We start from the raw sequence: 72089 nt of genomic DNA, 5'->3' as shown, positions 1-72089 counted from the left end.
TGCATTTCATTGAGGGACACATGAATTCCAATATATACTGTGACATCCTGCAGCAGAGCATGATCCCCTCTCTTCGGAAACTGGGCCGTAGGGCAGTTTTCCAACATGATAATGACCCTAAACACACCTCCAAGATGACAACGGCCTTGCTGAAGAAGCTGAAGGTTAAGGTGATGGACTGGCCAAGTATGTCTCCAGACCTAAACCCAATTGAGCACATGTGGGGCATCCTCAAGAGGAAGGTGGAGGAGTGCAAGGTGTCCAACATCCGTGCGCTCCGTGATGTCGTCGTGGAGGAGTGGAAGAAGATTCCAGAAGCAACCTGTGCAGCTCTGGTGAATTCCATGCCCAGGAGGGTTAAAGCAGTGCTAGATAACAATGGTGGTCACACAAAATATTGACACTTTGGGCACAATTTAGACATGTTCACTATGGGGTGTACTCACTTTTGTTGCCAGCTGTTTAGACATTAACAGCTGTGTACTGAGTAATTTTCAAAGGACAATAAATCTATACTGTTATTCAAGCAGCACACTGACTACTTTAAGTTATATCAAAGTTTCAGTAGGATAATGTTATCCCCTGAAAGGATATAACAGAATATTTGCAAAAATCTAAAGGGTGTACTCACTTTTGAGATATACTGTATATATATATATATATATATATATATATATACATACATACATACATACATACATACATACATACATACATACATACATACATACATACATACATACATACATACACATATATATATATATACATACATACATACATACATACATACATACATACATACATACATACATACATACATACATACATATATACACTCACTCACTCACTCACTCACTCACACACACACACACAGGTGTCCCCCGGCAGTCTAAGCCCGTACCAGCATAACTAGGGGCTGATCCAAGGCAAACCTGAGCCAGCCCTAACTATAAGCTTTATCGAAAAGGAAAGTCTTTAGCCTGCTCTGAAATCTCTTAAAGTACTGTATGTTGACATACTACGTTGTGTGAAGTACTAGCATGTCGTAGCACACGGTGGGATTAGTAATCACACCGGTTTTCCAGTTATTCACAAAGTATGTTGTGATTCAGAGCAGCGTAGTTGAGATAACTTTCTGTTTTCCTTTTCCCGAATGTGACTTCCTGCTTTATTTTGTTACTTCCTCTGTGTCTGTGTCTCTCTGCAGAGGACAACGTGTTCTTCAGAGGGATGTTTTTCCGTTTTGGGGCGGAAGATGAAAGTGACTCAGGTGACAACTTTTACTTACAATATGGTGGACAGTTTGTTTTGATGACTTTTGGTGGTAGAACAGAAGTACTCACCAACTAGTTGTCCAAAAATGCAATTCTTGCAGAAATCTCTAAAATTCCTAAAGTGTTTGATACCAATTCACAGCATGCATTTTGTTGTGGTGCTCTTCAAAGTCTTGGTGTCTTAATGTGGTATTACAGATTTATAAGAGTCGTATACAGTTGACCTTCTATCTCCCCCTAAAAAAAGAGAAAGTGGGTCTCTGTGGGTCTTTAAGGGTCTTTAAGGGTCTCTGTGGGTCTCTAAGGGTCTCTGTGAGTCTTTAAGGGTCTCTGTGGGTCTTTAAGGGTCTATGTGGGTCTCTAATAGTCTCTGTGGGTCTATGTGGGTTGACTGTCGGTCTTTCAGGGTCTCTAAGGGTCTGTGTGGGTCTCTAAGGGTCTCTGTGGGTCTTTAAGGGTCTCTGTGAGTCTTTAGGGGTCTTTAAGGGTCTCTGTGGGTCTCTGTGGGTCTCTGTGGGTTGACTGTGGGTCTCTCAGGGTCTCTCTGGGTCTCTAAGGGTCTCTGTGGGTCTCTAAGGGTCTCTGTGAGTCTTTAAGGGTCTCTGTGGGTTTTTAAGGGTCTATGTGGGTCTCTAAGAGTCTCTGTGGGTCTATGTGGGTTGACTGTGGGTCTCTCAGGGTCTCTAAGGGTTGACTGTGGTACACATTTCTTCTGAAATATGGTCCCATGGCGGTTGGTGGGAAAGGGGCAGGACCTCGCCTCTCTGTTAGTACACAGTCATAGTAAAAGTGTGTGAGCTAACAGGAAGCCTCACCGTCTCATCCTCAGGAAACATAGCGCTGGCCGTCTGTCTGTCGGTGGCGATCTTGGCTCTGTTGGCGATCCTGACCTACTGCTTCCTCAAGTCCAGGAAGGAGCGCTCCCATAGGCCCGTCGCCGCAGGCCCCGCCCACGTCGCGCTGTCAGAGCAGGACACGCTCGTTTACAACAGCACCACCAAACCCGTGTAACCTCATCACCGCGGTCACCACGACGACTGCCATTCTGACTTTCATCAGTATTTGATGTAGAAAAAGCATAAAGTCTGTGTTACCACAGAAACCAGTGTATTTACCTTTAGCATGTAATAACATGTATTTTCTGTACAAATGTGTTTTTTCAGTGCGTTGGGTTTCTGCTCTCATATATTTCATATCAGTTTGTGTTTAATATATTTCTGAATTGTGTGTGTTTGGGTCTCAGGTTCACTTTGTTTTAACTCAGATTTAAAATGATTGTTTTCAATATGTAAATATTAAGTTCTTTGTGTTGGTCTCAGGTAATATCTGCTGCCGTTTTTAATGTTTTTAAACTTCTGTTTCTCAATAAAGTCACTGGAAACTGAAAAACATTCCCCTTGTTTCTGAAGCTGTCTGACAACTCAACTGTGCAAGGCCAGGAGCTGCTTTTATTCCATATATTCCAAGTTTACATTATATTTCTATACAATAATTTCCTAAACACCATGCCATAATGTATACATATACATATAAGTAAGGCCAGAGTCCCTCTTCAGCCGTGCATGCGGGCAGTAAAGGGAATATCTGCTCTTGGAGAACCCTCTGCTGGTTCTCAGAGGAACCCTCTCGACTACAGCGTTTGAATGAGGCGCATGCGCAGAGGCTCGCTGTGTGGGACGGACAGATTTTAATGAGTTTATGTTTGCAGTGAAACTGAACACAAGTTGTATTGCATTGGAGTGGACAGAGGTGAGTGAGATGTTTTTTATCCGCATTGTTAAAGTGTTTTAAGAATATTTACTGTAAATGTTTCTGAACTCGTTTGATTCTCTGTGAATCGACACGGAAGTGTCTAACCTGCTTCACTTTACACGGCAACACTGCAAAACACTTAAAAAGTTGAACCGACCCTGGTGTTTGTTTTCTTCTGCTGGAAACCTTATATTACTTAAAACAAATCCTACTTTTATTAAGTCAGGACATGTTAAAGTTCGCTAGCTGTTCTTGTAGCTTGTAGGTGTGGTTGCTGATGCAGAACTCCATTAGGAAATCTTGAAATTAAAGATATTACGTGTTTCTCTGAATAAATGCCAATTTCCTATTACAAACCCTGATGATGTTTAGAATCACATGGAAGCAGTATTTATTCGGCATTAATCTAATAAGAAAGAGACTGTATACGTTTCGTATATATATAACTTTTGCCGATTGTTCTGCAGCCGCTCGCCTCCAGAACACGCCCAAACAGCGGCAGCGCTGAGACACTGGGAAACAAGTCTGAACTCTTATATAGATTATATAGAGATTTCTTCAGATTAACAGCTGCTTGGGGAACTGTATCAAGCCGAAGTTAAACTTGGATTTAACCGATTCATAAAAAAACAATGTGATGTTTCTATTGTTGCCGAAAAGCAAAAATAACCTTAAATCAAGCATTTTTAAACGGTGATTCGTGTCAGAGCATAGAGGCTGCAAGAAAGATCTGTCTGCCTGTCAGATGGGTGTGTGTGTGTGTGTGTGTGCGTCTGTGTGTGTGTGTCTGTGTGTGTGTGCGTGTGCGTGTGTGTCTGTGTCTGTGCGTGCGTGTGTGTGTGCATGTGTGTGTGCGTGCGTGTGTGTGTGCGTGTCTGTGTGCGTGTGCGTGTGTGTGTGAGTGAGTGTGTGCGTGTGCGTGTGTGTGCGTGTGTGTGTGCGTGTCAGAGATTGATTTATCTAGTTTTAAAGAGCAGTTAATCAATGAAATAAAAAAGGAACATCCACAATAATTGAAATTAAAGGAGGAAGTGAGTCAATGTGTCTCCATGGTAACCAGCATGCTCAGGCAGCGACATACGTGATAACAATAAAAAATAAAACACATTTTTCTTTGAATACTTAAAGATGTGAAAGGTTCTTGTTTCACTGTCGCACCTTTTTTTACCCAGCATTCACAGAGAACACCTGAACTTCAGGTTAATGAGATGTTAATGATATGCAATATGCAATTATGATATGAGTGTTTGTGAGGCGGTCGGCCGGTTCTCCTGTCCTCTCAGAGGCCTTCATCATCCCTCAGACAGCTGACTCAAGTGACTTTACAGATCTCACACACACACTCACTCACTCACTCACTCACTCACTCACTCACTCACTCACACACACACACACAGGCCTGTCATAATAACTGCTTTTGTTGGACGATGTAATAATTGCGATACAATATATTTTAGTCATTATAAGATCATTTTATGACCCAACAGAGAATCAGTGATTTTATCTCCTGACTGAATTTACTGTTGTGTCAGTCTGACAAACTAAACAAACTACAGCACACTAAATGTGTGGAGATGTACACACACGTGTCTATAAACCTGTGTGTGTGTGTGTGTGTAGGTGTGTGATGCCTGAAGGATCTCGCAGCTCCTCCTATGACGTCTTCATGGATGACGGTAAGAAACACTTCTTCTTCATGTTCACACACATTTAGAAAACCGTTAGTTTAAAGATGTCGTAGTGTCTTTGAACACATCGTTCTGAGACCGGGTGATGAAGATGATGAATCCCACTGAAGTTATTCATCCTGATCGAGGACATGGTTTTATTGTTATTATTCTATATTATTACATTTTATTGATATTCAATTGTATTATTATTCTATTTTATAGTTATTCTTTATTAATATTATATTTTATATTTATTATTATATTTTATTAGTATTGTATTTTACACAATATCTTTTCATTTGTTTTCTGTGTATTTTGATTAATATGTGTCCGATTTTAAAGATGTTTTATTGTGTTGAGTTGACTATGAAACTGTCTGCCAGTGTTTCAGGGTTTAAAGCTGTTTCCTGTGACTCTGCAGGTGTTTAGTTTACAGTGCGCTGCAGAGACACACCTGATATCTAAATATTTGTTCTGCTTTGTTTGTTTGTGATGATGATGAGCCGACGACTATTAACAAGTCAGTTACTATTTACTCATGAAGCCGAGACACTGCAGCTCAGAACACGTTCATGCTCTGCTCAATATTCATCTTCTCTAACATCTTCTTCAGACGAGAGGAACATGAGAACATCAGAGTGTGTGTGTGTGTGTAACTGTGTGTAGATTTAAACTCTCCACAGCTACATTACATAATGCCTCATGTACATATTAAACACTTGTAATATAAAGTTGTGTTGATGTGAGTCATGAAGTGGGGAAGCTTCATGATATCTGTTAGTTACATGTTTGACCCTGTTCACCTGTAGTGTGTAGCTTTTTCTTACACTCTTCAGCAGAAGTCTCCACTTCAGCAGCACTTACATACACCAAACTTTCCACTTTCATTCCTCTCTATATTCTGAAGCTTTGTGCAGAGGGCTTTGTTCACATGTCACTCACAGCTCATGTTATACACGCTACACTCACTACATGCAGGAGATGCACAGAGTTCTGTGTGTTGACAGGATTTAGTGATTTATGGAGGGATACAAAGACAGATCCAGAATCTGTACACACCTTTGACATGTGAACAACATGAAACACTTTGAACCTGCTTTATCCAGGCTTCACTTTACATCTGGACATGGAGCACATCAGCATACATTTAATAACATAATGACTATTTACATATTTAAACATCACATTCAGAAAGCTTGTGATACAAAGAATGATTGTGTTAATGTGAGTAATGAAGTGCAGAACTGTTTTCCCTCTGAGTTTGACGGCCTGATTAAAGAAAATTGATTTAATAGATAAAGTAGATTTTCTCATAAAATATGACGACAGACATTCAAAGCAGAGACGGAGAGATGAGAGTCCGACGGAAACCAGTGTGTTCTCCTCCGGCTGTGTACTAGTCCGGCTGTGTTCTGTGTTCTGGCCCGGCTGTGTAGTAAGCGCAGGGGGAATCCTCTGCTTCACCTCATGACCTTCTCCTGGTTGGGAAAGGGGAAGTCAGTGTGTCCAGTCCAGCAGGTGGCGTCTCACCTAATTGGCTAATTGGATTAAGCCCCGCCCCCTCCAGTCAGAGCTGCAGGTAGACTGGCGCTGACAGATGAGTCCTGGTTTCAGTCGGACCCTCGTCTCCCTCTGTCTCCGGGCTCTGCAGACGCTCTGTTCAAGGTAGGCTGGGACTTCACAGCTTTGACACAAACACATTAATTGTATTTAGAGCAGGAAGTCAGCAGGTCTGTTGAATGTGTGACTCTCACAGAGACATCATTCTGCAGCCGGTTGTTGTAATGGTGTCTCCACAGAGTGTGGGGCTGCACAGCTGGACTCTGCACAGCTGGACTCTGCACAGCTGATTCTTTGATGGTGACATGTTTACAGCTGCTCTGTGAAAACATTATTCTGTAGATTACAGAACTCCTCATGCAGAAGGAAGATGCTGGTTCTCTGTGCTGGATTACCTCATCTCCTAATCCTCATTATTACAGATTAGACACACACACACACACACACACACACTCCCTTCAGTTGAAGACTACGCAGTCATTTTGTAGTTTTTATTCTTCTGTTCATTAAAACTGTTCATTGTTAGTTCAAGGACATGTTGTAAATATGAGGGCTGGTTGTTTTTTCTCATCTTAAATCCATTAATTTGTTTCTTGATTTTATTATGTTTGTTGCTGCAGATCTTAGTGATAACTCAATTAATTAGCTAATTATCGTTTTCTATTTATCGTTTGAAATAAATAACTTGTGTTTCTACGGATTCGCATCCAGTCACGTCGTCTAAATTAATAAAACTTACGTTTCTCCCAAAACCAGATTTTGAGGGAATATTATTTAGTTTATATTTGACATTAACACATTTATTTATATTTCTCTATAATTTCACTTGAAACTTTTCATTTCGCACTAAAGTAAACGTATAGTAAATATATAAATATCCGCACCAGCGAAGAAGAAGATTCAGGAGCTGTATTGTGATTGGCTGCAGCTCCTCCTCATGCAGCAAACTTAATAAAAATAAATAATATGTGCAAGAACTTAATGCTGCAATAGGAAAATGCAGGAATAATTAGAATATGTAAAGTTGCTGTAAACTGTAAAATGAGGAGGTTGTATAAATACATGAAGAACATTATGGTATGAACACGTAGTAACAATACATAGTTGTGAGTGTATTTGTATTTAAATATGTGGATTATTAACACATGTAAGTTAACGTGTACCACATTAGTTTCTCTGTATTAGTGTTTCTGGTGAGACATGCAGGCTGATATCGAGGCTCCGCCTGCAAACTGTCCGACAGGAAGTGATGAGTCTGCCAGGAAGTGATGAGTCCGACAGGAAGTGATGAGTCCGACAGGAAGTGATGAGTCCGACAGGAAGTGATGATTCCACAGGAAGTGTTGAGTCAGACAGGAAGTGATGCGTTCCGCACTCAATGTTCTTCCTTCTGAGGACACGCTGCAGAACTTCCTTTTAGAAATCTGCCGTTTTTATGCTGTGCTGTCGGATCCACACGCAGCCTCCACATGTTTATCTTTAACAGTTTAATTTTAAATGCATGACAGTGGTGCACCAGATGTATTTTTAAACATTTGAATCATAAACTCATTGGTTGTATAGATATGACCCCCCCGGATTCACAGCCCTGCTGTGTGATGTTCAGGCTGATACAAGCTGGAGACATCAATGTGTCCTGTTGTGTCTCCTGAACAGTCGGCACATTATGCTGCCTCATGATCCCGCCCCCCCGAGACGCTCAGAGACACAAACAAAACCCCCCCCTCCATCAGTCTGTTTCTCACACACTCGTTTGGACTCTTGGTTGCAGCAGAAACATGGAGAATTTCGGTATTTTTCAGTGTCCCATAATCATCATGGGAACACTGCATTCTGGGAGTTGAGGTTTAACACTTGGTTTGTGAGGACCGCACTTTAATTACAGGTTTTTCACAATAAAGTAACAACAAATTATTTAAAAAAAAACTCTTCAGTAACTCCTCCTTCTCCTCTTCAGCTCCTCCTCCTCCTCCACCTTCTCCTCTTCCTTCAGTAACTTCTCTCCTGGTAAAGTTAAAGGAGGTGTGTTCATGTGTCTCACCCCGTCAGTTGGGCTGAATGTCGGGAAGTTTGTAGTGAGGGATCCTATTGGAGTTGATGGGGTATCAGAGGAGCATGTGGCACAGCTGAGGAGGAGGAGGAGCTGTGACAACTCGGAGTTGAGACCAGGAGAAAGAGTTGCAGTCTTACACACCTCTCTGTGCTTCTTTCCGGCCCCACGACCACTGAAACTAATCAAGTCTATGGTTAACAGAAGAGGAGTTATACATGAAAACATAATTAAAATAAACACCACCGCTGCAAAAGTGCAACTAAATCGAAACATTAAATGTGGGCTCTTAAACATCAGATCTTTATCAACGAAAGCTGGATTGGTAAATGATTTAATATCAGATAATAAGATTGATTTATTTTATCTCACTGAAACCTGAGACATGAAGAATATGTCTAAATGAATCCACTCCACCTGGTCATATTAATACTCACATTCCTCAAGACTCAAACCTCTTGATCAATCCTAAACCTAAACTAAACTATAACTCTTTTGAAAGCCTTGTTCTGACAGAGGGTCTAAGGACAGAGGGTCTAAGGACAGAGGGTCTAAGGACAGAGGGTCTAAGGACAGAGGGTCTAAGGACAGAGAGTCTAAGGAGGGTCTAAGGACAGAGGGTCTGGACAGAGAGTCTAAGGACAGAGTCTAAGGACCGAGGGTCTAAGGACCGAGGGTCTAAGGACAGAGTGTCTAAAGACAGAGGGTCTGAGGACAGAGTGTCTAAAGACAGAGGGTCTGAGGACAGAGGGTCTAAGGACAGAGTGTCTAAAGACAGAGGGTCTAAGGACAGAGTGTCTAAAGACAGAGGGTCTAAGGACAGAGTGTCTAAAGACAGAGGGTCTGAGGACAGAGGGTCTAAGGACAGAGGGTCTGAGGACAGAGGGTCTAAACACAGAGGGTCTAAGGACAGAGTGGTCGTAACCTGTACTGTCTGTAAACACTGAGACAAATGTATATTTTGTGATATTGGGCTATATAAATAAATTACAGGGGTATCACACTTCTCAGCCTCCCTGGTAAAGTCTACTCCAAGGTACTGGAAAGGAGGGTTCGGCCGGTAGTCGAACCACTGATTGAAGAGGAACAATGCGGATTCCGTCCTGGTCGTGGAACAACGGACCAACTCTTCACTCTCGCAAGGATCCTGGAGGGGGTCTGGGAGTACGCCCATCCGGTCTACATGTGTTTTGTGGATCTGGAGAAGGCGTATGACCGGGTCCCCCGGGTGATACTGTGGGAGGTGCTGTGGGAGTATGGGGTGAGGGGGTCACTTCTGAGGGCCATCCGATCCCTGTACGCCCAAACCGAGAGTTGTTTCCGGATACTCGGCAGTAAGTCGGATACGTTTCCAGTGAATGTTGGCCTCCGCCAGGGCTGCGCTTTATCACCAATCCTGTTCGTGATTTTCATGGATAGGATATCGAGGCGTAGTCGTGGAGGAGAGGGGTTGCAGTTCGGTGGCCTGAGGATCTCATAGCTGCTCTTTGCAGATGATGTGGTCCTGATGGCATCATCGGTCTGTGACCTTCATCACTCACTGGATCGGTTCGCAGCCAAGTGTGAAGCAGTTGGGATGAGGATCAGCACCTCAAACTCTGAGGCCATGGCTCTCAGCAGGAAACCGGTGGATTGCCTACACCGGGTAGGGAATGAGCCTTTACCCCAAGTGAAGGAGTTCAAGTACCTCGAGGTCTTGTTCGTGAGTGAGGGGACGATAGAGCGAGAGATTGGCCGGAGAATCGGAGCAGCGGGGGCGGTACTACAGTCACCTTACCGTACCGTTGTGACGAAAAGAGAGCTGAGCCAGAAGGCAAAGCTCTCAATATACCGGTCGATCTTAGTTCCTATCCTCATGAAGGCTGGGTCATGACCGAAAGAACGAGATCACGGGTACAAGCGGCTGAAATGGGTTTTCTCAGACGGGTGGCTGGCATCTCCCTTAGAGATAGGGTGAGAAGCTCAGCCATCCGTGAGAGACTCGGAGTAGAGCCGCTGCTCCTTTACGTTGAAAGGACCCAGTTGAGGTGGTTCGGGCATCTAGTAAGGATGCCACCTGGGCGCCTCCCTAGGGAGGTGTTCCATGCACGTCCAGCTGGGAGGAGACTCGGTGGAGAGATTATATCTCCTCACTGGCCTGGGAACGCCTCAGGATTCCCCCAGTCGGAGCTGGAGGATGTGGCCCGGAGAAGGGAAGATTGGGGTTCCTTACTGGAGCTGCTGCCCCCGCGACCCGATCCCGGATAAGCGGTGGACAATGGATGGATGGATGGAGTTTCTGTCGGAGCAAAAGTCAGGGGCATCTAAGAGCCCGATTAATCTGCGTTAATATTTTTCGACAGCCCTAATATATATATATATATATATATATATATATATATATATATATATATATATATATATATATATATATATATATATATATATATATATATATATATATATAGAATACAGAATCAAACTATAATTTATATTTATATAATTTATATTTATATACACACCGTTAAGTCGTCATAGTAACGATGCGGCAGAAGGAAATGTGAAGGTCAGACGCTGCTAAACAGAAGATGAAATATATGTTCGTAATCTGAAGATATCTTCACGATCTTTCCTCTGATGTAGAAGGTAAGCGGGAAACTGGAGGTTTTCTCATTCACTTCAATAGAGTGGACGTGTGGACATTGGAAGTACTGCAGCCGGCTGGACAAGATGACAAGTTTATTTTTTACAACAATATTTAAAAGGCACAATGAGGACGATTTGTGCTCCGGCGCTTCACCTCTTCGCTATATTTAAGTTTTTTTCCTGTTGCAAGTGTCACCGCCACACCTATATGTATATATATGTATATATGTATATATGTATATATATGTATATATGTGTGTATATATGTGTGTGTGTGTATATATATATATATATATATATGTGTGTGTATATATATATATATATATATATATATATATATATATATATATATATATATATATATATATATATATATATATATATATATATATATATATGTGTGTGTATATATATATATATATATGCTTTTAAATAAATAATATATAATAAATCAAGTAAAGGAATGGATTTATGACCCAAGACAAAACGAGAGCATCATTGTTAAACGATCTTTTTGTCTCAAATATCGTTGAGAGCCAATAATTGAAAATAAAATGTCCCTAAATAATCACAATTCAGTATTTTTAGTTTTTGCTGTTTGATTTTGTCACATTTCGATCAACAATTAACCAAAAAGATTTATTGCGTCGTCCAGGTCATTACAGTTTACTGCAGACCTGTCAATCACCCCCCCTCTCTCCTCAGAGTCCCCCCGCCTGTCCATCAGCAGTAATGAGCGCGTTCCGTCGGCCGCGCCGTCCGACACCTCGGACTGCCGCCCGGCGAGCCTGATCTCCACTCTGTCCTCGGGCTCCGGATCCTCCCGAGAAGACAACCTCACCCCGCCACTGCCGTCCGCCCAGACCTCCGACATCGACCTGGACCCGAGCTCTGAGGGCGGCGCTGCAGAGGGCGAGGGGGGGTCGTGGCCACGCCCAGAGCCCGACAGGAAGGGGCGGCGCCTCCGCCTCACACGCAACAACAACAACAACAACAAAGAGTCTACGTCGGGTCGTGCTGCCAGCCGGCGCCGGCAGGCGTCGCCGCTCGTCACCAGGAGCATGGCCCCGAACCCTCAGCTGACCTACCTGGACCGCGTCGTCATGGAGATCATCGAGACGGAGAGGATGTACGTCAGAGACCTGCGCATGATCGTAGAGGTGAGTCCATACACGCCATGCTCTTATTATGAAAACTGCTTCATAAACTGACTGTTTATCCAGTTTTAAGACACTTTGTACATCCTGGTGTTTTTAACTCTATATTTGAAGGATGAAGGATTTTAGTCCTGAACGTCTGGATCTTAAGTTCTCAGAGAAACAAGCTGACAAACGTTAGTGGCAGCCGAACAGCGTGCAGGAGAAACTCTGATGTTTAACCTTTGAACCAGAGGAGAGAAGAACTTCCATGATGCACCTCTGCTGCACCACCACAAACTCCAGCTCTTACTGTAGTTTTAATACGGAGCCTCCTGGTGGCCGCTCCACTGGACCCAAATCAAAGTGCGAGACAGGAGGGACAAAAAATAAGTCATTTTTGAAGTTGTGGGGACAGAGGACGGGGACAGAGGACGGGGAAGTGTTTGAGCTGCGAGTGATTCCTCTAAATGCAGTCACACCGTCACAGACTATAATTACCAGATTAAGACGTTCTGGATTAACTGTTTATGTAACAGTGAGGATCACAGATAAACCTGCAGACAGACACTCGTCCTGCAGACAGACAGACAGACAGACACTCGTCCTGCAGAAACACACACAGACACTCGTCCTGCAGACAGACACTCGTCCTGCAGACAGACACTCGTCCTGCAGACAGACAGACAGACACTCGTCCTGCAGACAGACAGGCAGACAGACAGACACTCGTCCTGCAGACAGACAGACAGAGAGACACTCGTCTTGCAGACAGACAGACAGACAGACAGAGAGACACTCGTCCTGCAGACAGACAGATGGGTTGAATGAAACAAGCATTTTTTAAATAAACTTTATTTACATTCATGAGCCAAATGAAATCCCAGAATGAAAAACAATGAAATGTAATATAATACCCAGCAACAACATGATATAAAACATGTATAAAAGGTAAACATTGTTTATGATTGAGGATATTTAAAATGATTAAATGTCGACACATAAACTATATTTATTTACTGTTCACATGTTGACATGCTGTACGTGGAGAACGTTTATACAGCTCCTGTTTCACATTAATGCTGATGATGTTTTGTAACAGGACTACCTGGCTCACATCATCGACCAGTGCGACCTGTCCATCCGCCCGGAGCAGGTGTGTGCTCTGTTCGGGAACATCGAGGACATCTACGAGTTCAACAGGTGCTTCTTATGAGGAGGATGAGGATGATGATGAGGATGATGATGAGGATGAGGATGAGTATGATGAGGATGAGGAGTATGATAAGGATGAGGATGATGATGAGGATGATGATGAGGATGAAGATGATGAGGATGAGGAGGATGAGGAGGATGATGATGAAGAGGAGGATGATGATGAGAAGGATGATGAGGATGAGGAGGATGATGATGATGAGGGATGATGAGGATGAGGAGTATGATGAGGATGAGGAGGATGATGATGAAGAGGAGGATGATGATGAGAAGGATGATGAGGAGGAGGATGATGATGAGGATGATGATGATGATGAGGATGAGGAGGATGAGGAGGATGATGAGGAGGAGGATGATGATGATGAGGAGGATGATGAGGAGGATGATGATGAGGATGATGATGAAGAGGAGGATGATGATGAGGATGATGATGAGGATGATGATGAGGAGGATGATGATGATGAGGAGGATGATGAGGAGGAGGATGAGGAGGAGGATGATGATGAGGAGGATGAGGAGGAGGATGATGATGAGGATGATGAGGAGGATGATGATGAGGATGAGGAGGATGATGATGAGGAGGAGGATGATGATGAGGAGGATGATGAGGATGATGAGGAGGATGAGGAGGATGATGATGATGAGGAGGATGATGATGAGGAGGAGGATGAGGAGGATGATGATGATGAGGAGGATGATGAGGAGGATGATGATGATGAGGAGGATGATGATGAGGAGGAGGATGATGAGGAGGATGATGATGAGGAGGAGGATGATGATGATGAGGAGGAGGATGATGAGGAGGATGATGATGAGGAGGATGATGATGATGAGGAGGATGAGGAGGATGATGATGTCATTGAGGTTCATCCTGCAGATCTTACTGAATAAACCAGAAAAATACAATAACAGTATATAAATAATAAATATAATAGTAATAATGAAATAAATACATTATATAGTAAATAGTACCCTAACACTATAAAAAGAATAATAATAAAGTACGTAAAGTTTTAATAATAAATAATAATAATACATAACAAACACAACAATAATAATAATAATAATTAATCTACTTGAACTTTTAAAATGTTTTTTCTTTTAATGGGAGATGAGTTAAAGAGGTAAAATTAGTTTTATTATCACACAAACTGACAGCTCCACCTGCTGGACAGCTGGCAGCACTACACCTGCTGTGAGAGCAGGACCACGTTCAGTTCTGTATTACGAAGTTTAACATTTGATCTTTGCTCCATTTAGTCCTCGAGTATGATTTTCTTCCTGTTCGGACTCTTTCGTTATGTTTTTCTGAGTCTCTGAAGTTAAAGTAATAAAGAGTTAAATTAATGATGAATAAAGACTTCACCAGTTTATATTCACAGACTTTAAAGGTCCATTCTGGAGCTTTTCATCGCTTCACATGATCTTCATCAGCGGATTCACTCGCCACTGAAATGTAGATGTTCAAACGTCCTCACTTTAATAGTTTTTAATAATGATTATAATTTGAAGATGTTTGACTTTAACTCCACCTACTGAGGTGATAAAAGTTTCAGAACGATTATTGTTTAAATCCTGTGTGTAGATAAACCCAGCAGCAGTGGAGACAGTCGCTGTTGTTGTTGTTGTTGTTGTTGTTGTTGCTATCGTTACCATACCGATGCCATGGTGACTGTGTTTCCTGTCCCCAGCGAGCTCCTTCAGGCTCTCGATCTCTGTGACCACGACCCCGTCGCCATCGCTCGGTGCTTCGTTGAGTGAAGGGGAGAAACCTGAGAGTAGTAGAGATAGAGAGAGAGATAGAAGAGAAGAGAGAGATAGAGAGAGAGAGAAGAGAGAGAGGAGAGAAAGAGGAGAGAAGAGAATAGAGCTGAGAGGAGAGAAGAGAAGGATAGGAGAGATGAATTATATATAGTATAGTATAGAGATGAAAGAAGATAGAAGAATAGAATAATATAATAGTATATTAGATGAGATAAGATAGAGAAGAGAGAAAGATAAAGAGAGATATAGATAGAAAGATGATAAAGAGAGAAAGATAAAGATATAGAATAATAGATAGAAAGGAGATAAAATATATGGTAGATTAGAGTAAAATATATATTTTATATAGATTTATGTATATATATAGGAAGAATATATATAATATATATAGATATATATATATATATATATATATATATATCTATATGATAATATATATACCTATCTATATATCTATCCCACTATCTATCTATAACCCATATCTATCTCTCCAATATCTATCTATATTCTCTACCATCTATCTCCCTCTATCTATCCCATATCTATCTCTATCTATATGTTGGATCTAAGGATTTCAGGAACATGTTTGCTTCTGGCCAATGTGATTATTTTTTATGAATGTAAACTTCAGGAATTTTGTCAACGTTAGTAAAACATTTTCTGTTAGAAATCTTTCCCTCTGAACCGCAGACTGAGTTAGTGTTGGTGGAAGTACACGCGCTGATGTATTATTCACTTTGTCTCATTTCAGAGCGAGTACTTTGAGATCTACACTCAGTACTGCACCAACTACCCAAAGTAAGAACTGCATCCACAAACTGAAGTCTACGTGTTCTGTACTCGTTTACGTTTTCTCTACGTGTTCTCTACTCGTTTGCGTTTTCTCTACGTGTTCTCTACTCGTTTGCGTTTTCTCTACGTGTTCTGTACTCGTTTACGTTTTCTCTACGTGTTCTCTACTCGTTTGCGTTTTCTCTACGTGTTCTCTACTCGTTTACGTTTTCTCTACGTGTTCTCTACTCGTTTACGATTTCTCTACGTGTTCTGTACTCGTTTACATTTTCTTGTTTGCACCTCCCGTTGCAGTTCGGTTGCGGCGCTGACGGACTGCATGAGGAATAAATCTTTGGCTAAGTTTTTCCGTGAGCGGCAGGCGTTGTTGAAGCGTTCGCTGCCTCTCGGTTCTTACCTGCTCAAACCTGTTCAGAGGATCCTGAAATACCACCTGCTGCTCCAGGTACGCCACCAATACTCCTGATTATCATTACCACACATTATTATTATTATTATTACTATTATTATTGTTATTATTATTACTTCTGTTATTATTATTATTATTATTATTATTAATGTTATTATTACTATTATTATTATTATTATCGTTATTATTATTATTATTATTATTATTATTATGTTATTATTATTATTATTATATAATGTTTTTGTTATTATTATTATTATTATTATTATTATTATCATTATCGTTATTATTATTATTATTATTATTATTATTATATGTTATTATTATTATTATAATGTTATTATTATTATTATTATTATGTTATTATTATTATTATTATTATTATTACTATTATGTTATTATTATTATTATTATTATTATAATGTTTTTATTGTTATTATTATTATCGTTATTATTTATTATAATGTTTTTATTATTATTATCGTTATTATTATTTTTATTATTATTACTATTAATGTTATTATTATTATGTTATTATTATTATTATTATTATTATTATTATTGTCATTATTATTATTATTATTATCATCATACACTTATACATCTGTTTTGCAAGGTAAAACGTAAAACATTTCAGCAGTAAAATGATATAAAATATATAATATATATATATATATATAATAATATAAGAGAAAAGAGTGAAATAAACAAAGACATTTTATAAATATCATGACATGAGACTAGATAGCGTCTTATATTTTGGAATGTGGAATAAATGTGATGTTCTGCATCACGGTAAAGTGTAATTTCTTTTCCCACTCTTCTGTTACTCCATGATCTTCACTTCGGTTATACAAGTACAATCGTGTGAAACGATGATGATGTTTTGTGCAGGAGATCGCAAAGCACTTTGACCCGCAGGAGGAGGGGTATGAGGTGGTGGAGGAGGCCATCTACACCATGACGGGGGTGGCCTGGTACATCAACGACATGAAGAGGAAACACGAGCACGCCGTCAGACTGCAGGTCCGACACACGACTCGCTTCGCTACACATTTCAGCTCCTTGTCCTTCACCACATTAAAAGTGTTTTCTTCAGGAGGTCCAGTCTCTGCTGCTGAACTGGAAAGGTCCGGACCTCACCACGTACGGCGAGCTGGTTCTGGAGGGAACCTTCAAAGTTCATCGAGCCAAAAACGAGAGGACGCTCTTCCTGTTTGACCGCATGCTGCTCATCACCAAGCGCCGCGGAGAGCACTACGTGTACAAGACACACATCTCTGTGAGGAACTGAAGCAAAACCTCCGTTACTAGATGATCCTCTGAAAACATCTTATTATAGATACCATATGTATTCATTCTATATTCATCTGTTTCTCTCTGTGGGCTCAGTGCTCCACTCTGATGCTGATCGAAAGTGCCAAAGACTCTCTGAGCTTCAGCGTGACTCACTACAAACATCCCAAACAGCCTCACACCGTCCAGGTGAGAACATCTACACCTGCTCACCTGCTCACCTCTTCTTCTTCTTCCTCTTCTTCTTCCTCTTCTTCACTATCACTGTTTGTGTATCACTGTATTCTCTTGTTGTTTTAATTTTACAGGCAAAGACAGTGGAGGAGAAGAAGCTGTGGGCTCATCACATCAAACGCATCATTCTGGAGAACCATCACGCCATCATCCCACAGAAGGTCAAAAGACCACTTACACCAGTATAGACACCAGTAACACCAGTATAGACACCAGTAACACCAGTATAGACACCACTTACACCAGTATAGACACCAGACACACCAGTATAGACACTAGTAACACCAGTAACACCAGTATAGACACTAGTAACACCAGTAACACCAGTATAGACACTAGTAACACTAGTAACACCAGTATACACACCAGTAACACCAGTATATACACCAGTAACACCAGTATAGACACCAGTAACACCAGTATAGACACTAGTAACACCAGTATAGATACCAGTAACACCAGTATAGACACTAGTAACACCAGTATTCACACCAGTAACACCAGTATAGACACCAGTAACACCAGTATAGACACTAGTAACACCAGTATAGACACCATTAACACCAGTATACACACTAGTAACACCAGTATTCACACCAGTATTCACACCAGTAACACCAGTATACACACCAATAACACCAGTATATACACCAGTAACACCAGTATAGACACTAGTAACACTAGTATAGACACCAGTAACACCAGTATACACACTAGTAACACCAGTATAGACACCAGACACACCAGTATAGACACTAGTAACACCAGTAACACCAGTATAGACACTAGTAACACTAGTATTCACACCAGTAACACCAGTATAGACACCAGTAACACCAGTATAGACACCAGTAACACCAGTATAGACACTAGTAACACCAGTATAGATACCAGTAACACCAGTATAGACACCAGTAACACCAGTATAGACACCAGTAACACCAGTATAGACACCAGTAACACCAGTATCAGCTCAGGTAGACATGTTTTGATGTTTGTTGTTTGTTTGTTTCAGGCTAAAGAGGCCATCTTGGAAATGGATTCCATATGTAAGTAAATGTTTAATGTTTGTATTAAAATGTTTAAAAAGATTTTTCTTTTAGAAAAAGACAAAAACAAGATAATTTCACTTTCAGTTTGTTACAACAGCATAGCATCTAATTCTTTGTCTTATTTACTGAAGAAGATAAATAATGTCCAGATATCAAGTTTTATGTTGTCAAAATTATGTTTAAATAATCTGTAGTCAGAAATGATGCGTCTCATTAAACTGAGACTATAAATTGTCATTTTGTATAATTGTATAAAGTATAAGTATTCAGATAAAAGTACAAACACTACAGTATAGAAATACTCTGTCACAAGTAAAAGTCCTGCATTCAAAATCTTATCAAAGTAAAAGCACAAAAGTAGGATAGTAAATAATAAAAGATAATTATAGTAAAACCGTGAAATAAAAACTAGATTAATACATTAACAATAAAATAGAATGAAATAAGTGATTAATGATCATCAGTGAAATAAATAATAGGATAATAATAATACATTAAAAAAAGTATAAACCATTCTTCATCATGTTGTTGTTGTTGGTGGTGGTGGTGGTCATCCTGTGGTTGTTGTTCACCTGTAGATCCTCCCAGGTATCGTTACAGTCCTGAGCGGCTGAAGAAAGCTCTGTCCTGTCAGTCTGACGAGAGTCAGGGCCGTCGACAGTCAGGTAAACACACAAACACACAAACAACACAATCTACTTCCTGTTTATAGTTTTCTGCCTGTTTCTTCTATCAATATATTTGATCTGTTTTCTTTCTCCCTCAGAGCCGATCCAGCAAAAACTACAGAACACCAAAAGTAAAAATACTTTATCAATGAAAGTCTTTGTCTGATATTTATGACTCACAGATAAAGGATAATTATAATAATAATAAATTGTATTTATAAAGCTTTATAAAACTTTCAAAGCTAAAAGCAATCTCAAGGCGCTATAAAGAATAAGGATAAAGAAGTCCTGTGTTATTTATTGTCGTGTTTAACCAATCATCTCGTCTGCTCTTCTTCTTCTGCTGTTGATTCTCCTGTTGATCACACAGCACACAAGGTAAGAAACATTAACTTCCGTGAAGTAGGGAGTAAAGACCTCCTGCTCCTCCTCTTCCTCCTCTTCAACTTCCTCCTTTTCCATATCCTCCTCTTTCACTTCTTCCTATTTCACTTCCTCCTCTTTCACTTCATCCTGTTTCACTTCTTCCTATTTCACTTCCTCCTCTTTCACTTCTTCCTATTTCACTTCCTCCTATTTCACTTCCTCCTCTTTCACTTCTTCCACTTCCTCTTCCTTCTCCTCCTCTTCCACTTCCTCCTCCTCCTCTTTCTCCTCCTCCTTTTTCACTTCCTGCACTTCCTCCTCCTGCTTTTCCTCTTACTCCCCCTCCTCTTCCACTTCCTCCTCTTCCACTTCCTCCTCTTTGTCTTCCTTCTCTTTGTCTTCCTCTTCCTTCAATTGCTCCTCTTCCTCCTGCTCCTCTTCAACTTCCTCTTCTTCTACTTCCTCCTTATTTTCCTCCACTTCCTCTTCCCCCTACTCTTCCTTCTCCTCTTCCTCCTCCTTCTCTCCTTCCTCCTCCTCCTGTGGAAGTCAGTATTCTGCAGATAGAAGGACAAGGGTTAATCAGTTTGATCCATAATAAGAAACATCCGTTCGTCCCAAAGTTTGATGTTCCTGAACGCAGCACGTTGTGTTGAGTCAGTTCCACGTTAGTTTAGAAATCAGGACTGAAACAGCAGAGAGCAGTCATCAGTGTGTGGCATCCTGCAGCGCCCGGACAGTGAGGGGGGGCTCCCTCTGCAGCCGGCCGCCAGCGAGGAAGAGGAGGAGCAGGTGGAGGAGGAGCAGGATGAGGAGGAGCAGGAGGAGGCGGGGGGGAGGTTGTCTCCTCAGCAGATACCGACGGAGGACCTTGATGACATTCAGGTAGACGACTTCGTCAGCTCCGTGCTGGCGGCCATCTCCTGCTGGCACTATCGGGCGCAAACTCTGCTTTCAACCGGGGTTACCATGGTGACGTTCTTCTTCACATTTTTCCCGCTGCAGCTGCGTAACAAACTAAAGTCCCGGATAACAGCGCTCAGGGATCACTTCCTGTGGAACTAACAGCTGCTGTCGTTTGTTCTCGACTCATCAGTGATGTCACAGACGTGTTTAAACGACCTCAGAGTGTAAGATGCAGATTTAAGCCCCCTGGTGGTGAAAAGAAGACTTTCAGTTGGCTTTAAAACGTGGAACTGTTCCTTTACTGCGGCTCATGCAAATAAAAAGTGCCTTAAACATCTTCAACACATTTTTCACACCTACTTTTTAAATTTCTTTCTCTCATTTCCTGCGTTGTGCTTGGCGCCTCTGACCTGCAGCTTGTGCAGCTTCCTGTTTCTCCCGCTTCATGCTGACGCCGGGGGGGTTGTTGCTTGGTGTGATAACAAGCTTCATGCAGTTTGAGTTGCTGAGCTCTCACCTCAGAGTGAAACAAACAGACTTAACGTGATGTTTTGGGTGAAGTGACCCTTTAATGTTGGAGCGAACATCACTGATGCACTTTGTTCTCCGATGACTTGATGCTGTAGAAATATTGAAACTAATTTGATCTTCTGGTTTTAAAGATTTGATTTGTTTGTTGAAGGAGGCCGACGCAGGCAACAAAGAAAATGGCCGACTATCTGAAGAAGACGAGCCAGGTGGACCTGAAGCGACATGTGAGCAGGTAAATAAAGAACTGCTGGTACACGTAAAAATGGGAAATAGAGTCCATGTCGAAAAAAGTGACTATTTAAATGGCAGCAAGCTTCCGCTGCCTGGAAGTGTCAAAGACTGGCTGGTTAAAGAGCGGCGGGACATCCATACGGCCCGATGCAGCCCCTGTGGAGCTTCTGCAGCTCTACAGTCCTGTGTCTTTCTGAAGTAATATGGACATTCTAAGATAGCAAGCATCTTAATTTAAGAGTTTCCTTATAATAAAGTCCTCATGTCCTCAGGATGTTTCCTTAAATAATTAAGTTTCATTGTTGTTACCGTGTTGCACAATCATCCAGCAGAAGAAACTTGAGGAACCACTTCTTCATGGAGGAGAGTAGAGATAGATTTAATCTGCAGTCGCTTCAGTTGTTGGATTTGTAGCAGAAGTTATCATGATGTGTTCAAATTTAGTCTTGTCAAATGTAGTTTTTGGTGAGAAACTTGAATAAATTCAGTTGTTTGAAGATGTTTTTACATCATATAAAATAGATATTAGATGAATTATGAGCCGTTTAACTTCCTAACAGAAACCAGTCTGAAGTAATAAAGCAGGAATGTTGGAGTACATGGTGTTATTGTTTGTTTCTCACGTGGTATCAAATTGGTATCAAGAATCGTGTAGTTTCACTGTTGTTGGTATCGACTACTAAACTTGTACTGGTAACTGGTTTTGTGACGTCACTAATTACTACTATATAACCATTAATATTACAGAACATCTGTGATTTTGTCCCTCACCAACTTAGCTGTTTTGTTGCTGTCCACAGTAACATTCAACATGCGTAAAATACACTTTTATCAACAATGTTTTTTTTTAACAAAGCAGCTCTAATTGTACGTCCTGTTTTGGATTTTCTTTCTCTCTAGCCCCACACAGATGAGCTGCCGCAGGAGAAGAATTCAGAGAAAAACCCTGAACCAGAACCTTCCTCTGGTCCGGACACTTGTTCGTTTACAGTTCCCAGAATCTCAGCGTCTACTCAAAGGTCAGAAGAACTGAAACCTGAACGAGATCCAGAACCCATGGAGCAGCCGTCCCCTGCCACACCTGATTCAGATTCAAAAACGTTGAGTAGTGGAGAATCCTCCGAGGATGAGGAGGATGTGAAGGAGACGCCAGAAAAAGCGGGTAAAGCCATGAGCATCCTTCCTTCCTCTGTCCTGGACAAAGCCAGCGCCATTGCTCAGCACTTTACCAACAGCATCAAACGAGGCAGCCTGGCCCAGGACGACAGCCGTTCCCTTGGCTGTGCTTCACCGCGGCTGCCCAGCAGGACCGGCAGCAGCCTCAGCCTCAGCGCCGAACCCACCGATCAAACTCTGAGGCTCAACAGTGTCTGCTGTGATCTTGCAGAGACCTTCGGCATGACAGATTTAAGCCTGCTTTCTCCTCGGGACGACAGCCTCTTTGACGCCGACCGAGGCATTCGGCGGAGGCGGGACTCTACCCTGTCCAAGCAGGATCAGCTGCTCATCGGCAAAATCAAGAGTTACTATGAGAACGCCGAGAACCAGGACGCCACCTTCAGCCTCCAGCGCAGAGAGAGCCTGACATACATCCCAACTGGGCTGGTCAGGAGCTCCGTCAGCCGGCTTAACAGCATCCCAAAGGATGACACGGTGCAGACAAATCCCTCCACCTCTTCCAGTCTTGATTCATCAGCTTTACCCGCAAATGCGCGGGGTCACATGGTCTCCAGTGACTCTTTGGACTCTTTCAAGTCTGATCAGAGAAGCACAGGTTCAGAAGAAAGCCCATGGTCCAGATCTCAGAGCTTGCAGGACAATCCGTCTGAGGATGAAGACTTCAGACCTTCATCTGAAATGATCAAGATCTGGCAGACGATGGAGCGAGAGATCGGCAAATACCAAAGTGACGACAGAGGGCATGAGCCTTCTCGAGAAGCTCAGAGAAACTGCAGAGCGACCAACGCTTGCCTTTCTGACACGACAAAGACCCCAAACAAGAGCTGTGGCCGAGAGAGTGGAGCGTCTGAGCTGAGCACCATCACAGAGGAATGCATGAGTCCTTCGCCCCTCAAGCTCAAAGCCTCCGGTGTGAATCGGACAGGAAGTCTGAAGGACGCCCTGAAGGTGTTCGGGGAAGAGCCCGTCGGACTCAGGGCTCCGGTTCCTCGAGTGGTCCAGGGGGAAAGGCCCAGCGAGGATTCAGATCAGCTGGATGACGTAGACAAGATGAAGAGCAAAGTCCTCCATCTGGCTCGTCAGTACAGCCAGCGACTCAAAACCACCAAACCAGAGGTCCGACAGAGAAGACAGGGCGTCTTACCCTGCGTGGTGGAGGAGAAGGCGTGTGCAGGTACTGTGACGGCACTTTACCTTCACATTTCTCTTCCTCTTCAAATGTTTAATATTTATTTTTATTGACATATTTTATAACATTTTAGCCGCACAAAAATCAAGATCCCATGACCCATTTTAAATACAATATTAATATATTAATATTAATATTAAATATTAAGTACTTTTTACTGCACTACAATAATCTGACAGGAACAGGAGTTCATTTTAACAACGAGTCAAAGACACACAAGCTCTACATGTCATCCACATACTAATATATGATTGTGACACGGAGTCCGACGTGAACAAAACCAGAAAGAAAAAAGCTCAATCAAAACATAAACACAGACGCCGCCCCCTTGAGTCCTTTCTTGTGTTGACATTTTAGATTATTCTCCATGTGAATAACGGAAACAAGGCCGTGCAGCCGGTTTCTGAGGCACGGTGGAGTTGGTGTCTTCCAGTCTTTGAGATTGAGGTTTTTTGTGAGAACCATGCCCGTCCATGGAGCTGCTATGTGACGGGAGAGTAGAAGAGACTGAGTCTGTATGCTCTCCACACACTATAGGCTCAAAACCGTTTTTTATCAAGACTTGTCTCTCACATGTTCAGCATCAGTTAAGATTTGAAAATCTTTTAGGTTGGGCCAGCCTAACTAACTCCGACGGGTCCAGAAACACGAGCAGTCAGATGATCAAACAGATTGTAATGAAAACAGGACTTGAGGTTTAAAAACTGGAATTGTACTTTAAAGTCATGTTTTATGTTTTGCAGGTTTACCCAACCTGACCCTGCCACGGGTTTCTCATAACCAGACAGCATCTCTACCTCTGAGGCCTGTAGACAAGACCCAACCTCTGACCCCCAGCCTCACCTGCAGCTCGGTGGCGGTCAACCCGGGCGGGGCTCGCTCCCACAGCCCTCTCAGCCCCCTCAGTCCTCCCCCTACCATCGAGGGCTTCAACTGGCCCGACGTCCAAGAACTACGCTCCAAATACTCCGATCATGGCCGCTCCAAGAAGAGTCCCGTCAGCCGCAGTCACTCCATCCCGGAGCAGATGTTTGAAGGTGGTCTGAGGAGGCACTCCAGCTGCTCCTCCAGCCTCCTCCTTGTCGATGAAACTTCTGGCAAAGTTCCTTCGCACAAGCCTCACGTCAGCAGAGAGGAACGCAGAAAACGACTTCAAAGAGCCAATTCTCTGGACCCTCGGCTGAGCGGAGCACAAACGGCTGAGCTGCAGAAGCTCCAGCACCAGTCCGCTAACGCCGACTGCGACGGTTACTACATCGCAGCCGAGGCATCGCTACCAGACGACCCCCAACACAAGATCATCATCATGGAGAAGCTTCCAGAGCCTGAAGAAGAAGAAGATGACAACTTGATTCAGATCCGTTCACCGACCAGCAGAGAGAAGATCTCCATCATGGCCGTCATCGACCGCTGCCGGGTCTATCAGGAGTCTGAGGAATATAAACAGAGGGACGACGTGAAAGCCAAAACTGAGCAGGCGAGTCCTCAAGAGCTCGACACCATGACGCCGTCCTCCAACGTTCAGCGCGACGAGTCCCAGAAAACAAGCTCGAACTCCGGACAGAAGACAGAAGCCGGGCAGCCGAGCATGGTGAAAAATCTGAGAGAGAAGTTCCAGAGCCTGAGCTGATCAAACTGCAACGTGTTGAAAACACTGTAGACCAGAAGTAAAGACATCAACACAGGCTGCTGAACCAGACCTGTCAGGGGAAGACGTCACGTTCAAAGTAGTGAACAGAGATTTACCATCAAAGACTAATCTCCCATTATTCACAGCTAGAGAGGAATTGAAGAATGAATTCTAATTATTCTTCACTGTTATGAGTTGTATAGAGAACATTTCGAGATCATAACGGAAAATGTTGATATAATATAACACCACAAATTCTCATGGTTACATCAGCTTGTATATAATTTTATATATATATATATATATATATATATGTATCTGTCTTTAAACAGCCAAAGTACAAATGATGTTCAGTCTTGTTGATCGGGATGTTTTATGAGATTTCCTCTTGCTAAGGTTCAGTGTTACAGTCGTCTTCTCTTTGTTAAAGCTTTGTTTATTATTATTTATAACTGATCTAAAGATACCTTTAATTTAAGTCTAGTAATCATAACGATTACAGATATTTACATTTTTATTTTGGAAAAATAATTGACTGGATTTCGAAAAATGTAATTCTGAGTATAATAGGAATTGTAGATTCCTCAAACATAATTGTTACAAATGTAATTTTCACTCTTCTTCATTGTTTTCAGATATTCTGTAATTACAGTCTTACTAGTTACAATTCCAAGTCCACAAATCAATAATTACATTTTAGAAGTCTAGAGTTATAAGATGTCTAAAAGCATTTGTTCATCTACATCTGTTTAAATGTTAATAATAATAATTATTGCCATAATTAAGGGAGCAGTCCAACATGTTTCAGATCCGGTCCTTCTGTGTTTCTGTGCGTCTCGCACTGAACCAACCTCCCGAGCTAACGGGCTGGTCGCTAGCTCGTCAGCTAACGGGCTCCCAAAATGTTGGACTGTTCCTTTGATCGTCAGCTTCACTAAAGAAGTCTGAAGTCAAAGTGTTGCCTGCTCTTCTGGATTAAGAACATCTGTAATAATTTAATACACTGAACGCTCAGATAGAGTTTGGAGGATGAGCTGCTTTAATGGAGGACGTAAGTCCGTGAAACTCATAAGTTCATAATAAAAAGTAAATGTGAATTTATTTTCACTCAGCAAAATGTATTTTTCCACATGATAAAAATGATTTAGTTTTTATATTTGCAAATAACGCTGAACAATTTTTCCCTTTAGTATGCAAATGATTAAGTTATTATATATTAATGAATGTATTTCTATGTTTTTGTGCCTTTTTAAAATTTTATTTTATTTGTCAGGTTTATTTGAACATTTTATTTACTTTATTAATTTCTTTGTTTCTAATGAGTCAGGCTTGGTTCTCCATACACACAAGTAATACGAGTGTTTTCTAGAGCAGCTTGTAATGAATCTATTCGTTTGAGCACTTTGCTCAGTGGCACGATGGCAGATTTGGGACTTGGCTCTAACCGCTGGTCACTGCACACGATGCTCCTCACTCAGATGACACTGTACCTGCTATTTATTTCATCTGATGTAAATAGAAACAAATGTATTGTCTGTATTTCTATAACTGTGGTTTTGTGTGGGTGTTGTATGTTCACACGTTTATATGTTCCTCATTAAAGCCACATACAGGATCAGCAGTGTGTGTGTGTGTGTGTGTGTGTGTGTGTGTGTGTGTGTGTGTGTGTGTGTGTGTGTGTGTGTGTGTGTGTGTGTGTGTGTGTGTGTGTGTGTGTGTGTGTGTGTGTGTGTGTGTGTGTGTGTGTGTGTGTGAGATGATTCACTTTCTTTATATATTAATCAATTTGTTTTCCATATATTTATTTAGTTACTTTCGCTTCCTTTGCGTTGAAAGGAGTCAGTTGAGGTGGTTTGGGCACCTGGCACCAGGGAGGTGTTCCAGGCACGTCCAGCTGGGAACGCCTCGGGATCCCCCAGTCGGAGCTGGGGGATCCCTACTGGAGCTGCTGTCCCCGCGACCCGAAGGGTTGGACCAGCGGTCTCCAAACTTTTTTGCGCCACGGACCGGTTTCGTGTAAGACAATATTTTCACTGACCGACCTTCAAAGTATGTGAGGGGGGGGGGATAAATATGACGAAATAAAATTATACCACCAGCATAAAAACACAACACAAATATAAAGTGCATAAAAAAACTCACCATTACTAAATTAGTGGTAGCCCTGAGCTTGTGTCTCTGCAACGAGCCGGTCCAATACAGGGGTATAAATTCTTCACCAATAGTAAAAGGTTTCTTCATCATAGCGACACGGTTAGTCATCCGGTTAGGTCATCAGCAGTTGCTTCTGTCCTTTCAAAAACGTTTTCAAAAAACTCCAAGGGCTTGTCTTTAAACGCCGGGTGTTTGATCTTCAGGTGCCGAAGCAGTTATGAAGGCTTAGTTGCCTCATTTGTGAGCCTGTGTATTATGCAGAGCGGCGCATGAGAATCACCTGTAGCGATAAACACGTATTTTAAGTAGGACTCCTGATATTGTCTTTTAAATGCAGCTTTCTTTTTCTTGGAAGTCGTAGGTTCTTCTTCTGTCTCCTCATTGGGTCAAAAGCTCTTTAAAGGGCCTACGAAATGATATCTCGTCAGTGTTATTGGGCTTGGTATATGATAGAAGTTACATATCTATTGTGAAATGTGCCATATATATATTTTTAATATTGATGTATTCGTAATAAATAACGATCATAACAGCATAAAAATGACTTCCGCTAACAACAATCGGTCGCTGCGCCGGGAGCATCCACTTCGGCAATGTTCGGGCGATGACGTCACAAGTATAATACAGCTGCCGCAAGTAGAATACAGCCACCCCCAGTGTTCGTCTGCGTTACAGCCGCCGCCAGTGTTCGTCTGCGTTACAGCCGCCGCCAGTGTTCGTCTGCGTTACAGTCGCCCCCAGTGTTCGTCTGCGTTACAGCCGCCGCCAGTGTTCGTCTGCGTTGAAGCAGCAAAGACTGCTGTCAATTATTACGAGAAAGAACGGACAACAATCAATCGTCAAGGATACTTGTGAAGCGATGTGTTGTGTGGGGATGTGGGGCCGTCTCCAGCTTTCTGTGGCCAAAAGAGGATAAAATGTCGCGTTTATGGACAAGACAAGTGCGTCGATGAAACCGACGATTTGTGGCCAGCACTTTGAGAGATCGTGTTTCGAACAAACTATGCTCGCCAAGGAAATGAGATTCAAAAATAATTTAAAACTGAACGCAGAAGCTGTGCCTACAATACTGCCGAGACCCCAGCCAGCACAAGCCAGCACGCCGACTCAAACACGGTGGGCACAACTACTTCATACACCATGTTCCAATCAGAATCAATAGTTGCCGTGAGGGACCATTTTCGAATCAACACATCGTTGTCAAGAACATACGCTACCTTCTCCCCACTTGCTTTGTCGGCACTCACCACATTGGCAAAACACTTCTGTAACGTCGGATCCGCCTGTTGCGTGGCACAAAGCCGCTGTTGTGTTACTGGAAGAGTCGGGCAATCAGGAGACACAGTAGGGCTGACGGGACACACCGGCTCAGCCGTAGTTTCACAAGGAGACGCGTCCGCAATTGCAGTCTCCTTCTCGAACTCCACTTCTCCTGAAAATACTGGCATAAGCACACTACCAGCCAAAGTCACATCATCATCTTTATGCACCTGTGCACGGGTTACTACACAAATCGGGAACACATCAGAAGGTGGCTGTATTACCTTAGGTGACCCAGCTGACTGAAGAGAGTTCAACACTTCCAGCGCAGGAGTCACTTTACCACCAGCGATGTCGTTACCCATCAGAAATACAATTCCTTTAATTGGTAACGCGGGACAAACTGTGACGGGGAAGAAATCACTGATTAATTTAGATTCAACGTGTACGCGGTGTACCGGCCTGGGAGCATAACCCATTTCAATGCCGCGTAAAACGGAACCATAACAGACCAGAAAATGGCAACACAGAGGCGACGATCATAGACTGCGAGCCACCTGTGTTTCTTAAAATGCGCACCGGACACTGATCGGCAGGCTTGCCGGTTAGGGACACGAACCCGTCGAATATGAACGGCTTGAAGCATTCATCAAAACTTTCACCACTATCACGATCTAGTAGTAACACTGCCTTTCCTCTCTTCTACTCTGTACTGATCTGGGCAGATTAGGCTGCAGAGCCGGACCATAACGAGGTTTCTCAGCAGAGGCTGACGGGAAAACAACCTTGTGAGTTAACACATACTCATCGGCTATCACTGCAGCAGAGGAAAGAGACGTTACTTTCTGTTCATTTAAATACACAACAATTCGGTCAGACACACATTTCTTGAATTCTTCCATTAACAACAGTTCTCGCAGAGAACTATAGTTGTCCACTTTACAAGAGGTGCTCCATTTATCAAATAAAGTTTCCTTTTCCCTGGTGAACTCAACATAGGTCTGGGATGGAGCTTTTCGGTGATTGCGGAATTTTTGTCTATACGCCTCAGGGACCAATTCACAAGGGCGCAGGATAGCAGCTTTAACCATTTCATATTTCAGACTATCCTCTAACGAAAGTGCAGCAATAGCTTCTTGAGCTTTGCCATGAATCTTACACTGTACTAAAAGAGGCCATACCTCAGACGGCCACTGCAAAGCTGAGGCAATGCGCTTAGCTTGTCTGTCTTGCTCTTTTTCCTGAGCTTCCATTTGGAGACGGGCAAGGCGGACTTTAAGTCGAGCCCCGTCTCTGGACCCAGAACTGATAGAAGACAGGGGCTCATAGCGAGGCAACGTAAACAGAGTTTTCATCCGCCCGTCTACCTCGCCATCAACTTCTGCCACTGCATCAGCACCTTGGGGTTCCCCCTCAAGCTTTTGACTCGGTGTGCCCTCAAGCACAGCAAGCTCTGGATACAGGATAAACAACATAGTACAAATACAACATTTGACAGAAATTATGTTGTGTTGAAAAAGAGAAAGTTTGGATGAATCCAGGAAAATGTCAAAAAGGCTTCCCGGTGTCCAGCAGGACCAGGGCAGCAGGCGCAGCCACGATTCCTGATCCTGACGTAAACTTTATCAGTGGCAACCTGCCACATGAGACACAGAAACTCCGGGGATGTATCAACTCCTTACACAAACCCTTAGTGGAATAGTTTAATGGAGAATAGTCTGGTCCTTGCCTCTCAAGTATTTTCTGACTAATAAAGTGAGAGAAGTTAAATTCGTTCACAGGTTCCCGGCAAAATCTTTCTTTGAGAGATACAAATGGCTTGTTTTGTAAAAATTCTGATGAAAATGTTTCACATTTGTTTTGTTTGCACACAGAGAGACATTCTAGAGTTCATCCAAACATGCTTTACTACAGAATATATATCTTACAGACTCAATTACACAATACCAAGTAAATCTGGTGGTTGAACTGATCTGAGGAAACTGTTTAGTTGTTCATGTGTGAACGCTGGTCAAAGTGCTCATTTTAAGGGACAACGTCTCACATTGTGTTTCATCATGTGGGAGGACATGAAGAGAACAGCAGATCAGTGCTCTCTGGTTATTTGTACATCTCTCTTCTTCTTCTTCTTCTTCTTCTTCTTCTTCACAGATGAGTTTCCTCCTGTGTCTCTGTCCCTCTGACAAACTGAGGATCACTGCTTCATGTTGAACAGCAGTTAGGACTCATGTTGGATAGAAAACCATTCTGACTGTGTTTCTTCCTCCAGGGTGGACCATGGTGGAGAGCAGAGGTTAACACCTGGACTGAAGAAGTGTAAGTGTGAATCACTCAGTTTCTCTGTAAATACAAAGATGATGGTTGTGGTATTTATTCATTCAAACATGACAACATGTGTCATCTTTAAACTTTATAGACATGAACAACATGAGTACACAAACAAAGAATAAAGCCTTCACATGTGTCTGATGATAAACTGCTGCTGTGTTGTGTCTTCTTCTCTCATCAGACTCCTGTGAACTCACAGTGGACACAAACACATTGAACAGAGAGCTCAAAGTGTCCGACAACAACAGGAAGGTGACACGTGTGAGAGAGAAGTAGCCATATCCTGATCATCCACAGAGATTTAACATCTGGCCTCAGCTGCTGTGTGGAAACGTTCTGACTGGTCGCTGTTACTGGGAGGTCGAGTGGAGAGGATTAGTTCATGTAGCAGTGACTTACAGAGGAATCAGCAGGAGAGGAGACAGAGAAGACTGTGTTTGGATTTAATGATCAGTCCTGGAGTCTGTTCTGCTCTGATAGTGGTTACTCTGTCTGGCACAATAAGAAACGAACACACCTCCCTCACTCCCCCTCTGGTAGAGTAGCAGTGTATGTGGATTGTCCTGCTGGCTCTCTGTCCTTCTTCAGAGTCTCCTCTGACACACTGATCCACCTCCACACCTTCAGCACCACCTTCACTGAACCTCTTCATCCTGGGTTTGGGTTCTGGTCACCTGCCTCCTCAGTGTCTCTGTGTCGTCTGCAGGAGGAGACAACTTCCAGTCCTGTGGTTTAGATGTTGGTGGTGGACGAGGCTTCACTTTGCTTCACTGATTGTGTCTTTACTGTCAGATGTTGTTGTATAAGAGATGTTGAGATGATTTCCTCAGGGCTGAACTTGTTGTGTACAAACTGTTGACTTTGATACTTTAATGACGTTTTCTTTGGAGCAGCATGAAGCTGCTAATAATGTCTGTAGTGATTGTTATTGAGTTCAATAAAGCTTTAAAGACAAAAAACAGAGTCGATGTCCACATGAATACAGTACTTGAGTAAATGTATTAAGTTACTTTCCACCACTGCTCTTTATCTCGTTAATATTCACTAATTATTCACGTGACCGAACTCTGCAGTGACGTAACTCATCTCAGCCTTCACTTCACGCTCCTCCCATAATCCTGTCACACACACACACACACACACACACACACACACACACCCCCTCACACACACTCACAACCACAGCTCTACTGTATTGAAAGCAGAGATTTCATCCCTCAGACACTGAAGCCGCTCAAACGAAGGACACTCGATGAAGAATCACAGATTTGATCAAATAATCTGTGTTTATTTAAATTAATTTAAGAGATTGTAGTCACAGATATGTACTCACAGTACTGGAACACAGCTCGGGCACAAAGACCGGACTACAGGAGATACACAGTGAGTATCACACACTTTATTATATCCCAGTAAAAGCTTCCCTGCAGCAAAGACAAACAGCTCCTGACTTTCAAATGAAAACCTTCATTATAAAAATAAGTTGTGCTGCAAAAGTAAACATCTGTTATTTCTGTGGTTTTGTATGAAGTTGCTTCGTTTTAACAGTCTTTCCTATACTTTTATTCTATTTTCTGAGGTGGAAGAAGTACTTTGATTTTAACTGCAGTAAAAAATGTACAAATAGTTACAGTAAATGTCCTGCATTCAAAATTGTATTGAAGTAAAAGTACAAAAGTATCAGGATCAAAATGTACTTAAGTACAAATAGTAAAAGTACTAATTCTGCAGAATAATATATATTATATTAATGTGTTCTAATTATTAATGCATTAATGTGTTCATCATCATTTTAAACACTTCATATACTGCAGGCTAGTTTGTTAATTTCACCAAGGAATCAATAAAGTTTTATCTTAATCTATTATACATGATGAAATATTTGTTGATTATATTCAGTTTTATTAATCTGAATCTGTAAACGTGTGACCAGGTGGAATCATTTGTTGATATCTTTGAGGCAATAAATAGAGTTTTAATAGATCATTGCATCGTTCAACATTTCAGAGTTTAAGAAGCACCAGCGATCAACTCAACTCATTAAGCTAACACCAACTCATACATACACATGAAAATGTTTCACCTGCCATTCATACAGAGTCAGAGGCTATCATACAAGGTACACATGAGCTCATCAGTAGGGATAACCATTCACACACACTCACACGCTGTTGGCCATCGGTATCTAGTACAGGGGTGTCCAAACCTTTTTCAACTTTAACTTTAACTTTAATTGACTGAATGTATTGAATCATTGAGCTTATTATCATAAATACTGTGTAATATATGTTTTAACTCTCCGATAATGGGAACAGCGATGCACTCAGTGGGAGCAGTGATGCTTTGGACTGAAGGATGCTGCAGGTCAGGAGTACGTTTGGTGTTTGAGATACGAAGGACATCACAGAGATGCTGTCGCTCATTTTGGTTGGCTGATGTTGATTCTTCAGGGAATTATCGTATATAATTATTATTATATAAGTTTGTATAGTTGCAGACTCTCTTAAACTTCTTCTGCATTAATCAGCTCGATTTCTTTCTCAACGATAGAAGAATCTTGGAAGTGCTGACTGATTCTGTGTGGGGAAGTGCGCAACATTGAAGTTGTGTAGTTGTGTCTCAGACAGAGGGAGCTTCACATAGAATGCTTTCATGTGCGCAGTCGGCTCTTGTTCAGTGTTGAGATGACTAGTAAGATCAACTAAACAGGTCTGCCAACCATGGAGGGTCTCTCAGCTCATGAAGAGGTCGCTCCTTCTCTTTCAAAAACAGATCGATTTCTGATCTCAGGAAATAAAACCGCTGCAGCACGGAGCCGCGACTCAGCCAGCGCACATCAAAACGGTGGAGTACGTCTCCGTATTCAGCATCGACATCAGACAGAAAAGCTTGAAATTCTCTGTGGTAAAGTCACAGAACCCAATTCGCCGTGGAGGACCACAGGCCATCAAGAAAACTGCTCCAGTGCCAGCTGCTCAACAACGTCCTTTGCGGAGATGGTCCCCAGCCAGCACCTTGCCACATCGAGAAGCTACTGCGCATAGGAGAAGGGGCGTCCAGCTTCCTCGAAGGAGCGGCCAGCGTCCTCGAAGTAGCGGCCAGCGTCCTCGAAGGAATGTCCAGCATCCTCGAAGGAGCGGCCAGCGTCCTCAAAGGAGCGGCCAGCGTCCTCGAAGGGGAAGTCTCTGAACCGGCTCTCCTCTGCTGGTCATAGGTGTGTCGAGAGGATGCTGGCAGGCTGTGTGCTGCCAACTGTGCTCCCGGAGAGTACCGGCAGCAGCTGCACAGCACACTCTTCCCTTGACCACCGGCACGCTGCCGCCGTGCCCACGGAAAAATGTCCAGATACAGCCTCTGAGTTGTCCTCAGTGGTCACCTTCTGCATGGCGATGTGTGGCGGTCTGGCCGGGCTGGTCGCTGCAGCAGTTCCCACAGGAGAGCATAGTCCTGATATTGAGATGCAGTAATGTCCACGAGGGCTCTGTTGCTGTTGTAAGATGGCGGTGGCCTCCTGCATTACCGGTTGATCAGTTAACGGGAGAGGACGCTGGCACTGATGCCACTGTCTGATGCCGCTTCTCCCTCTGAGCCAAAGTTTGATTTCTCTCTGTTCCTCTTCACACCGACCCCTTCGACCGACGTCGGCTGGACACGGTAACATCAGCTGGTTTAGTGAGCAGTTACTTGCTAGCCAGCCGGACAGTCACCCCCCTGCTGATAGCGGACCACCATTCCGGATACCTCCTTGCACCCTGCCACTGCGAGGCATATCCCCGGGCAGCCTCTCAACTGTCTCAGTGAGATCAAGCCTTGCTGTCCGAGAGACCTAGCCAGCCACCTTCCCGTCAGTGAGCGAATGACAGCTAACGTTAGCTGCTAGCGTAGCAGCTAATGTTAGCAGTTAACGTTATGCTAGCAGCGACATTTCCCGCAAAAGACAACGAGTTAAACTTCAACTTCTCCACTCAGCCAGGATTACCTGCCATGCTGTGGACCTTCCTGCTGTGTCTGTCTACCCATCTCTGGTCAGCAAGTCCGTGCCAAACACAAACGGCTACCAAATTTGCTTCTGTCCATACCGACATGATGCTAAAGTACTCCATCACAGAACTTATCAATTTGAGAGATTACAACATTCCAACATGTATCCCAGCCATAAAACAACTTGGACTCCTACACCGACCCCGCTACATCCACAGAAGCTCCCGGAGAAAGTTTGTTTATTCCCAGTCTGGTCACTCCATCCCATCCCTTTGGTCAGTTGAGCGCACTGTCGCACAAATACCACGTCATCAGGGCACCGCCACTCATGGAACTAGTTGTAGCACTGGAAGCACCGCGAGACCACCACACACTAAGTTGGACTGTATTTCAGCTTACTCCGGCCGCTACTATCAACAACTCCGTCAAGCCTCAAAATAGAACTATTTAACGCACAATCTCTCACAAATAAATCCTGTCTCATATATAATCACATCCAAGACAAGGGGATGGACTTCATGTGTCTTACTGAGACCTGGCATCAGCCTGAGGCCTATTTTGCCCTAAATGAAGCCTGTCCTCCTGGCTATAATTACCTGGAGAAAGCCCGCCATACTGGTCGCGGTGGTGGCTTAGCCATAATACACCGCAGTGACCTCAAATTGACCCCCATCTCTCTGCCTGACCTGCCCTCATTTGAATGCCATTCATTTAAATGCGAACCCCCCTTCCCTATGACTATTCTCCTCATCTACCGCCAAACCCGGCTCTCAGAGATACTTCTCACTTCACTCTGTACCACATCTGCAAATACTGGGGGATTTGAACATTCACATCGATACCCCCTCCCGCCACACTGCAGCTGAGTTCTTACAACTACTGGACATTCTCAACCTAAAACAACATGTTGATATCCCAACACACACCAGGAGACACACGCTTGACCTGGTCATCACTGACTCAGCTCCATTAAAAATCTGTTGGTGTACGATCTGGGAGTGTTTGACCACAAGGTCATCTCAATGGAGTTGAAATTGTCTCACCAGACCAAGCCCATGAAGCCCATGCTTCATGGGCAAGCCCTTGAAGGCAGCTGAGCGTGTACTTGAGCCTATCAAGAACACCAAAAAGCTACTCAGAGTCACTCAGAAACGCACGGACACAGATCTACTCCAATATCATCAATAAAAACCCTGGAAACTCCAAGCAGTTGTTCTCTACCATAAATCATCTCCTCAGGCCACAAACTCTCTCAGCTTTATTACTTTCTTCAAGACTAAAGTCGACATCATCGACTCTTTTCTCTCCAGCTCCTCCCCTCAGTCTGTCTCTACTATCAACCCACAGCCTGGGATTTTCCAGCATCTCCGCGTCTTCTTGGAGATCTCTCAGCAAGAAGTTGAGGACATCATCTGCAGGATGAAACCTTCCACCTGCGCCCTGGACCCTTTTCCCACAGCCCTGGTAAAATCCAACATTTGTGCTCTAAGTCCCCTGATCACCCAAGTCATCAACCACTTGCTCCAGACTGGTCATATCCCATCTGCTCTAAAAACTGCCGTCATCAGACCACTTCTCAAAAAACCCACCTTAGACCCGAATGTCCTCACCAACTAGAGGCCCATTTCCAACCTGCCATTTTTATCGAAGGTATTGGAAAAAGTAGTTGCAGCCCAGCTTCAGGACCATCTCAAAGCCAACTCCCTCTTTGAAAATTCCAGTCCGGTTTCCGTTCCGCCCACAGCACCGAAACAGCTCTGGTCAGGGTCACAAACGACCTGCTGATGGCGGCTGACGCTGGCTCCCCATCTCTCCTCATCCTCCTGGATAGCAGCGTTCGACACTGTCGACCATCAGATCCTCCTTCAGAGCTTTCACTACACCATCAGACTTTCTGACTCCGCCCTGAGCTAGGTCTAGTTCTACCTTTCTGAAAGAACAGAGTACGTATCCATGGAAGGTGCATGTTCTCTGATTCACCCAGTAACCTGTGGTGTCCCTCAAGGATCAGTTCTCGGCCCCCCTCTGTTCACCCTCTACACTTGTGTCATCAGCTAGCATGGAATACCATTCCATTGCTACGCTGATGTCACACAGCTATATATAAAAACCGACCCTATGCCACATGCAGCCTCATTGTCGACATCTTCATCATCATCATCATCATCAAACACCTGCCTAGAGGAAATAAAGGCTTGGATGAAAGAATAGCTCAAACACAGAGGCTATTTTAGTTGGCACACCACACCAGGTCCAGTCTTCCCCCATAACCAAAATCACCTTTTCTGGTCAAAACATACCCCTATCACCATCAGTCACCAACCTAGGCGTAAGATTTGACCCTCATCTGACCTTTGACACCCACATCAAACATCTGTGCAAGACCTCCTTCTACCACCTCAGGAATATAGCAAAACCCTATCAGATGCTGAAAAACTCGTCCACGCCTTTGTCTCCTCAAGGTTGGACTACTGCAACGCTCTCCTCATCAGGAGTCCAAGTGGGAGCCTTCAAAAGTTCCAATATATCCAGAACAGCGCCGCTAGGATCCTGATGAGGGTGCGAAAATATAATCACATCACATCCATTCTCTACTCGTTCCACTGGCTTCCTGTCTCATTCAGGATCTAATACAAAATCTCCCTGCTCACCCATCAATGCATCCATGGAAATGCTCCTCCCTACTTCAAGGAACTCCTCTCACCACAAACCTCCACACGCAACCTCCGCTCCACTAAAAAAGCTTTGCTTCACCCCCCCAGGACCAAGCTCCGCACCATGGGGGATCGGGCCTTCTGTTCAGCCGCTCCTCACCTGTGGAATTCCCTCCCAGACCACCTGAGGGCTCCACAGGCCACCGACTCCTTCAAGAAGGGCCTAAAAACCTTTCTTTTAAAAAAAGCCTTTTCTTAAAACTTTGTGTTGTTGTTCTCTTGTATTCTGTAGCACCTTGGGATTGCTTTTAGCCATGAAAGGCGCTTTACAATTAAAATGTATTACTATTATTATTATTATTCAGGCTCCATCTTTCCCCCAGCAGCCGGCGCAGTAACCACACCCCACTGCCACAAACAGTTACACAACAAAATTGTGTTCCTATGACAAACACATATACCCAATTACATATACATGTCTATATCCATCCATCCATCCATCGTCTACCGCTTTTCCGGGGTCAGGTCACGGGGGAAGCAGCTCAAGTAAGGAACCCCAAACTTCCCTTCTCCGGGCCACATTCGCCAGCTCCGACTGGGGGATCCCGAGGTGTTCCCAGGCCAGTGAGGAGATATAATCTCTCCACCGAGTCCTGGGTCTTCCCTGGGGGCTCCTCCCAGCTGGACGTGCCTGGAACACCTCCCTAGGGAGGCACCCAGGTGGCATCCTTACTAGATGAACCACCTCAACTGGCTCCTTTCAACGTAAAGGAGCAGCGGTTCTACCCCGAGTCTCTCACATGGGTATGAATACCTAATGCACAGCAAATTAGTGGAATAACAAAATCAGTGAAGGTCAGCTTCAGTGGTCCTTAAATATGGTTGAGAAGAGAAAGAGGGGTGACACTTCGACAAACCCTCATTTCCTGTATCAAACTCAACATGTTATCATATCAATCTGACGCTCGCTCTTTTTTCTCTCGCTCTTTTTAAAAATGAGTCAGGAAGCCAAACTTTACTTTGAATGTTTTCAAACAAAGACATATGCTCTCCCCTCATCCTAAAATGTTCCTAAACCCATACTAGAGTACTTCCTTGTTTTAATGAATGAAGCGGTGCTGTGTGTGCTTGACCAATCAGTAACGGTCATCTCTACAAACCCCCCCCCCCCCCCGAAAGTTCCTGTACTTTCAGAAAGTATGACCCCTGATCAGGGCCTTTTGTCCCCTGAACTTAATTTAGACCCTGGTCTCTGCGATCAAAACACAATGAGTTCCTCGTCTGGGATTTTGAAACAAAAGCTAAAGGTTTGCTGATGTGAATGTAAATAGCAAACTAAATGAGAAGAAAACAGAGTGTAAACTATAAAGAGAGCAGATTTGTCACAGATATGATTAAAAAGGTGAGGTTCTTCTGTTTGACTGCAGGTGGTGGAGGGAGGGACTCTTCTTCCTCTGGGCTCATCATATCGCAGGAAGCGTCTACGCTCTGCAGGAGAAGATGACGAGAAGGCGACAGGCTGCGCGTCACGGCCGAACCCTGAAGGCTCACTGTCGGCCAACGAGCTGAGCCGCTACAGCAAGCCAGAAGAAGAGGAGGAGCAGGAAGAGGAGGAGGAGCTGCAGAGACTGTGTCGGCGCTGCCACATCATGGCGTCACAGCTGAACAGACAAGCAGCTGCTTTGACCGACAACGTGGCTCTGAAGGTCAGAGACACAGTAAAAACTGTTTACAATACATCACCCAAAACAAGAAATATAACCGTTCAATTAACTTTGTGAGACTGAACTACAAGTAATGTTCAGACAATAAAACTATTCAGTTTGGATGATTCTAGCTCTGTTCAGTCGCTGACACCTTCAGAGAGGTTGAGGTCACATGTGGACTGCTGGATGCGACAATTACAACAATATTTGCCGTTTCCAGCTCCGTGAGTCCAGTCCAGCAGACAGCAAAGAGCGGTCAATAACAAAAGGACTGGTAAAAGAATAAGTCATTAAGAATATGAGGAAAACAAAAAAATATTTTATAACATTGGTCTAGTAGTTTTGAACAGAGAATTGTCATCATCTATGCAGCTTTTGTTTCTGTCCAGTTTGAATGCAGTGTGTTTCACGCTTGTATTTGTCTGTATAAGGGGACTAGATGTAAAGAATATTTCCTTTCTTGACATTTTGTGAGTTTATTTTGTGTCTCTGCGTACTCAGAAAAGCACTAGACGAATCTTCACTTCCTGTCCTGCTGCTGTGTATCCTCAGTGAAGTGAAGTGTGGAGGCCTTCGGTAAATTCTTGTGCAGAGAAGTTAGTTTGATACTGAACTCGTGTGTCAGGTCTTTTTATATTGACGTGTGAACATGAGAGCAGCTCTGATGTTGCGAGAGAGCCTCAGTTTATATGATGTTAACTTGCTCTCTCTGGAAAACGAGACTCCTGTTAGAGTGTGTAGAGGGGTTCGTCAGGGCTGTGCTCTGTCAGGAATGCTCTATGCCAGGGGCTACTAACAGGCGGACCGCGGTCCGTGTCTGGACCCAGATGCTGACCTATCCGGACCCGGACTTCTATTTTTTGCTTTGCGCATTCACATTCGCTCCGCTCTGTTTCATGAAGGGTGACGCTTTGCACACACCTACACACACAAACAGAGGGGAGGAAACTATAGAATCACCGCACCCCCCCGTCGCACGAAACACCGACAGCAGCAGCAGCAGCAGCATCTTAGGAAAAGAAAATATAGTCCAGAAGAACTGGGAGAACGTCACTGAAAAGACTGAAGGAAGGATTTCCAAATGGAAGTGGCTGCTCCCTCAGATGTCTTTTAAAGCCAGGGTTTTGATTTTAAACAACTTTGTGGCATCCCAACTGTGGCATCGTCTGACCTGTATAGACCCTCCCTCAGGCCTGTAAGCTAAAATACAGAATTCCAGCTGTATTCTCAGACGCGTGAGTAACCATCTACATAAGTAGAAAGAACAGAGTGGAAAACAGAGAAGGGCAGGAGGCGAAAGCAGTGTGGCTGTGCAATATTAGAGTAAGACTCTGGCTCAAGTTTTATAAACATATAGGAGACATAGACACTTTTAAACAAAGTTGGTGTTTTAAAAATATTATCTGTTCCGTCAGTGATGACGAATTACACTTTGCACAAGCTTTTATTGGATAGTTTTTTATCATTTTTCCCTTTTAAACACAAACCTATGCAAACCCCTGTTCTGGGGCGCGGCATGGTTCAGGGGTGGTCCGTGTCCACCTGGGCGCCTCCCTAGGGAGGTGTTCCAGGCACGTCCAGCTGGGAGAAGACCCCAGGGAAGACCCAGGACTCGGTGGAGAGATTATATCTCCTCACTGGGAACGCCTTGGGATCTCCCAGTCGGAGCTGGAGGATGTGGCCCGGAGAAGGGAAGATTGGGGTTCCTTACTGGAGCTGCTGCCCCCGCAACCCGACCCCGGATAAGCGGTAGACGATGGATGGATGGATGGATGGATATATATATATATGTTCTATTATATATTCTAATTAGCCTGCATGTGACACAGCAGCTTGTTGCATCTCATGTTTTCTCAGTTCGTGGGTTGGTAAGCTCTCCAGTTTCATCCATTGTCTCCTTTGATGGAGTGTCGGAGAGTTCAGTATCCAACATCTTCCCTCAGAGTCACGTTGTCACTTTTAATTTCTCGTCTCTGAGATGAACTCAGTCATGTGTCACGTTCTCTGATTAATCTGTCAGCTAGTTTTAATTAACAAGTATTGGAAGGTCAGTGTGTGTGTGTGTGTGTGTGTGTGTGTGTGTGTGTGTGTGTATGTGTGTGTGTTTCCTCGCACTACAGCTCACATGTCAGTTTCACATTTTCCTGAATGAAGAACAAAAGTTCTCTTTACTGAACTTCTGTCACTGCAGCTGCTGACGTGATGTTCTAGATCTTCCAAACACAACACCAGAAGGTTGTGAGTTCCAGAGCTGCACCATCGAGCCCCTGAGCACCTTCACCCTGAGCTGCTCCAGGAATCCCTGTAGTTCACAGTAAGTCGCTCTGGATCAGAGCGTCTGCTGAATGACCTGTAATAATGTAATAATGTCGGCGTTGTATACAGTTTAACAAGTGACATATGTAGTAACATATGGAGCGCCATTACTGAAGGTTACGTGGTAGAACAACGAGTATAAGATGCTTCTGATCGTGTCCCGTGTGAACTTACATTTTAACAGACGTAATCAAACATCCCATTTATCAGCATTATTATATTTTCTAACACTGTTATAAATTGTAGAACATATATACATCCATATATATATATATATATCTATCTATATATATAGATAGATATATATATATATACATATAGATATAGTAGTATAATGCACATATTTTATCATATAATTGTATATATATTTATTTTTATATATATTTCTATTCTAGAATGGGAGCAACTGTTACTCCCCGGGATAACAACATATTTCTGATTTGGTTTTGAATGCAGGACTTTGACTTCCCTGCAGTGTTACTGAAGTAAAGATCTGATTAGCACACGAACAGAGAAGGTTTAGAGCAGACAGTGTTCCTCCATCATGAAACTGAATGAATGTGTCTCAGTGGAGCACTCCGTGTCTTCAGTACTAAAGGACATCATTTAATGAAACCACTTCTGTCAATGAGTGGACACGTTCAGATATGGCCTCCTCCCCTCTGTCACCACACATCACCTTCAACATGGCCGCCGATCCGCTCAGGGGAGGACGAGCGGCCGAGTCCAGATCCCAGAGTCAGTCCTCGCTACGCTAACGAGCATCAGGAGCTCTCTGCTGGCTCGGAGCCCCGAGGCTTTACATAGATCTGCACATGCAGGAGGCAAAGAGCAGCGAGTACAACACCGGCTGCATTGACTCCTACTTCCTTTACTTTTATCAGTTCCTTTTAAACGATTGACCTTCGTCCTGATTCCAGCCGTGAGTTATTGTAGTTGTGCTTTGATTTGACAGGAAGTAGTGGAGAACGTTACGAGTCCACTTTGTAAATAGTGAGAGTTTGATTAAGATTCACTCAAAAAATCACTTTTTTAATTAAGATTTCTTTAGAAAAAACACAAACGCACAGATTGACCTTAAATCCTGTCCTGAGGATATTTCTTTAAACGTTTTATCCTAACGTTGTTTTTATCTTATGTTATCATCCTTAGCAACTGCTGGCAGAAGAGACTTAAGGAAACATTCACAGCAGGGACAAACTGCTGAACATGTTTCTTACTTCATCAAGCAGTATGATGTGGTAGAGTGCGGAGGATGAGCTGCACCTCTTCACCCAGATATCTCTGATGCTCTGTATGTGGGTACCAATGATGTTCTGGGTGGTTTCAATCCCCCGCTGCAGAGCCCTTCCTGCCAGTTTGTCAGCACGCTTTCTGTTGCTCCTGTAAACATTAGAACTTTTCTTTCTTAAGTTTCCTGAAGAAGTAACAGAAGCAGGATGGAGATGTGTGATGACCATGTCAGCTGTAAACTGTTCACCTTCTTCACCTGAGGTCCATGTGTGTAAACAGATGTGTGTCTTCCTGTGACCAGGAGGGATGTTAACATGTGTTGTACAGATGTTGTCAGAGGGAAGTGAGAGGATGAACTCACGCCTCGACGTCTTCATTCAGCACTTCACATTCAGTCACAGTTTATAAACTGAAGCTATATTTAGTAAGAATAATAATAAACCATCTGCGTAAAGAAGATTTTATGTTGTGAATAGTTTTCTGAAACTCTTCCTCTTCCTCCTCCTCTTCCTCCTCCTCCTCTTCCTCCTCCTCCTCCTCCTCTCCCTCTTCCTCTTCCTCCTCTCTCTCCTCCTCTTCCTCCTCTCTCTCCTCCTCCTTTTCCTCCCCTTCCTTTTCCTCCTCCTTCTCCCCTTCCTCCTCCTCCCCTCCCCCTCTTCCTCCTCCTCTTCCTCCTCCTCCTCCTCCTCCTCCTCCTCCTCCTCCTCCTCCTCCCCTCCCCCTCTTCCTCCTCATCTTCCTTCTCCTCCTTTTCCTCCTCCTCTTCCTCTTCCTCCCCTTCCCCTCTTCCTCCTCCTCTTCCTTCTCCTCCTTTTCCTCCTCCTCCTTTTCCTTCCCCTCCTCCTCTTCCTCCTCTTCCTCCTCTTCCTCCTCCTCCTCCTCCTCCTCTTCTTCTTCTTCTACTGTCAGCAGTTTAAAGGGAGAAGATTCTTGTGTTTCTCCTTTAAAGAAAAGCGTTCTTACTGCACAAACAACCAAACAGATCATTAATCATTTAGAAGATCAATTAAACTTTATTTTATTTCTGCACAACATCTGCAATATTTATTTTAAATAAACATTGCGATATAAAATAAATTCAGGCATTGTCACCAGATCACGACATCATCTTCTCTGGAGCTGAAATATTTTCACACAACTGACGTTTCTTTTCCATGTTGGAGTTTTTCTGATGTTCGTCGGCAGGCGGTCGAGGAGCAGTGGCTGCTCTCGTTGTTTGATGAATGGATGAGGGAAGATTGGTGGGCTGCATGCAGAGCAACAAACTGCATCCAATCAGAGTAAAAGATGATCAGACAGACTTCTCTTAGAAAATATTTTCTTTTTGCTGACTTCAGGTTCTCATACTCTGCTGACTGCAGGTTCTCATACCTTGCTAACGGCAGGTTCCCATACCCTGCTGACTGCAGGTTATCATGCCCTGCTGACTGCAGGTTCTCATATCCTGCTAACGGCAGGTTCCCATACCCTGCTGACTGCAGGTTATTATGCCCTGCTGACTGCAGGTTCTCATATCCTGCTAACGGCAGGTTCCCATACCCTGCTAACTGCAGGTTATCATGCCTTGCTGACTGCAGGTTCTCATATCCTGCTGACTGCAGTTTCTCATATCTCCTGAAATGAAACTCAGTAAAGAGACGTTTTCCCAGCATCGCTCATGATTAATGAGATAATTAGAGTTGAGGGAGGAGAGTTTAGCTTTTATCTTCAGCAACATCAAACACGCTTTAAAAGAGTAATTAGCATTCAAAACTCTCTCATATCCAGAGACGGGGATTAGTGCGTTGATTAATGTGAGTGTCGAGTGAAATGAATCGAGTGGAAAAATCAATATTCTCTGTGCAGAGTGAAAATAATCTCAGTAGAATAAGATGTTAGTTATTTCTTGTTTCTGCGCTTGTTAAGAGTTTGTATAAACAAATTCCAGAGGAGCTAAAGACACACACGTCCCTTTAGTTGTGAAGACAAACACTCACTGCTGTGCAGAAGTTTCCCAATTAGAAATAAAATCTGCTGCTTCCGGAACATTCAGTCACATTTACAATTGCAAAGGGAAATTAAAGCGACAGTGAACCACAACGAGTCTGTTAGCAACCAGTTCAATGAGAGTTTATGTCTGAGTGACTCTATGTTTACGGCCTTCAGTTACTTCACAGGCAGCAGAGATATATTCAATATTAATATATTATATAAATAAAAGATGAATAAATAAATAATAAATAATGCTGTGATAAAACTTCATTTATTAGTTTATTATACTTTGTTTTAATGATCTGAATCTGTAAAGTAACTAAAGCTGTCAGATAAACTGTAACTTTCCATTTCCTGCTCCTCCACACGGCCGAACAGGAAGTGTGTGTGTGTGTGTGTGTGTGTGTGTGTGTGTGTGTGCGTGTGTGTGTGTGTGTGTGTGTGTGTGTGTGTGAGGTTCAGGTAACTGAGTCTTCCGTATGTAGAATATGAAAATAAGATCCAAGCTTGCAAATGTAAAATTATCTTTAAACTACCCCCCCCCACAGGACCTGGCCTACGCCTCCCTCCTCTTTGAGAAGCTGCAGCGGCTCCAGTGTCCTGGCGGGGGCCGTCATGCTTCTGCCCGCTGTGACGTCTGCGGAGCATCCTTCCACCAGCTGAGGCGCCTCACTCTGCGTCGGGCTCTGGGCATCAGCAGAACCCCTCGGCCCGGTGTACCCACCGCCGCCTCCCGTCCCCCCTCAGATGAGCTGCCCGTGAAGCAGCTGAGGTGGTCGTATGAGGAGCAGCGGGGGGGGCGGGGCTCTGCGGGGGTGGGGCGGAGTTCAGAGCACCTACCTGGGAGGGGGCGGAGCCAAAGGTCTGGCCATTGTCACGCCCCTCCCCCTGAGCGCGCAGCACCACCTGGAGGGCGTGTGGAGGGTCTCCTGCTCGCCGGATCACCTGCACACTACGGTACGGGAGGGACAAACTGCATATACTGCATATACTTCATATACTTCAAATACTTCTTATTAAGAAGTATTTGAAGTATATGAAGTATATGAAGTATATACTTCAAATACTTCTTATACTTCATATACTTCATATACTTCATATACTTCTTATACTTCATATACTTCAAATACTTCATATACTTCATATACTTCTTATACTTCATATACTTCATATACTTCTTATACTTCATATACTTCATATACTTCTTATACTTCATATACTTCATATACTTCATATACTTCTTATACTTCATATACTTCATATACTTCATATACTTCTTATACTTCATATACTTCATATACTTCTTATACTTCATATACTTCTTATACTTCATATACTTCTTATACTTCATATACTTCTTATACTTCTTATACTTCATATACTTCTTATACTTCATATACTTCATATACTTCATATACTTCTTATACTTCATATACTTCTTATACTTCTTATACTTCATATACTTCATATACTTCTTATACTTCATATACTTCATATACTTCATATACTTCATATACTTCTTATACTTCATATACTTCATATACTTCTTATACTTCATATACTTCTTATACTTCATATACTTCTTATACTTCTTATACTTCTTATACTTCTTATACTTCATATACTTCATATACTTCATATACTTCTTATACTTCATATACTTCATATACTTCTTATACTTCATATACTTCTTATACTTCTTATACTTCATATACTTCTTATACTTCATATACTTCATACACTTCATACACTTCATACACTTCATACACTTCATACACTTCTTATACTTCATATACTTCTTATACTTCATATACTTCTATACTTCTTATACTTCTTATACTTCTTATACTTCATATACTTCATATACTTCTTATACTTCATATACTTCATATACTTCATATACTTCTTATACTTCATATACTTCATATACTTCTTATACTTCATATACTTCTTATACTTCATATACTTCATATACTTCATATACTTCTTATACTTCATATACTTCATATACTTCATATACTTCTTATACTTCATATACTTCATATACTTCTTATACTTCATATACTATACTTCATATACTTCTTATACTTCATATACTTCTTATACTTCATATACTTCTTATACTTCATATACTTCATATACTTCTTATACTTCATATACTTCATATACTTCTTATACTTCATATACTTCATATACTTCATATACTTCTTATACTTCATATACTTCTTATACTTCATATACTTCTTATACTTCTTATACTTCTTATACTTCATATACTTCATACACTTCATACACTTCATACACTTCTTATACTTCATACACTTCATATACTTCATATACTTCTTATACTTCATATACTTCTTATACTTCTTATACTTCTTATACTTCATATACTTCTTATACTTCATATACTTCTTATACTTCATATACTTCTTATACTTCTTATACTTCATATACTTCTTATACTTCATATACTTCTTATACTTCTTATACTTCATATACTTCATATACTTCTTATACTTCATATACTTCATATACTTCATATACTTCTTATACTTCATATACTTCTTATACTTCTTATACGTCATATACTTCATATACTTCTTATACTTCATATACTTCTTATACTTCATATACTTCATACACTTCATATACTTCTTATACTTCATATACTTCTTATACTTCATATACTTCATATACTTCATATACTTCTTATACTTCATATACTTCTTATACTTCATATACTTCATATACTTCTTATACTTCATATACTTCATATACTTCTTATACTTCATATACTTCTTATACTTCTTATACTTCTTATACTTCTTATACTTCTTATACTTCTTCTGGAAGTCGGGTCGACTTTACGAGCAGGCGTTCTGTTGTTCCAGGAGGAATCATCCTTTCAGATGGATGAATAAGTTCTTTACTTAATATATGAATAAAGAGAGTCACGTGTTTTATGTCCTGCGTGTCGTCTGTCAGGCTGCGACTCCAGACGGCGGGAAGACTTGGACTCGGAACGAGAAACCTGCAGCTCACAGCATCGCCACCCAAACCAACCAACCTCCGTCTGCTGCAGCCGCCTTCTTCCTCCGGTCAGTGAACGCAACACGCATTAACCTCCAACATTTACCTTCATGTCATTATTACAATAAACCTTCTTTAAACGGCACTTCATTAATAACAACAAGAACAATAACAATATCTCTGTCCTGTCAGCCAATCACGAAAGAGATTCTTATCTTCATGAGCACCTGCGAAGGTTTAAAATAACATTATTACCATTTTAAATACACATACTGAATCACTTTCACTCAACAAAATGTTCTGTGTATAAGAACTTTTTATTTATTAATTAAAATCAACAGAAGTTTAAAGAATATTAAACTTGTACTTGAATAAAGTGCTTTAAAATGAGTAAAGTCTCGTAAAGACGGAATATTTTGAGTGTTTCTCGTTTCATACTCATACTTCATAATTATGTAATGTTATGCTTTATTGTCGAAATAAATAAATATAATCACAAATATAAATGTAAAATGTATTTGTGTATTTTCATATGAACATATTTGTATATTTATTTATTTATTTATTTTCTTATGAATCTTTCACGCATTTCTTCATCTATTGTTTTTAATTGTTTTTAAATATTTACATTAATTTATTCAAAGTGTAACTGAAGTCAATAAAGAATGAAATAAACTAAATTAATTTGACGTTTCTATACTTAATGTCTCATTTAATGTGTAATATATTTATTTATGGTGACAACAAAGCGTTACATTACATTTAGTTTTATTTAAGCACATAATTAATATGTAATTATATATTTTGCGCCTCACAGATGAAACATGAGACATATATTATATATACATATATATACATTATTTATATATAAGTAAATATATTTAGTGTTTTCTTATAACTATATGCATGTTGGTAAATATACATTTTAATGAAGACATTTTTAAAAGCACATGTGCTATAAATGGAGCGGCTGAGATGTGTTTTCTCAGGCGGGTGGCGTCTCCCTTAGAGATAGGGTGAGAAGCTCAGCTTCTGCCAGGGTTAGGGCAGAAGGTGGAGGTTAGGATGGAGGTAGAAGGTGGAGGTTAGGATGGAGGCAGAAGGTGGAGGTTAGGGTTAGGGCAGAAGGTGGAGGTTAGGATGGAGGTAGAAGGTGGAGGTTAGGATGGAGGCAGAAGGTGGAGGTTAAGGTGGAGGCAGAAGGTGGAGGTTAGGATGGAGGTAGAAGGTGGAGGTTAAGGTGGAAGCAGAAGGTGGAGGTTAGGATGGAGGCAGACGGTGGAGGCAGAAGGTGGAGTTTAGGATAGAGGCAGAAGGTGGAGGTTAGGATGGAGGTAGAAGGTGGAGGTTAGGATGGAGGCAGAAGGTGGAGGTTAGGATGGAGGTAGAAGGTGGAGGTTAGGATAGAGGCAGAAGGTGGAGGTTAAGGTGGAGGCAGAAGGTGGAGGTTAGGATGGAGGCAGAAGGTGGAGGTTAGGATGGAGGTAGAAGGTGGAGGTTAGGATGGAGGCAGAAGGTGGAGGTTAAGGTGGAGGCAGAAGGTGGAGGTTAGGATGGAGGCAGAAGGTGAAGGTTAGGATGGAGGCAGAAGGTGGAGGTTAGGATGGAGGTAGAAGGTGGAGGTTAGGATGGAGGCAGAAGGTGGAGGTTAAGGTGGAGGCAGAAGGTGGAGGTTAGGATGGAGGTAGAAGGTGGAGGTTAGGATGGAGGCAGAAGGTGGAGGTTAAGGTGGAGGCAGAAGGTGGAGGTTAGGATGGAGGTAGAAGGTGGAGGTTAGGATGGAGGCAGAAGGTGGAGGTTAAGGTGGAGGCAGAAGGTGGAGGTTAGGATGGAGGTAGAAGGTGGAGGTTAGGATGGAGGCAGAAGGTGGAGGTTAAGGTGGAGGCAGAAGGTGGAGGTTAGGATGGAGGTAGAAGGTGGAGGTTAAGGTGGAGAAAGATTATTATTCCAATTTAAAACATTTCTTCATCTGTAGCGTTCACCCCCCCATCTCATACGGTATGCATTAGCTGCTGCATGCTGTTCATGTTACAGAGAGCACAGAGAACGAGGAAGAGAAGGGAGGATGAAGAGGACGGGGAGGAAGAGGAAGAGGAGGGACTTGCAGGCACAAGTGTCCTGTTCTAGTGCTATCAGGACATTAACTGTCCTCGCTGCTCTTCAGCTGCTGCTGAGACAAGAAGTGAAGCCCCCCCGAGGGAACGTCATGTCACTTCACCAAAACACATCCTGAACCTGAAGAAGTTGTAGTTTTGTTTCCTGAACTTTAAGTTGTAGTTTTGTAAAGAAGTTATTTGTTTGTTTGTTTTCTTCAGCCTCCCCGCGTGTTGTTCTTTGAGTTTAACTCGTCTTCGGTTCAGATTGTTGACGAAGATGTCCTACTTGCTCCGTCAGACAACATGACGCTCGTTTTTCAAAGCGTTCTCGACTTCGCTCGCTGAATTCTAGACGAGTGATAACTTTAGTTGCCTGACGACCTTTGAGCGGCCGTTGTTGTGGGTCTCGCCCTCCTGACTCATGAAACAGACTCCAGCTCCATCACCTGACGGAGGAAAGACGTTATTCTCTCTGTGGACACGTCGGGTGATGGAGTCGGCATCTTCAGAGCTCCACTGATCCACAGCAGCTTCTGCGATCACAATAAAGGTCTGAATATTTCTCTCACCAGTAAAAACCCAAAAATCTGCCAAATATTCGATCCAGAGGGTCGAGTTACCAGAAGAGGATTTCTTGCTTTGGGCCGGAAACTTCGTTATCGACGCGCTGGAGCACCAACGTCTCGTCAACATCAGAGACAGGTTCACTGCGTCGCTGTCTGAGGTTTCTGAATGAGCTCCAGGTCTGTAGCATTGCACCAGAACGTGAGCTGCAAATACTCTGTCCCCCGAAACACAGTCACAGCTGCTGCACAGGAAGTCCTATGATAGGAGAGGAGGGGGAGGAGGAGGAGGAGGAAAGGGAAGAGGAGGAGGATGAGGAAGAGGAGGAGGAGAAGGAAGAGGAAGAGGAGGAGAAGGAAGAGGAGGAGGAAGAGGAGGAGGAGAAGGAAGAGGAGGAGGAAGGGGAAGAGAAGGAAGAGGAGTAGGAGGAAGAGGAGCAAGGGGAAGAGGAGGATGAAGGGGAAGAGGAGGAAGAGGAGGTAGAGCGGGCGGTTCAGTTTTTGGAACTACAGATATTATTAAGTAGAACGTTTTTTTCAGCAGATCCAGACTCTGAGATGCTGAATCTGGATCTGCTAGAAAATAATATCTAGTTATGGTTATTAATGGAAAGTAATAGTTAATAATAGCTAGTTGTGGTTAATGATAGCTAGTTATGGTTAATAATGGAAAGTTATGGTTAATAATAGCTAGTTATGGTTAATAATGATAGCTAGTTATGGTTAATAATGGAAAGTTATGGTTAATCATAGCTAGTTGTGGTTAATGATAGCTAGTTATGGTTAATAATGGAAAGTTATGGTTAATAATAGCTAGTTATGGTTAATAATGATAGCTAGTTATGGTTAATAATGGAAAGTTATGGTTAATCATAGCTAGTTGTGGTTAATGATAGCTAGTTATGGTTAATAATGATAGCTAGTTATGGTTAATAATGGAAAGTTATGGTTAATAATAGCTAGTTATGGTTAATAATGATAGCTAGTTGTGGTTAATGATAGCTAGTTATGGTTAATAATGGAAAGTTATGGTTAATAATAGCTAGTTGTGGTTAATAATGATAGCTAGTTATGGTTAATAATAGCTAGTTATGGTTAATCATAGCTAGTTGTGGTTAATGATAGCTAGTTATGGTTAATAATGGAAAGTTATGGTTAATAATAGCTAGTTATGGTTAATAATGATAGCTAGTTATGGTTAATAATGGAAAGTTATGGTTAATGATAGCTAGTTGTGGTTAATGATAGCTAGTTATGTTTAATGATAGCTATTTATGGTTAATGATAGCTAGTTATGGTTAATAATAGCTAGTTATGGTTAATGATAATAAGTTATGGTTAATGATAGGTAGTTATGGTTAATAATAGTTAGTTATGGTTAATGATAGCTAGTTATGGTTAACAATAGCTAGTTATGGTTAATGATAATAAGTTATGTTTAATAATAGCTAGTTATGGTTATTGATAGCTAGTTATGGTTAATGATAGCTAGTTATGGTTAATAATAGCTAGTTATGGTTAATAATGGAAGGTTATGGTTAATGATAGCTAGTCATGGTTAATAATAGCTAGTTATGGTTAATAATAGATAGTTATGGTTAATAATAGCTAGTTATGGTTAATGATAGCTAATTATGGTTAATAATGGAAAGTACTGGCTAACTTAACTTTTCCCGTTTTAGTTATTTTACATTTAATGTGGTAGTTTGTTCTCCGGTCGCTCGGTAACCGTCTCTACAGTATATAATAATACGCTGTTTTACACTCACACCTGTCCCCCGAAAACAATGGCAGGTAGGAACTAAAATGACAACGAGACATGAAGCATGTTTTATACTTAGAATTAAATCATTACTGTTGCATTCTGCAATCAAAGGTCAAAATGATGATTGTGCAATTATTACTGAAGTATGTAAATGATATGAGTGAGCACAGTAATACATATAATGATATAAAGTCAGTAAATTTAAACTTACATATATATTTTATATATACACACACACACACACACACACACACACACACACACACACACACAGACACTTGACATGCTACATGAATACTTCATGAGATGACAGACACCCCCACTGCTGGACTTCAAAGACACTCAGCACGAGTGTCTGTGTGTGTCTGTGTGTGTGTGTGTGTGTGTGTGTGTGTGGTTTTCACGGCTGCTGTGTGTCGACACGACGAGGAGGCAGGGCTGTGAAGACGGGGGGGAGAGGTGAGGCAGGCAGACGGACGGAGGGGAGGAAGGCTGGAGCTCCGCCAGTGTTTCCCGGCAACAACATCAGTGCGACGCAGGAATCCAGCCACTCCTCATCGCTCGTTTCTACCTCTTGATTTGAATCCTTTATTCCTCCTCTGCTCCCCTTCATCCCCCTCTTTGGGTTAGAGAGGAGGAGCAGCAGGAGGAGGGAGGAGGGAGGGAGGGAGAGGCATTGCGATACTGCAGGAACAGACTGAGGAGCTACAGGAGAGAAGAGAGGGAGGTGAATTAAAGACGTGGACACAAGGAAGAAGATGTAAAGGACAGAATACAGGAAGAAAAGGTACAATGAGGTGTAGGAGCGATAAAGAACAGAGACGGAAAATATAAAAGTATAGACAAAATAAAAAAGGTTGGTGGAGGAGAAGAAGTCAAATGACAGGAGAACAGGAGGGACAGAAGGACGGGCAAGTTCAGAGCAAATGTAGCAGGGAGAGAAAAAGAAGAGTAAAGTGACGAGAGGCAGAGGAGCTGCAAGAGCAGATGGAGAGATTTAAATGTAAGGTTTTCAGGCAGAGGTTTGGTGCAATGTTTGGCTCAAGCATGCAGTCAGATGGAGAGATGGACAAACTGAACCAAACCTCCTAAAATCTCCGCACCGCTTTCCTGCACTGGTCTTTCCCTGAGAACTTGCATCTGCAGGGACCGATGCTGCAGACTTCATGTCAGAGGTGAAACACGAGCACTCGGGTGGACAGAGTGGACTCGTGTGTCAAGGATAAAGGGATACGGCCGTCGATTTGATTGACAACCTGTTTGAATATTACCAACTAATTCCCTGAGGAGTTTGGTGGGAAGGACTTAAATCACTTTGCAGATGATGGAAGGATATCCTAAAGATACATTTGGACTGTTGGATATATTTTTGATTTACGGACAAAGTTAAATCTTGGAAAACTTCCACATCCCTCAAGGTAATGGACAAACCGATCGTTTCCTCGTATGTAAAGGTTTATGAGTAAATTGAGGAATCTTGGGAAGCTGGTTTCTGGTGCAGATGTAGAGTTTTCTATCTCTTCAGTGTAAATTGATGCCGTTGGACGTTTGTTGGCAGACATACAAATAGATTGGCTTGACCAGACAAGCACAATCTTGGAAAACTCCCACAAGCCCTGAGGACTTTGATGATTTTACAGATGAGAGCAGAAGATAATACAGGAAGATGGACAGTTCACAGATAAGAAAACATTTGGACTGTTTGACTTATAGCGGAGCAAAGTCTTTTAAATCAGGAGTTTGGTGAGAAAGAAGCTGGAAATGGACACAGCTGCACAAACAAAAGCTTACTGATGCGTGAAAGTTTAACTGATAAGAACCAAGAACACAGTTTCCATATTTCCTTTGGTGCCAATGACTCGAACCGCCCGGACAATACGTTGATACCGTTGGACGTCTGTTAGCAGAACTCACTTTGACTTCCTGACCGGATGGATGGACGCTCCACGGACACTTTAAAGACGTCTGTCGGCAGGTTCAAGTAGATTTGATTGACGAATCAAGAAGAAACAATTGAAAACGCTCAAGTTATCCTGAATCTTAAACCAGAATACTGGAAACAAATCGTTACTGATGCGTAAAAGTCAGATGATAGAAGAAGTCATTTGGCCTCAAAGAAAACATCAACATCTGTCCTGGAACAACTAGTTCTCCATCGTTTACTGACGGATTCTGATCGGATCCCTTTGGATACTCCGGCTGGTCTGAACCGTTTCAGAAACTCTTCCTGAACCTCTGAGGCTTTAAATGTACTGAACGCTTCATCTCTGACTCTTCACCCTCAAAACTCCCATTTTGTGAATCTTTTCTGGCTCCACCTACTGATTCTCTCGCTGCCATGCCGCACCATCAAACACAACGTTCAGCGCCGCTCGGCCTCGATGCTGTTTGTTGATTCTTCCTTTGTTGGATTAAATCTAGTTCTTTGTGAAGATGAATGAGGACGAGAACGAGTTTGGTGCCTCTTCAAGGAGAAGGCCTTTGAGCAGATAATGGAGTGGAAGGAACTGTGAGTAGCAGCGTTTCCTCCACAAAATCTCATTTCATTATGTCTCCGTCTCTAAACACAGTTATATGATGACATTCAGGGTTTCAAAGTCGCTTCAGGTTTAACTTGTTGATTTGTTCAGAAAAGACGGTTGAAGCATAAAGTTCATTCATGGAGCAAAGGGAGTAAACTTGAGTTGCACCTTCATGCACTTGGAGAGGAAGTGTCCTTCTATTCTCTGAGGTGAGTTTGTGGCCGAGGCTGGTAAATATATTACATCATATGATGAACCCTGCGAGTCTCGCTGCCTCAGGAAACACAAAAAGAAGCTTTAGAGACGGCTCAATGACAACCGGATCAATACTCATTGTTTGTGTGAACCTTCTCAACTCTTCCTTCTCTTTGCTGCTTCATGTTTGCTGGACGGTCATCACTGTCGGCAGTGTCCTGTTTATTAGGAACACCTGGTTTAAAGAAGTGCTCTAATGAATCCTCCTCCATGAAGACGACGTTCAGTTTGTGGACGTAGTTTGTCTGTTTCTTTATTTACTTCACCCTCGTTGATACAAACGGGTCAGTGTTGACGTTAGAAACACGTCTGATGAAGAGGGGTTTAACTGCCTCCTACAACATTTAGCTCATGTTAAAATGGTCCAAGCGTCTTTATACCACACTGAAGATAAAGTTCTGCTCAGTAAAAGCTCTTTCTAACCAGTGCCATGTGGAAATGCGACGCAGCAATACGGTTTACCGCATCACAACTCTGCAACCGATTATCCGCGTTGTTGTGCTTCATTTTAGTCAATGAGGCCGGACAGAGAACGACTGAGGGGCTGACGTTAGCTGCACAATACGTACACTAATACAATACGTACACTAATCCCACCGCAAATCTGGTGCTAACGCTAGCTGTTGTGGCTAGCCCGGTTCACCAATAGAGAACGTTAGCATCAGCTACGTTAGCATCAGCTACATTAGCATCTTCATCACATCCCAGCTGCTGGAGTCTCTATTCACTCAACACAGCTGAAAGTGGTTGTCTCATGAAAAGACATACTGTCCCTGGGACAAACATGGCCGCTCTTTATGCAGAATTAGATTTTTGTGGAAGGATTTAAACATGTCCAACATGTATCAGAAGTCCATCCGATTCTTATCCCCACACAGAAGTTCTGCAGGAGGTTCAAGGACACATAGGAACCCAAAACTTCCCTTTTCATGACGGTACGTGTGAAACGTCTTCAACACCTGAAGGTTTCACTCCTTCTTGTCTGTGTTTTTAATGTGTTTAGTTTGTGTGTTTTGAATCAGCTTCAATCTTAAATCAACCCACTCCCAGCTACCATTAAAGAGTGTACATGTCAGCACTTTACACACACACACACACACACACACACACACACACACACACACACACACACACACACACACACTCTCTCTTTGTATTCACAGAGCCTGTACTCTCGTGTCCTTCATGGAAACTGTGATTACACGCTCTGGTCTCTGATTGGACTCAGAGAAGAAGAAGAAACTCTAATGATATCAGATCTGACACCAATAATCCAACACTCTGCTGCTTCTTCTTCTTCTTCTCCTTCTTCTCCTTCTCCTTCTTCTCCTCTCCTGTTTGGTGTTCAGGTGTTTGGTGTTCAGGTGTTTGGTGTTCAGGTGTTCAGGTGTTTGGTGTTCAGGTGTATAACATTATAATATTCAGGAGTGTGTCTTAATGTCTGCAGAGGTTCCTCTTCAGGTCCAGAACCTTTGCTTCAGTGGTTCTGCCCATGCTCCGCTCTGTGGCTTCATTCTAACTCTTGTTTTTGTCTTCAGGGCGGCTCAGAAGCTCAGTCTGTCCCGCAGGAGGAAGTGCGAGCCGGGCCCCCCCCCCTCCCCCGGAGAGGCCCCGGGGCCCCTGCTGTACACCGGGGGCTTCAGTGGGGCCCTGCAGCTCTCCCCGCCCGCCGTCCCACCATGCCTCTTCCGGGCCAGGCTCGAAGGTCAAGGACACGCCAGGAATGGGGAAGGTAAGACGTCATCTTGTTACCCAGAATGCACTGCAGCAGATCCACATCAGCTGGTTCACACACTGCTGTAATCTGTGGGGGGGGGGCTGCACAAACAGCATTCTTTATCCAACTTGGTGTTATGCATCTCCGCCGGCGCTAGATTTTGGTGGTCAAAGGTCAAAGGTCACTGTGACCTCACACAACACGATGCATTAGAGCGTCAGAGACCTTTAAACATCTCCACGTCTCCTCTCCTTCACGTTCACACGTGTTCCTCAGAAGCACCGAGGTGGACGAGCAGAAGGGTTCACTGCAGCGCGGTGGTGATGATGATGATGATGATGATGATGATGATGATGAAGGTCCTGAAGTGTGAAGCGCTGTGTTCAACATATCAATAACTGACCAATCATAAATACTCAACACCACACACAACACACCACCATGTCTTCATATCTGTGTTTGTGTTTCCACCGGTTTCAGTACTTTCACTCGACTTCCTCTGGTTTTGTCTTTTCTTTCTTCGTCTCCTGATGAAGTTTGTTTAACAGAAACTCTCAGGTTCTGATCTTCGTCTTCTTCACTCGATGAAAGAAACAGAAATGTCTCGTTTACAGTCGGTTTGTCTCTCAGACGTCTGAGGACGAGTTGTGTGTTGTGTCGTGTGTGTGTTGTGTTGTGTTGTGTGTGTGTTGTGTGTGTGTGTTGTGTGTTGTGTTGTGTTGTGTGTTGTGTGTGTGTGTTGTGTGTTGTGTGTGGTGTCGTGTGTGTGTTGTGTGTCGTGTTGTGTGTGTGTGTTGTGTGTGTGTGTTGTGTCGTGTGTTGTGTGTGTGTTGTGTGTGTGTGTGTGTGTGTGTGTGTGTGTGTGTGTGGTGTGTTGTGTGTGTGTTGTGTGTTGTGTGTGTGTGTTGTGTGTTGTGTGTTGTGTGCGTGTGTTGTGTGTTGTGTGTTGTGTGTTGTGTGAATACAGAATACAAGAGAAATGTGAGTTCGGGTTAACATGTTGTGTGTGTGTGTTGTGTGTTGTGTGTGTGCGTGTGTGTTGTGTTGTGTTGTGTGTTGTGTGTTGTGTGTTGTGTGTTGTATGTTGTGTGAATACAGAATACAGAATACAGAATACAAGAGAAATGTGAGTTAGGGTTAACATGTTGTGTTGTTCTCAGAAGAGAAATGTGAGTTTGGTTTGCTAATAAAAACTCTTCATTAAACTTCATTCATATAAAAACAGCAAGTCAAAGAGAAATACATAGAAAACATTTCCTATCAACGTTTCTCTTTCCGGGGACTCATGAACCCCATAATGACCGTCCTGTCTCCCTGTCACCTGGGAGTCTTGAATAAAACTTTATTGTCTCTCCTGCGTCCACAATGAACAAAGAATCAGAAACAGAGTGTTGATGAAGTTTAACAGAAAACTGTGAAAACATTCTCAGAGTAATAACGTGTCATTGATGCGTTCATGTCTCTGCTTCACACTGAAGATTCAACATTTAAAACACTTCTGGTCTCATCGATCATCTGATCGTGAAGGTTCTCTGTCCCAGAGTTCGTCTCTTCCTGTCTCACGTGGACTTCCTGTCCGTCTCCAGGTCCGGGTGATGGTCCGGATCTGTTCAGTCCACAGCAGCGAGTCCTCAGAGTCCATGTCCCTCCTCAAAGTGGACGGCAGGAAGAAGCTGCTGACTCTCTGCGAGACGCCGGCCGGAGGACAAACCGCCGCCCAGAGACGATCCTCCGCCGCCGCCCCAAAGACCTTCACCTTCGACGCCATCTTCTCCCAGGATGCTTCACAGGTGGGACAGTGTCTGCGTTAGTCTAGCCCTACTTACCCTTAACTCAGACCACATTCACAGAAATACAAATGACATCATCAATAATCATCAATAAGAGCAGGTGGGATAAGTGACTCAAACCCAAAGGCATGCTGGGAACTGTAGTGCTACAACTCAAAACACAAGTGGAAATGAACTTTTGTTGTTGTTCTGTGGACATAAATGCAAAATTTAGAAACTATTTCAAATTAGGTGAAAGTTGTTGTCTCGTGTATTTTTCGACCCAAAAGTATTTCTGATCCGCCAAACGTGTTCTTAACGCGGCGCCATCGTTCTGTAACGTGTACTAAAATATATTGTGGGCGTACTAAGCTCTCTCTGAGGTGACACTTCTCTGATGTGATTGGACACTAACTGGGTCTGGATCCTGATAGGCCGAGGTGTGTTCGGGGACGGTGGCTGAGGTCATCCAGTCAGTGGTGAACGGAGCAGACGGCTGCATCTTCTGTTTCGGACACGCTAACCTGGGTAACTACATGACACACACACGCACTCACTTTTCTGACATGTCACATGACTGACGCGTTGACTCCGCCCCCCCCAGGTAAGACGTACACCATGATTGGTCGGGACTGCTCCACCCAGAGTCTGGGCGTGGCTCCGACAGCCATCTCGTGGCTCTTTAAGGTGATCGAGGAGCGGAGGGAGAAGGCTGGAGCTCGTTTCTCTGTCAGAGCATCCGCCGTGGAGATCTCCGGCCGGGAGGAGACGCTGACCGACCTCCTGGCTGAACTCGCCTCCTCCTCAGCGGGGGGCCACCAGGAGGCCCCGGGCCCCGCGGTGTCACTGCGAGAAGACCCACTGTGTGGATCCCAGGTAAGAAGAACTCCTTCTTCATCCACTTCCTCTTGAATCATCTCTCCTTCACCTCCACAGCACAGAGACTGGATTTTCAAAATAAAAGCCAGGGCAAAGGTTGTCACACACTCAAGATGCTGTCTGTGTTTCTTCTTCTGTCCCTGTTGGATAAACAGATGGAGGCACGAGTGACGCCACGTTGTCTGGAAGGATTTTTTACCTTCGATGACAATTAGTTTGGAAAACCTGGATCATGTTTATTGCGAAACAGTACATGCAGTGGAAACAGCCTCAGGTCACCCTGTATGGGCTTTCCTCAAACACCTCCTCTCTCGCCTCATCCCTTCCTCCCTCCTTCCTTCCCTTCCCTCCGGTTCCTCTTCTCCCCTTCCTGACTCCTTGGCTCTTTGGTGCCTCCTTCCTTTCTTCCTCGCCTCCTCCTTCCCTTGAAGAAGAAAGCGAAGGAAGAGAAGAAAGGGAAAGCTCCTCTCCTCCTCCTTGCCTTTCTTTTCTCTCCCTCTCCTTCACCTCTCTTCACCTCCTTCCTTCCTCCTCGCCTCTTCCTTCCTCTCCTCTCCTCCTTCCCTCCTCTCCTCCTTCCCTTCCTCTCCTCGCCTCCTTCCCTTCCTCTCCTCTCCTCTCCTCCTTCCCTTCCTCTCTTCGCCTCCTTCCCTCCTCGCCTCCTTCCCTTCCTCTCCTCTCCTCTCCTCCTTCCCTTCCCTTCCTCTCCTAGCCTCCTTCCCTCCTCGCCTCCTTCCCTCCTCGTCTCCTTCCCTTCCTCTCCTCCTCTCTGACCTCTTCCTCTCCTGGGACTTCATCTCTGTCCCCAACTGTCCAATTAGTCCTGACCTTCTTCCTTTGATTCTTCTTCAGTCTGTTTCATCTCCCCAGAGCTCAGTTTTTTAAATCTCCTCACTCTAATTTTCTTTATCTCCTTCTGTCCTCTTAGTTTTATCTCTGAGAAACTCGTCTGTTTCTCTCTGGATGAGACGTCTTCATAAATACAGAGTTTTAATCTCAGCTGCAGAGTGACGTTAGAGCTCCACGCGTCGTCTTTGTGCCACAGTATTGATAAAAACCATCCATTTTGATGATGACGTGCTTCATGTCCCTCTGGGCTTTTTCTACCTTCCTTCTTTTTCTCTCCATCAGCTGCAGAACCAGACGGAGCTGCGGGCGACCAATGCCGAGCGAGCGGCGTTTTTCCTGGACGCCGCCGTGGCAGCGAGGAGGAGCAGCCAGGCGTTGAGCGACCAGGAGGCCCGGAGGAACTCGCACTTCCTGTTCACCCTGCACCTGAGCCAGGAGAGGCAGGACAAGAGCAACATGGCAGCAGGTGTGTGTGGATTGGACATTATCGAGTTGTAGAGTGTGTACCGTGTGTACCGTGTGTACCGTGTTAGAAAATATCTTGTTCTTTACGTACATGTGCAGGTTACACCTACAGAAGGATCATTTATTACATTTATACATTATTACATTTATACATTTATTACATTTATACATTTATTACATTTATACATTTATTATATCTATACATTTATTACATTTATACATTTTTTACATTTATTACATTTATACATTTATACATTTTTTACATTTATACATTTATACATTTATTACATTTATACATGTATTACATTTATTACATTTATACATGTATTACATTTATACATTTATTACATTTATACATTTATTACATTTATACATGTATTACATTTATTACATTTATACATTTATTATATTTATACATTTATTACATTTATACATTTATTACATTTATACATTTATGTATAAATGTATAAATTCTGACCTCATTACTGACACTTCACTTAATGCTGTATAACATGAGCTGTGAGTGACATGTGAACAAAGCCCTCTGCACAAAGCTTCAGAATATAGAGAGGAATGAAAGTGGAAAGTTTGGTGTATGTAAGTGCTACTGAAGTGGAGATTTCTGCTGAAGAGTGTGAGAAAAAGCTCCTTTAGAGAAAAGCTCCTTTAAAGATATGTATTGTAACATTCATACATGTTGTACACACTACAGGTGAACAGAGTCATACATGTTGTACACACTACAGGTGAACAGAGTCATACATGTTGTACACACTACAGGTGAACAGAGTCATACATGTTGTACACACTACAGGTGAACAGAGTCATACATGTTGTACACACTACAGGTGAACAGGGTCATACATGTTGTACACACTACAGGTGAACAGAGTCATACATGTTGTACACACTACAGGTGAACAGGGTCAAACATGTAACTAACAGATATCATGAAGCTTCCCCACTTCATGACTCACATCAACACAACTTTATATTACAAGTGTTTAATATGTACATGAGGCATTATGTAATGTAGCTGTGGAGAGTTTACATCTACACACACAGTTACAAACACACACTCTGATGTTCTCATGTGTGTGTGTATGTGTGTCCCGTGTCTCTCAGTGTGTGGTCGGAGTCGTCTCCACCTCCTGGATTTGGGAAGCTGTGAGACGGACATCAGCAGGACGAGAGAGGGGGGCGGAGGTCAGTGTCTGTCTCTGTCTGCTCTGGGAAACGTCATCCTCGCCCTCGCCAACGGGGCCAAGCACGTTCCCTACAGGTACCAGCTCGCTCAGGGACGGCGTCTCCCTGTCTCAGCATTTGTCTTCACTTACTGTTACTTATTGTTTAAACGTAGACACATTTGTTATGTGTTCTGATAGAAAGGAAGGTGAATTTTCAATGTATTCACTCTAACTTGACCTCTGGGCCGTTTGTGTTTATTATTGTTCATTTCTTTATTTGTGAGTCTGTCTCTTCTTGTCCCCTCGTCTCTGACGCAGCAGAGCAGACAGCTAGCGACCTGAGACGGCACACACCTGTCATTAAAAGAGGCCACGCCCCTAATATTGCGTAACTTTAAGCTTGAATAGGGAAATGAGCTGTAGACACAAACAGATTTCTGTTGCTGTAAACATGTTTATTTCTGATTTGGCCTTTTGGAGCCTCCAGTGGTCATTCGTAGAACTGCAGCCTGTGGCGTCGGGTCTGAACACACAGTTACAGTCACCTTCAGCTCGGAGCAGCACCAGAAAGGAGACACTGATAATGTTCTCTCCTGTGTGGACACACGGCCTCAGGGTGTTCTGTGCCACCGACCCCTAGAGTTAAACATGTCCTCGGTCACATCCTCACATATCATATCATACAGGCAGCTGCTTTGCTGCTGAAGAGAAGCTTGTGTTGCAGTTTGGGATCCTTGTAGTTTCACTCCAGCTCTTTTCAAAGGCAGGATTTTAATGGACCTCTCCCCACATCTCTGCAGATCACATGTTGTAGTTCAAAGTGTGCTTCATTAATGTGGAATGAGACTTTCTGCTGATGTGCTGCGTGCGGTAATGAATGGTTTCTGGGATCCTGCGGGGGTTTCTCAAGACTTTCTTTTTCTGTTGGCTAACGAGGGGTTTCTTGATGTATTATTCAGGGACAGTAAGCTCACCATGCTTCTCAGCGAATCCCTCGGCAACATCAACTGTCGAACCACCATGATCGCCCACATTTCCGACTCCCCGGCGAACTACATGGAGACGCTGACTACAGTGCAGCTGGCCTCCCGCATCCAGCGCATGAGGAAGAAGAAGTCAAAGGTACTTCATCTGTTGATCCTGCTGCTCTGTGGCAGCTTTGCTGATTGTTCTGTCAGAAGTTTGGTGATTTGTTTAGCAGTTAGTTCCTTTATGAACTGACGCTCTGCGTAGTCTAACATGTACTTATTTCAAATGAACCCAGTTCTGGTTTCAGCAGAAACAGATACACACACACATACATATGTACACATAACTAGAAGTATGTCAAATAAAAATAAGAGAATAATAAAAATAGAAACTAAAATAAACACAAATTGATTTTGTGTGTGATTGTTTGTTCCTGCACATTCTTAAGATTCTAAATGAGGCACAAAACATCAAACTTAAATACTTCCATATGAAGGACACAACGTTACATCACAAGATGCTTATTAAAGGCACTCAATGTGATGTATTGAACTTTTCTGGAATTGTAATAGCACATTTATAACATCAAACCTACTTATGGACACATTTAAAAGGGAATATCAAGATTTAAGAGATAATTGTTTTTTAACGCTTTAAAAACCGACATTTTCCCGCAGGAGAAGTTTAAATCAAACTAAAATAAAACCCATAGTAGCTCAAGCATTCTTTCTTTTTACAGCAGAAAGCTTCTGTCTTTCGTGTTATCACGTTGTACATTCCCAATGATGTTGTTACGTTACGTTACAATACGTTACGCTAAGTTACGCTACGTTAAGTTACGTTACGCTAAGTTACGCTATGCTAAGTTACGCTATGCTAAGTTACGCTACGTTACGTTACGCTAAGTTACGTTACGTTACAATACGTTACGCTATTGTACTTACAAGATTCTTGCTTTCTTGAGTTGTATCTCCAGGATTGTTTGCACTTTTTGTCGCTTTGGACATCAGCTAAATGAACTGTAATGTAATGTAATGTTAATCCTTTCTTTTATTTTTTGAATCTGCAGTATGCCTCCAGCTCATCCGGAGGGGACAGTTCCTGTGAGGAAGGCCCGTCCCATCGACCTCCTCATCCTCGACCCTTCCACCCAAAAATCGTGGCCCTCGATCCGGACACGCACCTGCTGCTCTCCAGCGACCCCGACTACTCCTCCAGCAGCGAACACTCCTGCGATACCGTCATCTACGTCGGGCCCGGAGGGGCGGCCCTCTCGGACCGAGAGCTGAGCGACAACGAGGCACCACCTTCCTTTGTGCCTATCATCCCCTCCCTGAACAAAAAACGAGTCAAAGATGCACCCAGGGTTGAAGGAGATCACTTAAAGTGTAACACGTTTGCAGAGCTGCAGGAGAGACTCGACTGCATCGACGGCAGCGAGGGTCTGGCCCCATTCAGCTCAGAGGCCAAAGCAGAACAATCAGAACAAGCAGCAGCAGCGCTTGGGACTCAAACTGGAGCTAAACCCACAGAGGCAACGTCGCCACCAAAATCTGATATGGTTTCCTCCTACGGGTTCTCAGAAAGCACACCAACCACATGCACAAATAAACCTGATCAGGAGCAAGCTAAATTTCCTTCAGCCGGTCACCTCATGGACACTTCCAAAAGGACGAGTGCAGATGGGGAGAAACTTTCAGACAGCCCCTTTCAGCCATGTGTGGTAAAACAAGGTGGGGCTTTTCCCCAGGACGCAGAGCCTGTGGTGCGAGAGAAGGTCTACCTCAGAGGAGGTGTACCCAAGCCGTCAGCCTCTCCGTCTATACCCAGGACATACAGGGAAGCATCTCAGCCTGGGGAGGTTGTAGGTAGGACTCCCCCAGTGGGTATGAGTCAACAAGCACTGAGGCAAGGCCAACCGCTGGGGTCCCATAGTATGGAAAGGGCCCACAACCTTCGGGCTGCTCTGTTAGGAAGATGCCTTGACAGGGATATTCTGAGGACTACCATTACACTGCAGCAGCCTATAGAGCTGAACGGGGAGGATGAGGTCGTGTTCACGGTCGTAGAGGAGCTTCCTCTTGGCCTTGTCCCAGACAATGGCCGCCCCTCCAACCTCCTCAGGTTCAACAGTGACTGCTCTCTGCAGGCCTTAGCCTCGGGCTCTCGTCCTGTAAGCATCATCAGCAGTATTAACGACGAGTATGATGCGTACACATGTCAACAAGGAGCTGTGGGACCTGTAGCTGATGTTGGCACCGAAGGCCAGGAAGTATTGTTTTCCCAACGTGGCAACAAGCAGTCACCTGTTGATGCGTGGCCAAGTGAAGTGAGTGCTGATTCAGTTGAAAGTGAAGGCACTCGTTCAACAAGCAGCCTTTACTTAAGGGACAAAAAAATCATAGCTTCAGAGAATGTTTCCTTGCTAACCTCGCCAAGTACATTTCATAAACAGCCATTTTTGCAGCACGGCATCAAGAGCTCCCTAAATGACAGCGGCTTCTGTTTCTCAGAGCTGGACAATGACTCTGCTACTCCAAATAAACCATCTTTTACAAAGTGCCCTCCATCCCCTGACTTAACCAAAGCCTCTCGCAAGGTGAGAGCCAGTACTCTGAACAGTTCAGTGTCAGTGCAGATTCCTCATCACGCTCATTCCAGTCTTCCCAGGAAAAACAAGCCTACCTCATCTGCAACTGTGGGCTGCAGCAGACAGGAAGGAAGACTTGATGACTTTTTGCTTCAGGGAAGCAGGCAGTTTGAGCCAAGAGAGGTTGAGTTTCTCTCTGCAGGTAAGCCACCAAGATGTGGCATGAGTAGTGTTTCCTCTAGGAGGCCAGGAGGGAACAGAAGCAGTGTTCCTCACACACCAAAGGCTCAAATGTCATCTTCAGCTCAGAGGGTTGTGGACGGTTGTGAGAAGTCCAGCAGCAGGAGAGGAGATACTCTCATCAAGCTGCCACGACTCACCCGAGGTGCAACCTCTCTAGGAACTGTTTCAGTTCCCCAGACTTCTGAAGCGAAATTGGGTCATGAGGGCACTTCAGTGACGGGTACACTGAGGTTTTTATCCTTAGGAAAAAAGTCAAATGGGCATAAAAGCAACGCTATCTCCAAGTCTGGCTCTGGAAACATCTCATCTCCTGCGCCACCTGTCCGACAGTCAAGCCAAGAACAAAAGACAAGGTCTGCGCTTTCTCCAAGTGCCTTAAAAACAAGCTGTGACATTGGAAAGTCCTCATTCCCTAAAACATCAACCCTGGAGGAAGAATTCAACATCAGGCTCCGTGCAGAATCATTCAGCCACGGGAGTTTAAAAACTGAAAATGGCACTGCCATAACATCTTCGAGCCTAAAGACACGAGGGGCCAAGGCAGAGTCTTCCAGGTACTACGGGAGTCTGATGTCTCTAGAGAGATGTGAAAGTCAAACCTTTGCTGGGTCCAAGCCTGAACTGTCCAGGGAGAATAGCAGTGCTGCTTTAGGAGGTAACAGCAGATCCAACAGAGCAGTGCCAAGACTTGGGGTTCCAGCCTCCACCTCCACATCTGATTATTTTTCCCAAGATCCTTGCGTCTTTGCTACTACAAGAAAACTGGGGCAGGTCAAAGGCAGCATCAGCTCTCGAGCAGCAGTTTCTGGTGGATCAAAGGTTCAAACTCTATCTGCGAACAGTTCCAAGAGCCTGAACTCCTCCCCTAAACCTCTTGATAATGCAGCTGGATGCAACACCACCCTGCCTCCATCTGGTAAGTCCCCAGCTCGGTCGGGGGCAGTAGCCAAGGCAGGAAGAGGCACCATCATGGGCACAAAGCAGGCCATCAGTAGGGCTGCTAACAGCCGGGTTAGCGAGCTGGCCACTGGTAGTCAAAGGAAGCAGCTCAGCAGGGAGCCCGGAGTAACAGGAAGTGATGCCACTGACAGCGGGATTAGTAGTATCAGCGGGTCGCCAAACAACACGGCAATACCATCACCTTACAGCAAGATCACTGCGCCTCGAAGGCCGCAGCGCTACAGCAGTGGGCACGGCAGCGACAACAGCAGCATCCTCAGCGGGGAGCTGCCACCCGCCATGGGCCGCACTGCCCTGTTTTACCACAGCGGGGGGAGCAGCGGCTACGAGAGTATGATCCGGGACAGCGAGACCACCGGCAGCACCTCTTCAGCGCACGACTCCATGAGCGAAAGTGGAGTGTCCTCGTATAATAGAAGCAGAGTTTCTAAATCGCCCAAGAAGAGAGGAAATGGTAAGTACACTTTGCAAAGACAGAAAATGTTTTGGTCCAGAATAATTACTCATGTTGAAATCTAATGTAGGGACATTAGAGGCTATTTCTCACCTGTTTGATGAGAAAATGCGGGATTACGGAAATCTGCATGCTAATTTTCTGCATAAAAACTCTGCTATGAATGACCTGCATTGCCACGTTTCATTTTGGTCATTGAGGTGCATACCAGTACATCGTATCCCAGCTGCAAGACATAAATTGTCTTGAGGGAGTCGACACCGTGTGTGATATCCCGTATATATGATATATATATATATTCTGTATATATATATATATATATATATATATATATATATATATACAGAATATATATATATATGTATATATCCCGCATATATGATATATATATATATATATATATATATATATATATATATATATATATATACTGTATATATTCTGTATATATATATATATATCATCAAAGTTAATTCTCAAACTTAACATTCAACAACTATTATGTTTCTGTGTTGATCTTCTTCTACATGGAGTTAACATGTGAATGATATTTAGTGATGGGATGTTGAGTGTAAAGCGTGCAGGTGTTACTGCAGGTATCAAAGGACTTCCTCTCTCTGCATCCTCGTAAGATCTCCATCCAGGGAGGAGCAGTGTGTTCTGGTACCAACTGCAGCTCGTCAGCCTGATGCTGCTGTTACCAGCGTCCCTCCCTGCCTCATGAATATTTCATCAGTTCATCATGTACATATCCAATTATCACCCACACACACACACACACACACACACACACACACACACGCACACACACACACACACACACACACACACGCGCACACACACACACACACACACACACACACACACACACACACATAAACAACAGAAATACAATAAGAATTACTGAGAAGTATCTGATGTAGACGTGGAAGAGCTGTGCGTTGTTACTAATACTAATATCTTATTAAAGGGACAAAACAAGATTTAAAGTGATCGATAATGTAAATAAACATTATTTTCTGCGCTGCTGAATATAAATAAACGTTGTTCAGACATTTCTTTCTCTTACGTTTCTATTAATTTTCCTAATTTGACTTCCATCAGGTTTCCTACGGCGACGTCTGATCCCAGCTCCGCTCCCCGACACCTCCTCTCTGGGCAGGAAGGTGGGGGGTCAGTGGGTGGAGCTGCCCCCGCTGGGCGGCACCCTGAAGGAGCCCTTTGAGATCAAGGTGTACGAGATCGACGACGTGGAACGCCTGCAGAGGAGGGAGGTGGGGACGGGGTCCGAGGTGAGATGACACAGTTCAGTCACTGTAGAATCACTTTGTTCTCAATATTGTGATGTCTGTGTTTCCATAGCAATGGCCACTGAGGCTCATGGGTAGCGTAGTTTTTAGAGCCTTTCCACAAACCAAACATTTTTTCATCATCACTTTATCAGTTTACACAAAATAAACCGAGACTTGAGCTCGTACAGTTTACAGCAGGATACGATTGTTATAGCTAGTAAATTGCAAGCGTTCTCTATCATTGGATATAATCTTATTATTAATGATCATCAATCGTTATTACACATGAACTACATGTATGTGTCCTGTAAGTCACTACTGACTTACATTCACACTGATTTTAACAAATGAATTTAAGTGTGAGTTCAGAACATGGGCTAAATAAATGAGGGTATCGTCTGCATACAGTGATATTCACAACACTGTGGAGCCTGTAGAGACGAGGAAGTGAACAGAACTCAATCAGTACTGCCTCTGCACAAACACAGGCTGGTGTCTAAAGATTAAATCATCTACGTCACTAAAGCCATCGAGCAGAACAATAATCATAATGATATATTTTATTTGTAAAGCGCCTTTCATGGCTAAAAACCATCGCAAGGTTAGGAGTACAAGACAACAACAACAAAACAACATTTTCCAGGATCAAGAAACAAAAAGATCACGAGCGAAGGGATCTGTATGATCAGGAGTCATGAACACATTAATAATATATTTCCATGAGCCTGGGTTCATCTCAATTTAACAAACATATCAGCAGATTTGCATTAAACTGCAAACCATCACCACAATACTGTCATTTTTGTCAATACAAAACTTAAAAATGTAAACCTCAAATCTTCCATCGCTGTAGAAATATATAATAACTTAAATAAAATGTATCACAGTTTTATTTCTTACATTTATTTGTTTTTATTAATAGTAAAACATGTTTCACAACCTAGAACTGTTCCATAATAATCTTTTGTGATTATACGTATACAGATATAGTTTTAAATTAATCAATCTTAAAATAATGAATAGTATATTGTGCAGGTACAAACCCTAACCCATATATATCTTATACAAAGCTGAATATAAATCAACACACACACACACACACACACTATTAGCAGATTTATTTCCTACAGCTATCTGCAGGATTTGTTTGTATAGTGGATTTGTACAGTTTTCTTGGCACACGTGTGATTTTTCTTGTGTTTTGGGTTAAATGGATAAAATAAGAAGCTGAGTGAAAGTGCTGCATGCAGGTGACGACACTTTCAAAGGTCTGAGAATTGTAAACAATGACCCTGAGATGATCAGCAAGCAGGAGCACAGACACTCAAGTTATTCCTCCTGAGACACAAACGTTTCCAAGATGTCCGTCTTCATGAGCTCCTCAGAACTGTATCTCAGTTCAGTCCTAATTGGTGTAGATGTGCGTGCTGTCTGGAGGAGCAGTGATGGATGAAGGCTCGGCCTCGCTCTGCTTCATTAACCTTCAGTGAACAGTGTCGAGGGAGCCGACACATTAACTTCAGGGAGCTCTGATTTATTTTCCATTAGAGAAACTGCAGCTCCTCACAGATCTTCTCTTTGTGCTTCTATCCCTCTGCAGACGTTCCATGATGTGGAAAAGGTGAGTTCTACTTTTGATACGAGCACAACAAAGGTTGCTGCTCCTCACGCAGTCACTGAGTGAAGGAAGTTATAAACATATCTCCCTCTGCTCTTCTGTGCAGCAGCAACTACTTGATGATTTACTGACTAATAGACCAAAGTGACAAACATCAGCGGAAGAAAACGTTCCATTTTAACTGAATGAATAAGTAACTATGAGATAAAGTCATATGAACTGTGAAGCAATCATACAACATTATTGTCTTCATAATGCTGTCAGACACTTATATCAATATAATCATATAATAATAATAATCAGAAACACTTTGGACAGATTGCACTGCACCGCTCTCTCTCAATACTGACCTAACCCTAACCCTTAACAGAATAAAGTCCATAAATCACACAAGTTACCTTTTAATACACACGTTATCTGAAGAACATGCAGACAACGTTTCAGTTAATCAAACGTAAAACAATTTATAGTGCAAATACTATACAAACATGCATATCCATATATATCTTCTACAAACCTGAACATAAATGAACATGTGTGCAGTTTGTTAAAGGTCCCCTCTAACTAACCTTGCAGCCACATGTTATCTTATGAAATAACAATAAGAATAATCAAACCTGCAGAAACCTAAAGAGAAGACAAGCAGCGACACTGATCCTCTCAGTGTCGCTGCTCGTCCTCAGCTGTCTCTGATCCTCCGCACGCAGATTAACAGCCTGCAGATTAACAGCCTGCAGATTAACAGCCTGCAGATTAGCGCCCAATGCTCATTTTATCTCTAGCTAGCTCCTAATTAAATCCATCGTGGACACAGAGCGTCTCCGAGCAGGTCAGCAGCTCTTCGCTCGCTGGTCCCTCACGTCTCAGAGACTGCTGGGGAATATCAGCGTTTGGTGTGTTTGGTCCTCAGGGGCTGCTCTACTTCAACACCCGGCTGAGGATGCTGGAGAAGCGGCAGCAGCAGATCAGAGAACTGAAGAGCAAACACGAGAGGCTGAAGGTGGAGCTGGAGGAGGCCAAGAGCCGGCTGATGCTCCACCCGGGCAAGTGGAGCGGAGAGTGTGAGTACAGTCCCGTGTGAGATCTGTGAAATACGACGATGCAAAAGGTTCATAATGTTCTCACTGCAACAATCATTCTGTGTGACTGATAAACTACAGCCCAGAGGGATCGTATTATATTATGTCTCTGTCAGAGGGAAAAACTCTCAGTTCACCTGACTTCACAGAAACCCTGAGCTGTGCAGGAAGCAGCCGCAGAGCTGGAAGCCTGAATGTGTCCGCAGATCAATAAGATGTCATTACCTCTGATGGTTATTGGCTGCAGGAGCAGCTCGTGAAGATACAGTCAGGCTACCTCACTGTATCAGTGTAAGAATGATAATAGGAATACCACTAATCATAATATTAATACAACTAATAATAATATTAATACAACTAATAATAATATTAATACACTAATAATAATATTAATAAAACTAATAATAATATTAATACAACTAACTACGAATATTAATAAAACTAATAATATTAATAAAACTAATAAGAATAATTAAATACAAACTAATCATAATAATAATAATAATAATTAATACAACTAATAAGAATGATCTACAACTAATAATATTAATACAACTAATAATAATATTAATATAACTAATAATAATTAATACAATTAATAATAATATAACTAATAAATATGAATACAACGAAGAATAATATTAGGTAA

The 72089-nt window shown here is 42.9% G+C and overlaps 3 protein-coding genes and 1 pseudogene across 3 annotated transcripts in view; all 4 read left to right on the top strand.

The window, feature by feature from the left end:
- LOC115004627 (kunitz-type protease inhibitor 1-like) overlaps positions 1–2668 on the top strand; it is an 8899-nt gene extending 6231 nt beyond the window's left edge. Inside the window, 2 exon segments of the mRNA XM_029426312.1 lie at positions 1211–1273; positions 2107–2668. Of these exon segments, the coding sequence (XP_029282172.1) occupies positions 1211–1273; positions 2107–2288 (245 nt within the window). The 3' untranslated portion in view covers positions 2289–2668.
- Positions 2669–2898: 230 nt separating this feature from the next.
- On the top strand, positions 2899–27150 carry LOC115004626 (pleckstrin homology domain-containing family G member 3). The gene is made up of 19 exons (XM_029426311.1): positions 2899–3026; positions 4650–4705; positions 11640–12094; positions 13173–13273; positions 14977–15042; positions 15803–15847; positions 16136–16286; positions 17145–17276; positions 17350–17532; positions 17643–17735; positions 17855–17941; positions 18796–18829; positions 19411–19497; positions 19599–19631; positions 19871–19878; positions 20596–20751; positions 21455–21535; positions 22435–23887; positions 24646–27150. Exons 2-19 carry the CDS (start codon positions 4657–4659, stop codon positions 25530–25532), a joined length of 4101 nt encoding a protein of 1366 aa, XP_029282171.1. The 5' UTR covers positions 2899–3026; positions 4650–4656; the 3' UTR covers positions 25533–27150.
- On the top strand, positions 26951–32010 carry LOC115004605 (stonustoxin subunit beta-like; annotated as a pseudogene).
- A 6374-nt stretch (positions 32011–38384) lies between these two features.
- LOC115004628 (kinesin-like protein KIF26A) lies at positions 38385–71565 on the top strand. Its single transcript, XM_029426313.1, is given in 17 exon segments — positions 38385–38429; positions 39337–39615; positions 45684–45929; positions 45931–46092; positions 48124–48236; positions 56908–57064; positions 57066–57101; positions 58673–58876; positions 59290–59383; positions 59460–59731; positions 60866–61055; positions 62174–62330; positions 63195–63357; positions 64274–67451; positions 68556–68743; positions 70344–70364; positions 71272–71565. Coding segments are annotated over 17 exon segments (5676 nt in total). The 3' UTR covers positions 71443–71565.
- Positions 71566–72089: the final 524 nt, after the last annotated feature.

This window comes from Cottoperca gobio, unplaced genomic scaffold, assembly GCF_900634415.1.
Source record: "Cottoperca gobio unplaced genomic scaffold, fCotGob3.1 fCotGob3_155arrow_ctg1, whole genome shotgun sequence".
Lineage (NCBI taxonomy): Eukaryota > Metazoa > Chordata > Actinopteri > Perciformes > Bovichtidae > Cottoperca > Cottoperca gobio.
This window is presented reverse-complemented; position numbering and strand designations above follow the sequence as displayed.

Excerpts from the sequence above, each read along its gene's own strand:
- LOC115004626 (XM_029426311.1), top strand. The coding sequence starts at position 4,657 with ATGCCTGAAGGATCTCGCAGCTCCTCCTATGACGTCTTCATGGATGAC. Across the intron at positions 19,498-19,598 it reads TCAGGGCCGTCGACAGTCAG|AGCCGATCCAGCAAAAACTA; the intron begins GTAAACACACAA and ends TTTCTCCCTCAG. Across the intron at positions 21,536-22,434 it reads CTGAAGCGACATGTGAGCAG|CCCCACACAGATGAGCTGCC; the intron begins GTAAATAAAGAA and ends CTTTCTCTCTAG.